This window comes from Gossypium hirsutum, chromosome D04 (assembly GCF_007990345.1).
Source record: "Gossypium hirsutum isolate 1008001.06 chromosome D04, Gossypium_hirsutum_v2.1, whole genome shotgun sequence".
NCBI classification, from domain to species: Eukaryota; Viridiplantae; Streptophyta; class Magnoliopsida; order Malvales; family Malvaceae; genus Gossypium; species Gossypium hirsutum.
In genome coordinates, this window is record NC_053440.1 from 1,221,541 (window position 1) to 1,293,629 (window position 72,089).

Sequence of the window (72,089 nt, forward strand, 5' to 3'; positions counted from 1 at the left end):
AATCCATTATCACTCCACTTTCAAGGAAATCCTTGCTGTGAAATACGAAATTACTAAATTCCAATTTCATCTGACAGGATATCATTTTCTTGTTGAAATGGACATGTCATCCTTTCCAAAGATGTTAAAGTTTAAACAGAAAGAAGTTCCTCATTCCCAGCTTCTTAGGTGGGCAGAATGGTTTTCCAGATTCTCTTTTGATGTTATTCACATTAAAGGGAAAGACAATTGCAGATATTCTCACCAGGTTACCCGAAACCACTGAAAAACCCACTCAAATCCAAACCTCAAATCCTATTGAAGTTTTCATGTTTCAACCCTCTCCTTCCTCAAAAGGAAAAAAGAAACAAATCCAACAACCACATTCACCTTTTTCCCTTCCCTGTAAACCAAATTCCCATCCAGACCACCATCCGGAAGTCTTAAGTCTAATCCTAGAGAAAAAATTCCATAAAGAAGCCATGAACATGATGTTATCATATCAATTAGATGTCTTTAGGAATTTTGGAGGATTATTTCTTAAACCTTTAGGACTTCATCCTGATTACCCATTTATAAACCCTATCAAGTTCCAATTTGGTGAGTTTCCTGGAGAATTGAAATGGATGTTTTGGTATTTAACTCATCTCTTTCACATAGGGATAGAGTTCTTTATGCCTGACCTCCAACATTTCTTAACCATGGCTGTCCGCAATGAAGAAACTCCTGAGATGAAAAACCTAGCCACATTTTTAAAATGGTTCTATCCTTTAGAATATTGGGTAAATATGCTCATGTTTGAATTCTACAAAAATACCCGTGTCCAATGGATAGTAATCATCTTCTATAAACCTCAATACTTCATGCAAAATGGATCAGCGACACAGTTAGCCTCTCTTCCTAGTTCCTGGATCCATAATACATATTTTGAAGAGGTTTATGAGAATCCTTTTGATCTCAAGAAAATTCAGAAATATTTGTGCCAGATTAATAAGATAATTCCCTCGGAGATATGGCCTTCAGAAGAAGCACTATAGGATGTTCAAAGAAATCCACCGACATCCTATCAAAACCAGCTGAAAGAAGCCCTGAATGAGTATTGGTCCAACATACCAGATCCAAAAGAATGGTCTCAAGATTATCCTATGCATTGCAGCCAGATAATTCAAGACACGCATGTCTGGAAGGATGAAGAAGGACCAAGTATTTCACAAGATCCACTTTCCAGAAGCAATAATGATGATGTGATACCACCAGATGACTTGGAAAGAATGATTGAAAAGCTGGAGCTTAGGTGTTACAGAGCCCGTGAAAAGAAAAGACAGAAAGTGGAAGAACTCAACATCACCTCTGATATTGATACAGACTATGATACGGATACAGATGTATCAATAATAGATAGGTTAATGTAAAAGCAGATTCCTCCTTATCTGCTTATGTCCTTTATGTATGAGTCTTGTAAAAGCAGATTCCTCCTTATCTGCTTATGTCCTTTATGTATGAGTCATGTCCTTTGTGTCTGAAAAAGCAGATTCCTTCTTATCTGCTTATCTTAATTCTCCTCTATATAAGAATGGAGAAGAGTCAGTTGTACAATAAGAGTAACATTTGAAATAAAACCCAAACGAGTTTTAAAATCTATGGCTTTCTAAATCCCTCTCATCTCTTCTTACTTGAAAATAGGATTTCTATGGAAGAAAATCTCTCATAAGTTTAAGAGTATGCTCTGTGCTTGCCATACTTATGGATCCTGCACATCAGAAATTAAACCTGATAGAGGATACTATTAGGTTTAGATGAGTTTGAAGAAGGAGTTCAGTGATTAAAGAATTTTAACAGCTAAAAGGCAGTGCCTTGTTGATGGCCAAAAGGAGAGAAAAGGCCTGTGTTTTGGCATAGCATACCTCCTGTTAAGAATCGTTAATTGCTGATCTCTTGTTTCTTACTCACCTGCCCCCCTCTTGGTATCATAGTCTATATCAATATCAGAGGTGATGTTGAGTTCTTCCACTTTAAATTTTTTAAAGAATGTAAAAGAAAAATTAGAAAATGTTTCAATGAGTTTTAAATAAAGAGTTATTACTATTTTTTTATTTCATATGTTAGAAAATATGAACGAGTATGAAATCAACTTAAAATCAATTAAAAAATTAAACTTAAAATTTTGAAATTAAATGATAATTGAACGCACAAAATCATATAGGAAAATTGCAATTTAATTTTATTGAAATTCTACTTCTAATTGTTATAAAATTTGAATTATAGTGGAATGTTTTGGTCATGAAAAAGATATCTAATATAAAGTTTATAGGTTAGTGTTAGATAAATTATAAGAAATTGAGATAATTAATTAGTTGATGAGAATTAAATTTCATAGGTCTAAAACGCACGATTTACATGTGTATGCCGGTATCAGAAAAGTCATTTTATGATTCTTCTTCGACAAGATAGGAGGCATTTGATATAGAATATATCACAAAATTTAATTTATCCGAGTGGCCCAGAAATTAACCCGATGAAAGAAGGGATGACATCTCCTCGCTAGTTCACCACTCTGCTAACTCGCTAGTTCTCCACCTCATTAGCACGCGAGATCTCAGCAGGGATAACTTTAAGGATATGTGTTGAGCCTAAGGGAATAACGTATCGTTATGCATGACATCTAATTACCTCTAGCACATCATATCATGGAACCATGTCTTATAAATATAAAGAATAGCCTCCATGGTAGAAAAGACAGAAAAGAACCTCAACACTATTATATACTATCACAAAAGTAATCTAATCTTTGTATATACGAGTTTTCTCTCTTATTTTATTTTACCTTTTTACCCTAAGAACAAGATGAACAAAAGTTTGTGCTAACTTAATCAATTTACTTTTCTGGATTTTTGCATTTGTAAGTGTTGTCCTCCTCATATAATTGCTATTTTGCCTCATGCATATGCTTTCTTTACGCTTTTAACAAAATTTTCTATTTTTGGATCTGAAATCAACTTTAAAATCCTTCGGTTTTTAAGAGAAAATAAGAATATTCAAAGCCAAGACCCAAATATTTTCCTAGGTTTTGTTGTATGTATTTTTATTTTTTTTGCTTATAGTTGAATTCTAAGGTTTATTAGTTTGGCTTTTGAAAATGGTGGTTTTGGCTACCCTTGCATGGCATGACTCTCATTCTACTTGGTTTGTGCTGTTGTTCTATTTTATATATTTTTAAAATTAGGAGTAAATTGAAATAATGTGTATATGTTGAGGATTAATTTTTTTAAAAATTATGATCAAATTAAGATAATATAAAAAGGTTAAAGGTTAAATTTTGTTATTATACCGATTTTAGAATTGCCATATCATCTTTTTGTCATAAAGGTGACAAAACTTAATAGAACCAAATTAAAAAAAAGACAAACATAATTAGTTGGGTGACCAATTTAGAAATTTTTATAATTGAGTATTCAAGAAAGAAATATAAGCAAAGCTGAGTGACCTGCAATGTAATTTACTCATTTATTTTTACTTTGCTTTAGGTTTTCTTTTTGATAAAGACCGGTTCTCATTAGACTTGCTCATAGCTTGGGTCACTCGTCCAAGCTTGAAGATCTGTCGGAAAAATAGACTTTAGTCAAGTTTAAGGCCTATTTTCATGTAAGTCACACTTTGGGTTAGATATTTTTGCCTAAATTTAGCCTGACCTGAATATATTATGTTATAAAAAATATTATATTAATTATATATATTAAATAATAATTATATGTTTATATTTATATTAAATCACTAACTCAATAACAATTAAACTTATTACTCAAACTTAAAAAAAAACCTATCGAACTAAATAACCTGAACTAAAATATAAAATTTTAAAAATTATATTTAATACAATAAAATATTTATTATTTTTGTTTATATTTTTAATATAATAGAACATTTGTTATATTTATGGTAGTGTTTGTAATATAAATACTTTTTAATATGTTAAAGAATTTTTGCTTTAGTGTATTTAGTGTATTATATTTTTTTTAAAAATTATTTTTAACTAAAAATTAATTTTAAAAAATCAAATATGAAAAAGTCGGGTCAGGCTCGGATTTACCTTTCTTAACTTGGGTCAAGCTTGGACAAAAAAGTAAACCCATTTTTTGGGCCAGGCCGAGTTTGAACTTAAAAAAAAATTATCTAGATTGTAAGGACCCGACCTAACCTGACCCATGAGCACCTCTAATTCTCGTATCATATACATTGTACATGATTTTACATATTTAATTGTTAAATGTATTAACTAATATATTATTCAATTTAAAAGATATTTACTAATTAAATGAGAAGTGGTCTAATATATGATAAAAGTCCATTGATTTTAAAAAAATAATTGAGAGAAGTAACATTTTAAAAAGAATAAAAATAAAGAAATTAAGTAACAACCAGTAGTAAAATATTAAATAATTAAATAAATTAACTTCTCTTTATATGTTATGATATGAATATACCACAATTCGATATGTATAAATGATGAGATTCCATTAATACAGAACCAATTCTAATAAACTTATTGGAAGGTCTCATTCGCATGCATCCAGTAAGAATTAAACCTACGAATTCACCAATTATGAGTTGAATGCTTTAACTATTCAGCCATGAATACTTAGCGGGTATCCTCATACATTATGAATAACCAAATTATAAAAGTTCATAAGAATATATTTTATAAGTGAAAAATGTAGTAGAGAATATAATATTTTGGTGCTCGAGTCAGATATGAGATGTTACAATGAACAGAGCCTTATCAGTTTAAAAAATTTCTTACAAAACAAAATTACTAAGATATTTTACGAGAATAATAAATAATTTCTGTTAAAACAAATATTAGAAAAGATGAAAATATTTTTCATGAGAACTTTACCTTAAAACAAACTGACACTAAAACTCAATCCACAAAATAACACAAAGAAGAACATTAACATTGAACCAAAGAACACAATTTGTTTAATCATCAACCATATTTTCCCCATCTTCCAAGAGATGAAACCAGTTCTGATATTAGCCATTATTTGGTCTAATCAAAGAACACTTTTGGGGAACCTTTTAGAAACAAAAGGCCACGGATCAACCAATCACTTGGATCTAAATCCAAGATCCTCAGACTCATGAGCATAATCAAAATGGCACTATACATGTAGATGCAAAATCTGATATTCAAATCAACAGTATGTTTTGTTTTGTTTTCTGAGATACAGAGATGTATCAATCACTGATTAATTTAATATTTTATCCCAATGTTGGTTTTGTTCAAAAGCAAAATCTACTTAACATTCAGTACATACCATGGTAATGCTAAGGACTGAAACAGAGCAGTCGTTAAAACAAAAAGGCACATAAATTTAGCTTCAATTACCATAAGAGGAGAAGATACATCCCACCCAGTAGAGGAAAGGTTTCAAGCATTTATGCCCCTCAAAATCGTTGAATGAAGCAGGCAAGCAAAAGAGGAAACCCCCATCACCTCTTACTCAGGCTCTGTCCATCTCATTTCTTAACCCCTAACATTACACGACAAAACCATTTACAAAAGGAAAAGGCAACACTATAATCCCCAGTTATCAATCAGACCATGTGATTGGAGTAAAAGGGTTTTGAGGAGGCTGGGGAAGCATGCAATGTTGCTGCTGCGCCCAGTTATGGAGGGCGTCTCTTGGCTTCAACCCATCCAATTCATACCCATGCTCTTCCTGCATACTTCCACTGTTGCTACAGCTCTCTTCTACATCCATTTCATCAGTTTCCATCAACGCTGGAACTTGCTGTTCGCTATCTCTACTTTCTACTGAAGCAATCTGAGAGGGAACCCATGGAACAACTGCTAGACATCCTTCGTTTTCCATCTTGCTCTCTTCAGTTTCGGCTGATTTCATGTCAGCTGCCCGTAGAATTTGGTCTGCACAACAAAAGTCCAAAATCAGAACTAGAAAAATACCGTAAAATCGAAACAGCGACAAACTAGAAATGGAATCATAAGAAACGTACTCTTAAAGCCGGAGAGGAGGTGAGAATCGAAAGAGAAGGAGAGGGTAGAAGGAGGGGAAGACAAGGGAGGTGTGTCATGAAGAAGAAGTGGGTTTGGGTTAAAGAGAACGATGGCCTTTTCGTGATTCTCAGGGAGGGAGTCTTCCTCAATTATGGGGGGCAAATCAGCATCCAGACGACGAATCTTGGTGGCCGGCGACGAAAGCGAGAAATCGGAGAAGTCGTCGTTAACTTGGTCGATCTCCTTTCGCTTCAACTTCCCAATCAAGCCCATTTTCTTTTCTCTTCCTCTCTCAACAAATCATTCCTAAATAGTTGAGAATTTGGAGGGTACTTGAGAAATTTAAACGAGGGATCAAGAAATTTCTGATAGTCTCTGGAGAAATCTCTAGAGTATTCCAAAATGGAAGTGTTGAGAGCGGTAGAGCCTTTTTCTTTTATACTATAATTTTATATAAAATTTTAATTAGAACTTGATTTTCCGTTTCTACCCAATATAAAATATTAAAATCACAAATACAATGGGGGCATTTCTGTAAACTGTTTTATTTTATAAATTTTTTTAATAGGAGGATAATGCGTTTCAACGTACTCTCATTTTAAGAATAATATTTATGTCAATCAAGATAAAACCCAATCGACTATTCTAATTGTTTTCTTTACTTAGATCATGAAAAGTTATAAATTATCATCTAATATATCTTTTTTTTTAATAAACAGTTCACTAACGAAAAGATAACATAAAAGCTTTTAATATTAGGATAATAACAATTTAGTATTTTTTTACTTTTTTTTTAATTATAAAAGCATGTAAAAGTCTAACATAAGATAGTATCTCGAAACAACATCACCCCAACAACATCAGAATGTAAAAGGGGGGCTTAAACAGTGTGAAGGTTGTTGACAAAATGAATACAAGCAAGGCAAAATACAGTCAGTGGAACAAACAAGAATAGAGCTTCCAAGTTCGGCCAGCATGTTCGTACAGCGGTTGCCTTCCCTGAATGTGTGTTGAAACTTATGGCGTTCAAATTGGGAGATAATGGTCCTGCACTCATGAGCAAGGGAAAATAATAGGGGGTTAGTGATAGTGTCATTCTTGATGTAAGCAGTGAGAACAATAGCATCAAGTTCAACATTAATATTTCTGATATTAAGATTTTTAACAAAATGCAACCCATCCCTAAGTGCCCACAGTTCTGCACACACGCTCGTGGCTAGGGGAATGTGCCGATTGCTTCCCACGATCCAATCTCCTTTACAATCCCTAATCAACGCTCATGCTTCTACATTCCCTGGGTTAGAAAGTGCAAAGCCATTTGTGTTCAGCTTAAACCAACCTTGGGGAGGAGGATGCCACCGAACGCCAACAATACTAAGGATTGGAAAGGACTTAGTAGGGGCTGAGATAGCAACATACTCTGTGGCTTTACACATGGCTTTATTAGTGACCTCGTTACAGTTCTTTTGCTGCAAAAATCGTGTTGTTTTGAGTAAACCATACTTTCCATAAAGTAAAAGCAAACAACACCTTCCAAGGTATATTGTGAATATGATAGAATATGCAAATAGTGAAAGTCATCATGATCGGGCCACTCAGGATGGTAGAATATACAAATAGTAAAAGCCATCGTTGGTAGGCCACTCGGGACGGTAGAATATGTAAATTCTAAAAGTTATCATTAGCGAGCAATTTAGGATGACAAAGTAAAATAAAAACTATGAAATATGAACTAGATAAATGAAATATTGATGAGATTGGTATATCATGTTTACACATAGATAAACTGTAATTTGTTATTGGAAGCATGGTAATATATGTAGACTGTAAAATGGGATTCTACATTAATTGGGTATATGAGACATGAATAGGTGAATTGAAATAGTTGATAATTGATCATGTATTGATTGTATCTTTAACACGTTAATGCTTTTGTATTATTGACTTAAATCATGAAAGTACTACTAAGTTTTATTGCTCAGCATATGGTTTGTTTACTCCGTACGTAGGTATCATTAGATCTCGTAGTCTCAATGAGTGATTCAACATCCAACCTGCAGCTCTTGACTCAACAAATTTTGTATAAATCCTTTACGTTCTAATATATAGCATGTACATAAAGTTGAGTCGATTTTATAATGTAAACTGTCATTTTAGAACCTTGAATTAGTAGATGTCAAAATTGAATTAAAGCATATGAATTGTTAAAGTTATCATGTAGGTAGTATAAGATTTAAATGGTCATGTTATGCAAATGGTCATTTACATGTTAAGGTGCAGTATATTGACATTTTGGTATCTTAAATGAAAAAAAAAAAGTGGATTCTATTATAGGCATATGAATTGAGATTTTATATATGTATGAGCATAGGTACTAAATGAACTTAGATATGTTCAACAGGTGTTGTAAAAATAGTAGATAAAGTCGTAACAGTAAAATTAATAGAGTGATGTCGCCACTTCAGACCTTCAATATTACGACAACACTCACTATTTACCGAAGTCGCGACGTGATACCCTTAACGTCGCAACACCAACCCAATAATTTTGAAAATGTTACATTTTTGTACTCAAACAACCTCGAGTTATCGAAAGAACTTCCGTAAGCTTGTTTAAATCCTGAATATGATTATATAACATGTTGTAATTAGGCATTAAACCTAATAGCATGTATTAATTATTGAATTGAATTTCAAATGATATAGCTATTGCTACAGTAATGAATGTAGCATTCCGTAACTCGAACCCGCCAATTGGGTCATGAGATGTTACAGCAGCCTAACCTTTTTCCATCATAATTCAATTCTCACTCCCTCAAATAAAAGCTTCCCCAAATTAGCAGATGTCAAACCACAATATCATCTTACTCTTGTTGAGTAAATCAACTGATTCTTTTGCTTAAATAGGTGTTTTGGATAGTCAATGTAATCCTTACATAGTACTTAGGTTCACATGTCATTATCCTCTTACCTCGTAAAGAGTCTGCATACAATTACTATTGCTTAGTCTAAGTACACAATTTTATTACGTATTATGAGAAAGAAAAATTACCAAGTCAAAAACTACCAACTAAAAATCAATGTTGTGCTAAAATTTGGTGGTACTTCATTGGCACAAGTCCATTCACATGTGCGCAACCCTCATTAGACTAAGGGTTGTTTAGTACTGCTTCTGATAAGCACTTTTGGGACAAAAGCATTCCTAAACAAGATGCTTTTTGAGAGAAAGAGTACTCTCTCAAGCCAAAAATTAGCCAATAAAAGCATTCCTAAATAAGCTGCTTTTTGAGAGAAAAAATACTTCTCTCAAGCTAAAAATTGACCCAAAAGTACTTTTTTCAGAAGCTGAAAATTTTAACTTCTCTCCAAAAATGTTTTTTTCCAAACAAAGCAATTTTGAGAAGCATTTCTAAACTAGGCCTAAACTACATTAGCTCAAACCTAAGTTGAAATAATCCTAGATCCATTTATGGATCAGTTCATAGTGCGACTTATCTAAATATTGAATAAGTGAATGACAATGTATGCATAACTTATATAGTTTAATGTATCAAAAACTTATGCATCTCGAAGTAGTAAGTTGAAAGTTGGTATGTTGGATATATAACAAAATCAAAATGTCCAGCAAATAGTACTAAATTTCTATCTCGAGAATTTTATGCAAATATCATTATTACTATACCTCACCTAAGGAATATATAATAAAATGCAACAGAGTTTTCTTCTGCACAAATCGTAACCTAGATAAAATAAAGTACCTTCTTCAATCAACAAGAGCTATTATTTACTGCAAACTTTAGAAATATACTGTATAGATCTGAGACTAATTTTACTTCATGTCAATGGTTTGATGCATAGATTTTATACAATATGCATTTCATTTTCAGTCGTATAAGATTTACCTAGTAAATGTTGATAGGATTTTTAAACTAAGCATTTTCATCTGGTGAAAGTAGAAGAACAATTGAAGAATAACTGAGCATAGGGTATAGATTGGCATCAAGGAAATGAGCATATTGTTTGATGGCCAAATCTCTTTCTGGGACTTCATTGGATAGAAAATCAAATGGTGCAGGCTTACTAGTATCCACCAATGGCTCCCATCTATATCCTGGGCGATCCGGCAATGTAATTGTAACCGGTAAATGACTGGTGTTGAAAGCAACATAGATTTCTCCCTTCACAGAATCAATCTGGGTAGAAGCAAATGATAATCCAGTCAAAGTACTGCAATGGAAATTAGAAGAACAGAAGGGGTTGTGGATACAGGTAAATAAAGATTTCTCAATAACCTACCGAATAAACAGCAATATAAGCAAGAACAGAACAGCGTTAGTTGATCTCACCAAAGATTTTGAGGCAATACACTATTCTATTAACAACATTTGACTTCCCTCAAAACTGTGTAGATAGTGAATCTCCTGCTATTACATAAGGTTGCCCTAAACTTTTGAATTATCAAGCAAGTCACTCCTCTGGTCAAAAGAAAAAGCAAGTTTATTATTTGCTAGGTGTTTGATGGCTAAATATATATGAAAAATATCCCATGACCTTTACCACGTTCTTTAGATAAGCCCCTCTACATCTTTTGTGCTTAAATAAGCTCTTATCCTTTTATTTGTATCAGTATATGCCCTAGGTTCAAGTGAAAGGTCGATTTATGTTATGGGTTTGTTTAGGTATGGAGTAAAGGTTAGCGGCTTCTTTAGGGATTAGTTAAAAGTTGGTTGTTTCATGGATCAATTCGGGTTAATTGTTGCCTTTTTGCAATCAAATCAGGTTGGGTCGAGTTTGGGTTAAGGTTAATCCAATTGGGTTTTCAAATTCAAGTCAAAATTGACAGGTCTACATGCATGTATGAATTCTTTTTTCAATCCCAAGAAATTTGGATTATTAAACTTGAGGATTGAGATATTGAAACTGTCGTTATCAAGACTTGCGGATTGACCATTTAGGAATTGATATTTATGTGTATATATTCAACTCCACTTGATACCAGTAGAAATAGATTCAACATCAGTGGACAGTTTAATTACTAAAGCATTTACTTTGTTCTTTTATACCGAGTTGATTTCTGTAAACATCGCTCACTAGAATAATAATACGGCATAGAGCATCACAAAACATGACTAGTAACACCCCTCCCCCAACTTATCTATGAACCTGCTGTTTTAAGCATGTGCCCAAACCATTGTCCAGCATGTTCTGTGCATCTACATTTATTCTTGTATATGCAATTATGGTTACCGCACGTATGTTAACATGTTCTTGTAGCATATACACTAGAAAAATGAAATTACCAAATTGCAATCCTAGTTGGTTATACTTCCACATATTTCATTAAAACTGCATCATGCAAGTTAATAGGCTCTATAGCAAGCAGGGCTCTAAAATGGAACAACCTAATTCCAGTTCAGATAGTCAACTAGAGATGAGACCACTTTGTTTCTGGAGCTTGTTAATTGTTATATCTTACACTAGATCATATATTCCTTATCCTCACAGATACAAATACCAGTGTATAAAAGTACAAAATCACAAATGTGACATGAAGGTTTGATGAGAAAGTACCAATGTGAAAGCAACAAAACGACTTGTGTCAGACCAGTCTGGCTTTCCAGGAGTATGACCATGCCACTGCAACCTCTCTGCCGTTGGGAAGTCATTTAAGCCAAGTGACTCACATTCACTGCAAGATTTCAACACAAATCAAATAATCAAAATGCAGAACAGGGAATTATGAGGGCATGGTCCTCAAAAAAGGTGCTCACCGGCGGAACATGGTCATAAGACAGAAGAACCTGAAGAGATCAGATGCAGACTCTTCCTTTTTATCCCACCGAAAGTAGTTGATCTGCATCACAGCACTAATTAACAAAATCAACAATAACAGTCAAGATAAATTTGGACCTAATGAGGGTTTAGAGGATCACATAATTATCATGGCAGTATGTGTTGTTGTTCCCCCCTTTTGTGTGACCATATTCATCACCCATGTGAATCATTGGGACACCCTGGTTAAATAAAGATCATAGTTAGTAAATATAATTTATTTTGGGTCGTATTAGTCATACCAACAAAATTTTTCTCAAATGTGATATTAGCTTTAAGTGGGCGGTGAATAGATGGCCAATTGCAGCCTTTTATCTCCCACAACGTCAGATAAAATGGTTTAAATATAAGAAAGGACCTAGAAGAAAAATTAAATAATCATCAAGCCCCTATTGTTTTATTGCAATCAAATGAACAGTCAACTATTTTAACCTAATTGAACCATTGACTGGATGGAAATTAGTTAAAAGCTCCCACTTGTTTCCAATTGGGTTCAATCAGATTCTTAGCATGATATTAGAACCCATATTGTTTTTCCCATTAGTTATGTTGTTTGTTTCTTCTGTTGTTGTCACATGTTTCACATATTAGTTTCAATTGTTAGCAAGGGCCCTTAAAGGGTAGGGGTGTTGTAAGGGTGCTAGCCTACATCGGATGAGTTTAGAATTTGCTAAGCCTCTCTCCCTCATTGCCATTTAGTCTTAACTCTAAATTTGGATCACTAGTAAAGAATGATACATGTTCTATCCTTTAAAAATCATCTAATAGTATAAATTTTACTCTCCCCTTCAATTGAGCTCATAACCAAGTCAATGAAGTTCACAAATAAGTCCATAAACAAGATTTAATGGAGCTGCTCATGAACAAGTTTGACCAAGAGCAAGTTGAGCGTGGGTTCTTTCCAACCCAACATCATCTACTAAGGCCTTTTAGTTGTGACTTTTACTACATGTCTGCTTCCTAAAGCAAGCAAAAAATGTATTTGAATGTATACCAAAAAAAAAAAAAAAACATGTAGCATTTAGAAATCAGTGTTAAATGAATTCCACAAATATCCAACTGAGAGAAACTTACAGTTTAATTTCCTTTAATTGTAGTGTCTACTTCTGACATAAATACAGGTAACTGTAGTCCCATGCGACAAAATAATCCAATGTGCATAACAATGATTTAACCTTACTTGGGAAACCATAAGGCAGAGGAAGAAATTCCGCATTTGGCGTTTCCTCAGTTTCTTTACCGAAATACTTGCAAACTCCCCCTCCTAAATGACCATTGTGTATCCAAGTTAATAGAGCCAATTAAAGTGAAAAGTCCAAAGAGAATATTTGGATAGCAGGATAAAAAGCATGGCATTTACAGAAAAAATTTTGACATGAGGTTGCATGTGTAAAGGTGACTTCTTCAAATGACCTAAGGAATGGGTTTGATGCTTGATGCAACAGCTTAGTTGATAAAAAGTACAATGTGACAGATTCAAATCATGTATTTGCAATGGCAGAATCACAATTTTGATGAACTTCAAATTAACTAACTACGATGAAGGTACAATAATGTTAATTTCACTAGTCACATTTTTTCCTTTAGCTTTTCCTCAACCTATCTAATTGTCAATGGGTCCTCAAGTAATCAAATGCATAAGAAGAGTGGGAATAACATGCTTTCAGTAGCCATATTTCTTATTCAAGCAATTTAAATCATCAAAAGCAATTGTTTCTCTTTGGCCATTTTTGGTAAAGCAAATGGTCACTTCTTTAAATTCTGAATTTGGTACTGAAACAGACATTTGCACAACATTGAGGTCAGTTAAATCATAACATATATCTAATGGATGCTGGCAATGGTAGTGTCTGCAATTCAAGTGCACAGGAAATGGTAGTGTTTCCAATTCACGCCATCAAGCTGGACAAATTCTATCCTCCGTGCCAATTTCATATACTCCTTGAAATTCAAACCAAATAAAAGCACAAAGTTTAAAGTTTAACCAAAATATCTACCTGTCCACAGTTCCAGCTATAGTTATGACTTTCTCCATCATTGTTGTCTTCCCCATTTGCTAAGTTGTGTTTGTTGTTATAGGTAACTAGATCAGCCAAAGTAAAACCATCATGGGCACATATAAAGTTGACACTGTTCCATGGTTTCCCTCCTCCTTTCTGATTCACAGACACAGCAAGGATGCAAAGGAATGAATGTAAAAAAAAATAGATGATTTCTTTGGAGTTCAAAAATATTGCATTTGAGACAATGTAGGATAAGATATGACCCAGAAATGGCTAATAACTATCAAGTATTCTATGACGGGGAATTTTAAATCAAAATTCCATATTTGCATACCAAAATGATTCTTTCCTTTCTTTTCTTTTCTTTTTTTTTCAAAAAAAAAACATAGGAAATCTTTTATGAGAAAGATAATGAGACCATAACTATCACCTGTTCGGCGCCAAGTGTGTTCTAGTCTCAGATCATAGAAGACAAACCTGATATAAGTTTGGGCTTCCACAAAGGCATTCAGCAAAAGCCCCAGAAAGCCCATCTGTACCCTTGATAAACTGTCGTACAATGTCTCGATACTGAAACAGAAAGGAATATGCATATAAATACAGAACCACTTCATAAAATAAAATGTAGATGCATCTAGAAAGGTCAGCTGGATTTGCCTAGCTCAACTGAACTGCAGTGCATGGCGAAGATAGGAAAAAAGAAGCTTGGACATGGAAAAATAAAACTAGCATTAACCCAGATTTTTTAGTAACTAAGATTTTCATTTCAGTATATTTGAATCCCGAGCAAGTAGTGAAGTCAATATCTGAAAATTAAGAATTGACAAATATGGTTTATAAAGATTAACCGTGTGTGGAAGTAAAAATTAGTAGTCAGTAGGAGTTCATTTATCAGCTAAAGAACTACTAGGAAAACCAAAAATTGTATTTGACCAACTCTCAGCACATTACAAATCTAGCAATTATGCCTAAAGTAGAAACAAGAACCATAAGATCGCAAACTTTATTAACCTTTTCAAACTTTGAGAGCTGAGAGGAAGCTAATAATAAGCATCTAAGTTCATGCATGGGAATACAAAATGCATCTTTCGATGCCAAGAGGCGAGGCATCAGCTTCAAATGCTAGCACTGAGAGCTTTCCTTAATATAGAACAAATAAGGAAAAGGGAATAATACAATGCTATAAATTTTTAAATTCATCAGTGTTATTAAATCTCCAGTTACCTTCCCATTCCATTCTGACCAAACACCCCAGTGAGGAAATCTGCCAACTTGGTAAAGGCCACCTGCATCCCATGCTTCAGCTATAAGCTAAAACGGACATAAGACCAACTTTTGTTAGTTTCTCTTCAAGTAATGTCAAGAACACAGAGAAAATGAATTTTTTTTTTTTAAAAGGAGAAACAGGGGAGAAAGGAAATAAATGCCTAAAAAATGTAAGATAAAAAGTAAAGAAATGAATATAAATGGCAGTTTGACCATTTTGCCAAAGCATTCTACTAAAACTATTTCATAGGTTTAGCTAATATTAATAGGTATCATCCCACACATATTAAGTCTTAGGTTTCTTGTGATCTTATATCATGTTGGACCCCTCTGTCTATTGGAAGTGATTTTAATTTGAATGACTTAACATGGAATCAAAGCCTATCAGTCCCTTTCTTCCTAAGTCTTTTCTGTTTGTGTTGTGACTATGTTGAGTCACTTTCTTTTTCAAAAGCAATACTGAGCAAAAAAGACTGGTTGAGAGAGGATACAAGAATAATTTTTCAGATTAAGGATTCTATTGTATCCAAGGTAATTGTATTATTATTGTTATTATTATGACATCATCATCATCTTTGTCTGTAATTGGTATAGTTAATCATTATAAACGAGCTATTAACTTCTCGATTATTTGACTGGTTCGTATTCTAGAAAGGAGATCATTCATATGTAACGGGTTTTATAGTTTGGGGAAGCAAAAATAATCTCAGGAAAGATTTCTTATCGAGTATTTTATGGAAATTAAATGTGTATGAGCAGCTAAATGTTCTTTTTAAAGCTAATGTGAAAACTCAACAATCTCATTGTGTATTGAGCAATCTGTCTTCTCCTAATGCTACCAATGCCCTTATGAGCCAAGGTACTAGGAATGATGCTGGTAGAGGAAATTGTTGAGGTAGAGAAGGTCAACATAATAATAATTCTTGAGGTGGTTTCCAATGGTGGGTGTGGATTTGGTTGGAGTAGGGGTAATGGACAAAAAAATCAAAATAAACCAATCTGCTATTACTATGAAATTGGACATGGTCATACAAAATGTGCTTGTTGGGAACCTATACCAAACCTCAACAGCAGCCCTAAGTATCTATGCTACTTCGATTCTTCATTTTCTTTTTCTTAAAGTATCACTGTCCAACGCATTGCCTGTCACAGGATATGACCTTGAAAAGATCCTCCAAATACATGGAAGAACTAAGAAACGAATTAAACGCACCCATATCCAAACACACCCCAGTACGAATAACATAGCAATGTATTTTTAACCTTCTCAATCCCCAAATCTTACTCTTTTCTAGTTTTTATAGCTTTGCTATATTACATTAGACTTCATCTGTTATTGTTCTTGTTTATTTAGTTCCAATCTGATTTTTTTTCCCCACAAATATATATCCAATTTGATTTTTTACTTATGAAAATGATTTTCTCCACATAAATTATATTCTTTGTAGGCGTTGGCTGAAAAGACTAAACTGCATCACTATATATGAAGCATGGAGCATTTACAAGAAAATCAACTAAAGTGTACTTATATATTAATGCAAATACCATGATAATACAATTTAAGTTTCAAGATGTTCTATTTATTCTACACTGAACTTGTGCACTTATTCAAAAATATGAAGTAATTGGATGTTTTACATGAGTCAAAGAACTAATTTCTCATTCATTGCAATTTGAATAAATTTAGTTAATTAGATCCTACATTTTATTTAAATCATTTCAGAAGTAGAAAAAAATCACAGAAAACTTAACATGCATGAGCTTACTGAAGAATTTAATTTTACGAAGAAATTTTCTATCGATGCATAAACAGTGTGCAACTCATTTAAACATTGAAGATTATTTGCAATAATTGTATTCTTTCCAAACTAACTATATTTCTAATAGTTAATCTATTAATAAGACAAACGAAAAAAAGAAAGAATAAAAATTTATTCATATGAAACAACTAACTATTACTAGTCTCAATAACCATGTATTTTAACCTGATAGTATGGCAAATTCTTTCCCTGGTGACACTAGCCATGGTACCAAGATATCCTAAGAGATTCAAAACTATCTTCATGAAGAACAGATAACTATTCTCATATTAAAAAAACAAGTTAACAAACGGAATTAAGGAAACAAATCTAAGATGTATACCTTCACTCCATGAAGTACAGGATCATTACTCATCATGTCAATCAATGGGGGATTGCTGAGAGGGGTACCAGTTGTTATCAAGTCACCTTCTAAAGGATCTCCATATACATTTACTGAATCCCAAAGACTATTAACATAAGACAAAGAAAACCACATAAGAGAAGAAAGCCAACACAAATAGAAGTAAATGTGTATTAGTTGTTTGTTTAGATTAACCTGCTACTCCTGGTCATAATGGAAGCAAGATCAAAGCGAAACCCATCGACATGCATTTCTGCTACCCAATATCTGTTGCATGAAGTGAAGAAGTAACACATAGATCTCCAAGACGATTGGGGTTATTACAAATAAATTGGCAATAAAAGGGATAGTACTTAAATACGAGCCTTAGCTTGCATAAGAAAGAAGAGTTCAAAGGAACAACAATCACAATTTGAAGAATAAGAGCCTAAGTAGATAGTAGAGAATATGTTATGCTAATGTGTAAAAATTTTCTAGAAGCAACTTCAAACAAACAAAAGCAATGAAATTTTACAGACATACCTGGCAATAAAGGAGTATGACCTTATTTTTTATCCTAGAATTAAGCTCATTCTTATCTGTGTATAACTTTCTTTAGCAAAATGCTGCTATTAAACAATTTGTTTGGTAGGAAAAGGGTATAAGAAGAATTGAGAACGTTGGAAAGAAAATGGAGCAAGAGAACCAATTCTCTCATTAACGAGAGAGAAACTAGGAGAAAATTAGACCACAAAAATGTAATCCTTCTAAAGAAGAAAGAAAAAGGGAAGAAACTAACTAAACTAGCAACAAATGACTCATTCAATTGATGACTAGTCTTAACTTTCAATTTATTTGGCATCCTTGATGAGGAGGGATATGGAAAATAAGGAACACAACAATTGTGGGAGATTTTGAATCTGAGTGCCAAGGCTCTAACAATGCGTGAATTAGTTTGGTTAAAAGAACTGATAGAAGAGCAAGGATTTGGACATTGCAACCTCTAGATTTCCATTGTGACAACTGAGCACCAATATACACTGCATCTAATCAAAAATTCTTGAATGAACCACAAATAAAATTGATCTTGATTCAGTTAGACATAGATTTGAACATAAGGGAAGTGCACAAACACAAATAAATCTGGCAGTCAATGCTCATGCTTACGAGTCCTTTAGAAGGTCCAAGATTGATTTATATTTGTAACAAGCTAGATGTATATAAAATAAACAAACCAGACTTGTTGAGGGAGTGTTATGGATGACTTATGCAAAAGAGTGTGTGGCCTTTTGTTTATCATATCACTCATCTTTGTTTCTATTTCTCTTTTCCACTTGAAAGTAATTACTATCATATAATAAATTTACCAGGAACAAAAAACCGAAACATATATGCCCAAAAAGGTAAGACCAACATGAGGAAGTAGCAAGCAATAAAATAGGAACATGTCATCTACCTTAGGCAGTCTAATATAAATTGACGCACCACAGGATGATTACAGTTGAATGTGTTTCCACAACCTGAATAATTGTAGTACTCTCCCTGGAAACAACACAAATGATACTGAAGTCATAGTGATCATTGACCTAGAATGATATTATAATAAGGAAAGAAAGATAGTAGCGTGCGGGATCAACTGGCACTAGATATCTAGTTAGCAACTCTTACTGCTGTAGTTTTGGGTTTTGCTCAATACTGTTTTCCTTTTTTTCTTTTTTCTTTGCTATAAACCCTACTCAACTAGTTAAGTTAGTTCATATATGTCTTCCAAGCCCCTTTTGCAGCCAACGTATGTCTATAACCATTCCATCAATGAAGCCTGTTCTTGTTTCAATTGTGATTAAGATTCTTATGACACCAACGGAAACTAGAAAATTCAGTGCTAAATCTTACATGCATGATCAATATGGAAAGTGAGTTCCCAACCATAACTTAAATATGGTTGTAGAAGATAGAAATATTAATCATCACGAGTAAAATATCACAAGATAGACATCATGTAAAGTTAAAGAAAAATACTTGGTCAATAAAACAAACAACTCACTATGAACAAATTAAAATATATCACAGTATGTAGATGGTAATATCGTGTGTCTAAATAAAGGAGCGGCATGCCAATAATACTATTATAAAGATTTCATTAACCTCTTGAGGCAGAGGATTTAACTGCAATAGTACAATACATTTGTTTGTGTCATATAAAGTTTCAGAACAGTTATACCTTAGGTGCCAGCATGTAATAGACACAGTTATCAACACCTCTAAATGACACACTGAGACCTTTCTCATTGCCTTCAGCTGTGTGATTGAAAACAACATCCATGATAACCTATACAAAAAAACTCAACTAGTAAAAAAACTAAAATTTTCTCAAGTGAATTTGCTTATTGAGATTGGAATCTGCTATGCTCTGACCTCAATTCCGCGTTTATGTGCTTCTTTAACAAGATATTTGAATTCATTAATTGCATCACGACCACAGCTACGAATACCAGAAGATGAATACCTTATCATGGGGGAAAAATAATTGATTGTTGAATATCCCCAAAAGTTCAACCTTGACAAGAAGGTACTGATGTGTAAGTATGACAGGAAGTTGCAAACATGAAATTTTAAGTTAGACAAATGTTGCTAAAGTACAACTTTTCAAACTTAACTTCATCAATAAAGATGCAAAACTATTCGATGGATGCAAAAGAAATTGGCAAACTGAAAAAAATCCAGCATCCTATGAATTGTCTCTTAGCTATTAAATAACATAACCCAATCTTAGGATTTTAGAATTACACACAAGGAATTTGTTTGTTTTTCTAGCAAACTTAACTCTTCTGAATTTTATGGACTACTCAGACTTGTTTAGAAGACTAACACTGTTGATTTTTTTCCCTAAAATGTCTTATTTTTTAGCATAGACCACAAAGAAAAGATTTATTTGTAAAGAGCAATTAATTTGGCATGTCAATCCTATATTTAGACACATGAAAGAAGATTTATGTATAAATTAGAGAAGAAATCTACAACATGCAGATGATCTGCCATGGCACAAGATTAAAGAGGAAAGCAGGGTACTAGGTTTCTTGGTTCATTTGAAATTCCACGGTATTGGTGAAGTTGCATAGCCTACCCTCAAATTTTCATCAGTTAATAATGCATTTCATTCGTACGTTGAGGAAAAAGAAGATTTGACATGTTAGTTATTATGAATCTACAGAAATAAAAGATGAGTTACAAGAGAAATTATATCAATATTCTAGATAGAAGGAAAAAAATGTAGCATATGAAGTGATTGCCCTCATGAAAGTGTTATGGCAACTCACTCCACTGAAGAGGCCACATGGAACTTGAGAGTGAATTAAGGGAGAAGTATCCACAGTTTTTTAGAAACCACAATGATCAAATCATAGTAGACAGGTTCGTTTACACCCCCAATTGAAATTAAATCTGGTAATGATAAGCCAGATCACAGTATTTTGTGGCCTTGAATTCCTAAAATTGGATCCAGATTCTTACATGAAACCCAGAAATTTTTGAAGAAAATGAGAATCAAAACATGTACAGGTGAGGGAATTAAAGAAAAGAAAGTCGCCTAATTGGCTCACATTATAATACTGAGCGTAGAATCTTATAAATGTTGAGTTTCTGCCTTGATCTTGTTTCTGACAAGAACTTCATACTCCATAGCTAACTTAATTAAACTGTTAAAATTTTAATGACATTGATGTGAGTCTACATGTATTTCACTGCTGACATTAATCATTTTTCTAAATAATTTTATGAACTTTTAAATTTGTTGAATTTTTTAATATTTTTTATTAATTTTCATAAAGTATACATGGCTTGTCACGCAAACTTCCACATCAATGCCATCAAAATTTTAACACTCCAATTAACTTTTTTCATCGAAAAAAAGCAATTGAAATAAATTTTACAGGTTAACAGCCAAAATTATTAAAAAAAGAATTAGGACCAAAGTGACAAAAAAGGAAAATGTTAAAAGCAAAATTTATCATTATGCCTCCTTTAAATAAATTATGCTAGGTATTTTGTCTCTTTTCCCATCTCTACAACCACAACTTGTAAATACAGTTCAAAACATAATACCAGTCACAAGCTTGTCTCATCCTAGTATTATAGGTACCATTAAATTCCAACACCTTTTACCTCAAATTTTATCCCTCTTTTAAGATCCAAACTAAACTGAACAATCTATGTGATTCATACACCCTACCCAGATTCCAACAGCAATGATAAATCCTATATCCAATTTTATTCTAAACAAACACTAAGCAGATAGAATACCCACCCCTATTATAGCATCACAAAGTCTAGAAAATTTGACAGTCTTCTACCATCTGTGCAACTTTGACAAAAGTAAAATGTTATCATGACTAATGGGTTAGCTAGAAGCTTGTTTAGATGCAACCAGTTTCAAATCTTTTGCTACTTAATTAAAACTAGCATGATAACCAAAAATAGCTCGGAATCAAAGGTTGAAATTTCATACTTATAGTCACCCAAAACAGAATTGTAGCTGTAGTACTCCAACTCATTGAATTCATGACATGGCATTAATTCTATGCAGTTGACTCCAAGTTCCTACAAACCATATAAACACATAGTAAATAAACAAACCAAATAATTGTTATTCTGTTATCTCATTTCATCATCTCAATAATGTATTTGAAGGATATAACTTAAATATTCTTAAGTATACAGTGTTTGTTACTAAGCAAACAGGTTAGGCAAAGAAACTAAACGATTTGTAGTCAAATGTTACTCCATTTAAGAACAAACAATTCATATAATTGTTCTTGGTAAACCAAAATAGGAACAATTTCTTTCACAAAAGCATATGCTTGTGGAACAATTGCTTTGGATAAATAGAATGTGTCCTAACTATATTAAAATAAGCTCCATCAAGCATGAGAGGTGGTCGAGTATCAAAACCCGACATTAATTGTCTAGACCAATGCTTTAAAATCAAAATCATATTGCTTACCCATAGGGGTACCATTTTTGTCTTGGTACTAGTGCATACCAGTACTAATGTGTTTCATTGTACCATTTCAAGTTTATTGATTTTTTTAAACATTTTTCACATATATTTTATAGCTTTAGTTTCGTAACAAATATATATTACATTTACATACAAATATATATCAATTACATAAATATATATATTCAAATATAAATTTTAAAATTATTAAATAGGTTCAATAACCTAATATTGTATTTTAATTTTAAAGGTAATTATAAAAAACAAATATGGTTAAGATAAAAATAATTAAAAGATTATTTAAAATATCAAAATCTTGTACCAACCCGCACGAGTTGGTGCAAACCGATATTGACAGAAACACACCAAAATAGTCTAAACACATCGAAATTTTGACAAAAACAAACCTTAAACTACTTAGTATGTATTTAGGACCGAAACAATATGTACCAACTGATACGACCAGTAAAAGTATTGTACTGACTATCATGGTCTTGACAAAACCCTCATCTATGGTTCTAGTATGAACTTTAACTGTTGATAATAATATTATTATTATTAATATAGAGATTTTAGGGATTGACTAGCATCTAATGAGGCTGTATATAATTTTTGACTTTCCTTCTTTGTACGTGTCAACTAGTATAAATAGTGATGTATTAGATTGTATATTTGGTAAGTAACATAATCAGAATATTATTCTCTCTTCCTCTCTCTGTTTTCTTCCCTATTTTTGTCTCTTCTTCTCTGTTTTCATAGCTGAAACAGAATAGGCGCAAACTGCCCCTCTTCTTCTTTTTCTCTCTTTTCCTCACTTTCTCTCTCTCAACTTTAAAAAATTCAAATGTCTCTAAGTCTAAAAATCATTTAGAGTTGACTATTTAGCTAAGCCAAGATTCTACCAAAGGTTCCCTTTAAAGTAATTTAGTGACGTTTGTTTCATAATTCCTAAAGGCAACAAGCTACAATTTTGACAAAACTAAACAATTAAACTCATTTATACAACAAAACCACAAAACTTTCTTATGAATAAATTAAATGGTGTTAAAAGGAGGACCAAGAAAGAGAGCTCCATATTTAAAGAACGCGTACAAGAGAAGACAACGAAAAGAAAAACAAAAAATAACTACACCTTAATATGACCTAAAAGGTATCAATAAACTCTATCAGGGGAGCAACAATCCAACTAAACCACATAGGCCACCCTAGTTATAGCAATGCAGCAAACAATCAAGGTAGGCCAAGTCTTTTCAATTTTACTTCGTTCAAGTATGGGTCCTATCAAGTTGTCATGTTCTGGTTGAGTCATTATGTTCATCCTGTTGCAACTATTATGTTGTTCAATTTGAGTAACATCAAGTTCAGGTTATTTTATGCCAAGTCATTTTGAATACAAAGCCTTTCTAGTCCTAATTAATTTAGATTTTATTATTAAAAATTTCAACTCATTTAAGTCTCAACTTATTTTAGGTTAAGATGCTTTAATATTTAAACAATTTAAAGGTGGTATGTGTTGCTAATCTATCTTTTCCTTTTTGTTTTTGTATTCTAATATGTTTTAGTTAAAATTTTAGTAGATGCATTAGTCTCACCAGAATACAAGCACACAAGTACACTTATATCCATTAAGAATATTCATGCAAGTAATAGGAAGTAAGAGAAAAAAAAATGATAGCTGGACACAACAATCAATTAGTGAGAAAAAAAAATGATAGCTGGACACAACAATCAATTGGTGCATCTAACTTGTTTATCTTCTATAGTATCAGCAGTTATATCAATTTTTGTGTTAATGTAAAAATAGTTGACAATTTTTCCTGGTAAAATTTCACAAAATAATCTATGATGGTTGATCAAAATCTACTTTGTTTCCTTTTTTAGAAACAATTCTTTGTTCTTTCATATAGCCATGAGGTAAAGAATAGATTAAGGTGCTGTTTGTAAGCTGAAAAATTAAGTATTGATAAGTATGGAATTGAAGTTATAATATTTATTAGATATATTACTCAAAATTAATTATGGAATGTAATTAGATTATTTGATGCATATAGATTTTAAATTATACAAAAATTATAATCTACATTTTATCTTTAATTTTTAATCATTTTACCTTATTCTAAACAAAAGCCAAATTTTAAATGTAAATTTTTTATAAGATAATATAATATTAAAATAAATTAATTTAATTTCAAAAATATCCTCCATTAAGTGATAAATAACTTTTATTTACTTATTATTTTTCACACTTTTGTATAAAAATATTCTATCGGATTATTTTTATTTATTTATTTTTTTCAACGATTTATCGAACAAGACCTAAGTCACTTGTAAAGCAAGACACCTACTTTACCACTATCTGATGTCATCTTATAGTGAAAAAGAAAACATTTCAGAGAAAGCACCACAAATTGTTGTATACAATGTTATAGGCTCTACCTTTAAGTGGTCAAGCTTTTCCACCACACCACAATACGTGCCGGGAAATTTTGTCCCGCTAGATTCATGCCTTGTATATCCACGCACATGCATTTCGTAAATTATGAGATCTCTGCCTGGATGTCTCAAAGGTAAATCACCTTCCCAATCAAACTAGAAATATCAAATAACCAAATACACAGTCAAGGAATAAAAAGTTAAAGAAGAAATATCAAATAGTATCCCATGGCGAGGATGAAACCAAGTCCAACATTCAAAAACCATGACAAAGTGCAAACCATACAATCATTTAAAGAACAATAACAATTTGTTGTCATATTTCTTTCAAATTCATAATGTTCTATTTTCCTGTAATCTTTTTCATAAATAATGAGGTAAAATGATTTTACATTCCGATGTATAAATATATGAATGCATGTATATTTATGCATATTGATGATAATTAGGATGCCAAAAGAAAATGTTGACAGCTTACTAACAGTAGTTGACCAGATTAAATAACTAAATAACAGCTAACCTAATTAGCATGATCTTAAAAATTAGATTTATGATCTGATTATTGATTTGTTGGGATTACTCATTTCTGTACAGCCTTGCAATTCCCTTATATAGGAATAGAAAAGTTGTATACAAGAGAAGCAAGTCACTGTCAGTTTCTCTATCAATCTCAGAATATCTCTATTTTTGACATAGTATCAAAGCCTAAAATCCATCTTTGGGGTCTTAATTCCTCTTTTTTACAAAAACTTTTCCCCCAAAACCCTATAAACCAAAAATTTGGCACTTACCACTTTAGCCTCATTTTCTTTTCTTATTGCCACCTTCAGTAGCATTGGAGCATCATCATCTGCCAACCTTAGAAGCCCAATAGTCATCCACCTTGCACTTGTATCTCACGTGCCACCAACACCTTTTGGGCAATTCTTTACGCAGCACACGACGTCAACCTCACCAAAGTTTTCAACTTCCGGTTGCCAACCATTTATAGATGTATGTCCAACCTCTAACTACTACTATAGACCCTAATTGGCTCTATCTAAAAGTCATTTGTTGACTATTATTGGTTTTTGTAAGTACACAGTTAAAGTTTCCTTTTTGGGGGCTTGACCTTTCGCCAAGCTTTATCATTCACCAAAGCTTAGAGGATTGTGGGGTTATGTTACCTATGATACAAAAAAACCCGCAACAAATGACCCTGCCTTTAACCAGTGGGACTCAAAAAGTTCCCTTATTATGGTGTGGCTTATCAACTCAATGGTGCCTCAAATATTATGAACATATCTATTGCTTGATAGTGCGATAAAGATGTGGAAGGCAACTGCTCTCACATACTCACAAATTGGGAATGATGCTTAGATATTAAAAAAACTGTTACAAAGTCAAAACACCAAACAAGGTAAGATGACAATTTCTTAGTATTATTTTGAACTAAGTGGCTTATGGCAAGAATGAGACTATTATCAAGATTTTAAAGCAAAGATTATTATCAAGTTTTTAAAGCAAATTGCAGCAGAAATGCAATCAAATTCTAGAAGCTAGGGAAAAAGGAACGAGTTTATGATGTTTTAACCAGATTAAATAATGTGTATGATCAAATAAAGGTCCAAGCACCTGATAAGACACCTTTTACTTATCTTGAGAAAACATATTCTTATGTTTGGCAAGAAGAGAGCCATTGAAGTGTTATGCTGTACACAACACCATTTGAAAAGGTAGGATTCACCACTAGTGGCTCTCAAGAGTAATCAAAAGCCAAGAATTTTGACAAAGACCATTTGCAGTGTGATTATTGTGGAAAGCCGCAGCAGATTAAAGAGACTTGCTAAAATTACATAGTCAACCCACCAAAGTCCAGGAAGGAAAACGAGTTAATTCAACTCAAGCTCAAGCCAATTTGACTGAAACCATAGAGTCATCCATAGATGAAATTAAACATCTTAAGGGTCTCCTATCTCAAATTGACTCTTCCTCCAACGTAGCATCTAAACTTGTGAAGTCAAGTAATGCTTTTAACACCAACATTAATATTGAATCATAGATAATTGATTCTAGAGCGAATATAAAAATGACAGGATTCTCTAAAAACTTACTTAACTACTCTCTACGTCAAGAAAAAGATAATATCCAAATAGCCAATGTTTTTTTTTTTTTTTTACTTTCATACCCAAAATAGGTTTTGTTAACTATACTCTCAATATTAAACTATATTTTCTCTTTCATTTTGTTGTGATAAATATAATCTTAGAGATCAATAGTAGTGTGATTTTAGGGGTTGGTGGCATGAAATTAAGGTGTAAATAGGCTATAAAATCTGTGTAATTGATGTAATCTTGGCCTTTCCTTTTTTTGCATAGTTGGTTAATAGTATAAATATCTATTCATGCTTGAGGGATTGAATTAAGCTAAATTTTCAAAACATACAACTCTTCTATTTCTCACCATTTTCTTTCATCCTATTTTTCTCATTGCTCCATCAACTTAGTAGCAGCTCCTTCTCATTTTCTTCCTTCAATTTCTTCCCAATTTACATGGTACCAACCTAACTACTTTCACTACTCATTCCATTAAAAATCCCAACCCCAGTTAACTCTTCCAACAAAAACTAGTCACCAAAATTTGCGTGCGGGCCACATGCTGCCATAAAGTTTTCTACCTCTCTACCACGCATGAGGTGCATGAGCCACCATCCAATCACCATTCTTCGACGCAAGTCTCCCTAAAGGTTCATCCTACTCACCCAGCTCCAATGGTGCTGTCTACTTGCCGTACCAACCCCATTTGCTATTTTTCATTGAATTTTTATCTTCAATATGGATGCCTCAAGTTTTATAAACAATTCTTTCTCTCCAATACCTAGTTCTCCGACTAACATTACTGTCAAACTTCAAGGTAACAATAATTACATATCTTGGGCTGCTGTGTCGAATCATTTAGAAAAAGAAGTTAATAAAATTGATGAAAAGAATAGGCATATTTAGGCCAAACTTTATGCACATTTATGTAGTCTATTGTAACATTCACTTGAGAAAAAGTTACTTTGTTTTAGTCCTGCAATATCTATTACAAAATTTGAACTAAAGCCAAGACTTTATACATTAAATTCAACAGACTTATAAAGTTGCCTCGGATCTTGTTCATCTACAACAAAACCAACAAGATATGGCTAGCTATTTAGGTCAGGTTGAAACTTTGAAGGATGAATTCATTGTTCTCATTCCTCTTTCTGAAAATGTGGTTGATCAAGACCAACAGAGGGATAGATTGTTTATGGTACTTGCTTTGATAGTATTGTGAGAAGATTTAGCCTCAATTTGAGATCAAATTCTTAATAGCCCAACTGTTCCTACTCTTGATGATTGTAACTATTTGGTTAATTCACATCTTCTCAAGCCAAGCCCAAGTAGAGGCAGAATCCTCTATGCCAACAATACAGAACACTAACCAGCAAAGAGATAATCAAAGAAGAAAGGCAAAAGGCCACAACCTCATAGTACTTATTGTGACAAAAGTGATCACACACGTGATCCTTGTTGAGCTTCACATGAACAGCCTTCTCATGATAGTCAGCCCACTGCTCATTTAGCCCAAAATCAAGAAAATAGAGTTCTTCTGCTTCCAACCGCCCATGCACAAAGGGTCAAATCTATCACATTGTCTAGATCAAATTATGATGAGTATTTACAATACCAAGCTTCAAAACAACAATCTTCTACCAGTCTTTGTTGCTCCACCAAGTACTTTTACTTGCTTCACTCAGTCATCTTCAAATGGTTGAACGAAAAATCATCATCTCATTGAAACCGCTCAGACTATGCTTATTCATCATAAAGTATCACTTCATTTTTGGGGTAATGTTGTTTTAACTGTCTTAATAATCTCATGTCTTTTATTTTGCAAAATCAAAGTCCTAATTCTATTGTATTTTCAAATCAATCAATTTATCCTCTTTTTACACATGTCTTTGGTTGTACCTATTTTATTCATAATCATACACCAAGACAAAAATAAACTCCTTCCAAAATCCACTAAATATATTTTCTTAAGATGTTCTCGTCATCAAGTATAAATGTTATCAACCTACCACAAATAAATACTTTATTTCTCTAGATGTAACCTTCTTTTAAACATCTCCTTCCAAAAGAAAGTTGAAGAAACTCTTCCAATTTTTATTTTTATCGTTCTTAATATCATACCTATTTCAAAATACTTTATACATTCTTCTAATAATGATCTTACAGATTCAAAACAAGAGCACGTTCCATGTGACTCCTCAACTACCATATTATCCATCTTCGATCATGCCTCAAGCAAGCGAAACTATTGCTCTTTGAAAACATATCTGTTTTTCTTGTAACCCTCGTCCTATTTACAATTTTTTGAGTTATCACTTACTATTACCTTCATATTATGACATCAACCCTGCTTTTATCTGTTGTGTCCATTCCTAAGACTATTAGTGCAACAAAGACAGATCTTGGATGGCAACAAGCTACGGTGGAAAAGATGAATGCTCTTCATGCCAATCACACTCAGCATCTTATTCCTTTACCATCGGGTAAAACTATAATTGGGCATGCACATTAAAGTAGATTTTATTGAAAAGATAAAATGATTGAAGACTCATCAATAAAATGATTGAAGACTCATCAAGTTGCATAAGGGTATACACAAATTCCTAGTCTCGACTATGGAGAGACTTTCTCCCTAGTTGCCAAAATTGCCTCGGTTCGACTACTAATCTCCCTAACAACAATGAATCATTGGAATATTAATCAATTAGATATTAACAATGCATTTATTTATGGTGATTTAACTGAAGAAGTCTATATAAAACAACCACCATATTTCAATGCTCAAGGGGAGTCTAGGTTAGTACGTTCTTAATGGGTTGAAACAATCTTCTAGGGCTTGGTTTAGACATTTCAATGTTGTTATGCAAGAGCTTGGAATGAAAATAAGTGAAGCGAATCATTCAACATTTTACCGTCACAACAATCAAGGCAAGTGTGTCTATCTAGTAGTATATGTGAATAATATTGCTATTGTAGGAGATGAGGCATTATCCATCTCAAGCAACATCTTTTCAACCATTTAGAGATTTAAACTCTATGGGATGGTGAAGACATATCAAATATTGCTCTTTACTTATTTAATTTTCCCTCAAAGGTTTTCAGTTCTTCACCAATATTTTGAAGTAAATCTAAACAGGAGAGGATTGTAATCTAATTGTGAAATTGCAACAGAGTAAGTCATGCTTCATTACATACAAACTTATATCATAAATTAAGTATAATGAAATAATAATGAATACCTGGATAGTACACTACCCTCCACCATCAACAACTTGAGAAATAAATTTTAGGGAGAAATTGCTTGCAAGATCCAGACAAAGGCCATCTGGAACGTCACTATTATAACCTATATTTTCCCTCACATGGGCAAAAAGCAGTCACAGCAATAAATTCGAGTTAAGTACCTGATCTTCTGAAGTAGGCACCATTCCGGCCATTTGGGGCCAACAATTATCTTCAGGCCCTAAAGCCCCAAACTCCCCTCTGCTTATAACTGCCTAGAAAAGGGACAAGTAAATCAGCCCTTCATTTCACAAGAAAAACAGCAAACTGAAAATAATGGAAACTTTCACTAAAATAAAAGGCCCTTATTTACCTTTGCATACGGATCCAATAAAATCCTGGAAGAATCATAGTAATGACCAATTTCAGGAGAAAACTCCCCGTCAAATATGTATCCATATAGCATATCTTTAAAATTTCCTTTCAAAAATACATGCCACACATCTCCAGTCTTATTAGCCAATGGATCAAGTGGTATCTGCTCCGTAACTCTATTCTGGATAAGAAACCAGCCATTTTATCCAAATTACTCACCAGAAACAAAGATTAGATTGTTAAAATGTCAAACTACGAAATTATTTTCAAACAGCCAATTCTAGAATGAAACAAATCCCTTCAACGGAAAAACCGCAAAAGGAGAATAAGGCTCGTCTTGGTTGTTACCTTTACTGCTAGCTTTTTGCGTGTAGAAGAGAACAGTAGAAATGTATAAACAAGTAAATACCACGGTTAAACATTTAAAAGCTTTACAATTTATGAGAATCAAAATGCATAATTTTTTATATCATATGGAATAATTACGTTGGAAAAACTGTTACATTTTAATTGCTTGGTGACGGTTCAACGATCAGAGGAGCCGCCCAAGTTTCAAAGTTTAACATACTGATTACTGAACATAATATAAAGCAATGTAACATCAAAATTTGAGTAACCTGTTGCAAATCCGAGAGACTAATGAGGCAGAGAGTAGCAGAAGTGGCATTGGCCGAATATATCGCAAAATTGACGCCACCGTCCTGAATAGTGGCACCAAATGGAGCGGGATGGCCATCAGACACCTGAAATCTCTTTAAAACCTTAGGCTTGTCAACCAAAGCAGTTTCGGCCTCAGCCGCTCCACCTCCGCGTGCTTTAACCACCATTCTAGTCGTTGATACTGTTGCATGGTTGTTGGATATTGTAGTCAAGTTAGGTTTTGGAGTGGTTCGGTGGCGGAATGTTGGAGCGATGAGTGTGGGAGAATGCTGGAAGCAGGAAGTGCAACGGATTAAGTCCATTTGAGACGTATCAAATGAGATCTGTTCATGAGAAACGTATTTTTCTTTGTTTTTTCTTTGCTCAATCAGTGGATTTGAGTCTACAGAACTTCTACTGAACTCTCTGTCTCGCTTTGTGTAGCTAATAAGAAGAGATTAAGTGGCCCACTACCACTGCAGCTTTTTAAGCTTTTCCGTCCATTTGTCGTTAAATGGACGGGGGTGCTCATCTCTTTGTCATCGTCTTTCTGTATCTTTGGGCTAAATATGCAATCGTCCTTGTACTCTGTTAAATTTCGAATATAACCTCTATTTTTTCTTTTTGAGATATAATCTAGGGTTGTTCAAATTTTAGTTAAAATCAAGTTAATCGACGAAATCGATCTAATTCAATTAATTGGTTGATTAATCGATCTAATTCAGTTGAAGGTCGATTACTAATTTTTTGAAAATTTAATTATGGGTTAATTCGATTTGAAATCGAATAATTAACTAAATTAGTCAAAGTTAAATAATTAATAATACAAATTATTTAAACTTTTAATTCGGTTAATTCAGTCAAATGAACAATTTTTTTTATATGTTATATACTTTTTTCAACAAAAAAACATATAAATTTCGATTAATTCGGTTAATCACATATAATTTTTGGATCGCTTAACGGTTAGATGATTAAAAAGTTCTATTAATTCAATTAATACTAATTCGGTTTAGTTAACCGTTTAAACACCCTTAATATAATCTCATCTAAATGTGCATCTGATTTTATTTTGGTATCCCGACTATTAATTTTTTTCATTTAGCCATTCAACTTTTTAAAATTAAAAACTTTATTCAAAGTCTAACATGAGATTTTTTATTAGTCTAATAATAAATTTAGCCCTCAAATATTTACATATTATATCAATTTGATCCTAAATCTAAAATATTCAATAAATTAACCCTGGAATTTTGTTATTTTAATTCTACTCCCTAAATAATTACAAAATTTATCAATTTTGTTCTAACTCTCACGTGCAAGTATTAGAAGTAGTGGGTAAAATACTGGGACCATATTGTAGGCTTTTCCCCGCCCTAAGCTCAATAGGGTAACACATAATAGAAGGAATATCCTTTAATGAAATGATGGGCGATATTGTAATAGCGTCGCATACATCATCGTATTCAATATCGATACATGACATATTATGCCAACTTAGTCCAAAATTACATGAGAGTAGAGGGGAGTGTTAGGTTAAATTGAGTGAAAAATTTTAAGCTGGTGAATCATATTTTATTATTCTAAATTGATTTTTAAAATTTTTGAATTGAATCGAGTGAAATAAAATTCAAGTCGAGTCAAATCGAGTGAAATTGTTTGAGTTAAATTAAAAAATTCAACATGTGAAATTGAAATATTGTTACATATAACTAAATTCATGTTAGAACACATATATCTGAAAAAAATTCAAAGCAAAATAATTAAAAAAATATACTTTAGTATAATAAACTAGAACCATTAATTAACTTATTTAGGTCCCCAAAATTATTATTCTAGAAAATTTTTTATTTTTTAACTTTCTTGTCATTTTTTAAAAAATATAAATTTTGAAATTTTTATAAATATTTTGAATTCTAAAAATCATTTTGAATTTTTTTTATAATTTTTGTTAAGAGAGAGACTGGTTTACTCATTCTCCAACTTAATAGGGACTAAAAGGGTATTTATATCAATATGTTATTTAAATTATTCCGAGTTATTCGAATTGTAAAATTTAACTTTGAACTCGAATTACTTATTCGAGTTGACTCTAATAACTCAATTTAATTAACTCAAATTTTAACTTTTTTTTTTAATTTTTTCAAATCAAATCGAATTTTGCTCACCCTACATGAGAATAATAATACCAAAAAGACTAACTTAATAAAACAAACAACAAAAACTTTTCATTGTTGTGTAGAAGAAAGGTCCAAGAAAAAGCAAACGTTTTTGAGTTAAATGTAAAATTTTTTCTTCGATTAACTTATTTTGGTCCTAAAATACCTTTTTTTTATAGGTCAAAAAAACGGGTTTAGACAAGAAAAAAATAAGGCCAGTTTTCTAAACGGGTCGAGCCTTGGGTAAACTTTTTTTGGCCTCAGACTCTGCCCAGTCCGAATTTGCAAAAAAAAATATATTACTTTTTTTTACTATTTTTCATTGTTTTGCTATCATCTCACTGTTATATAACTTTTTTTTTGTTATTGCTTGAATATTATATAACTCTTATTTTATTATTAAAGTTGCACTTATCTGAAGATTATTTAAGTATATTTTTTTATTTTTTTGTATTTGTTGGGAAATATTTATTTTAATGTTTTTAGTGTATTTAATGTATTATATTTTTAAATTTATATTTATATAAAAAATTTAATACAAGCGAATTGGGCTCGAGTTTTAACATTTTTATCTAGATCGAGATTGGACAATTTTAAACACATTTTTTGAGTTGAGACCAAACCTAAAAAATAGACCTGATTTTTTTACTTGACCCGACCCAAATCTAACCTAACCCATAAGCAACTCTATCCAAAACCAACACTTCTAAAACTAATATTACCATAAATCACATAAAATAAAATAAAAAGTTTAAAAACCTTGAAGTTGGGGTCTTTCAAGACATCTTCATATAAAAGAGGTCATCTTTGTTTGGATAAGGACTCCCATAAGCAATTGTAGCCCCCATAACTCCCTCCACACTTAGGAGGAAAGGTCAGCCACATAACAACCCAATGACTCATAAATCATGTTTAGATTCCACTTAGAGGCGTCCATGGGCCGGGCGGCCCGACCCGACTCGACTGCCCGCCCGAAATATGAGAGGGTTCAGGTAAAAATATAGGCTCGAAATATGAGCTTGGGCAACAAAATGAGACCCATTTAGAAAACGGGCTGGGCCTCGGGCAAAATTTTTTTGGCCCAGCCCGAAAATATATTAAATATTTTTTTATTTTTAAAATATACTAGTTTTAGTTTTATTTTAAGTTTTAGGTTACAAAATGTTAGATTTTGTTACAACAATTAATACAATTAATAATTTGATATAATTTGATAATTTTAGTAACAATTAATACAATTAACAATTAATAATTTTACTAACAAAATGTTAGTAACAATTAATAATTAATAATTTGATATAATTTGATAATTTTAGTAACAATTAATAATTAATAATTTGATATAATTTGATAATTTTAGTAACAATTAATACAATTAACAATTAATAATTTTACTAACAAAATGTTAGATTTTACAAAATGTTGACTAGTACAAAAAAATATATAATTTGATACAATTTTAATAACAATTAATTTTGATAACAATTAATTTTAATAACAATTAGTTTTAATTTTAATAAAAATATAATTTTAATTTTAATTAAAAAAAGGGCCGGGCCGGGCCAGGCTCGGGTTCCATATTTTTCCCCGAGTCGGGCCTGGACAGAATCTCAGGCCCATATTTCGGGCTAGGCCAGGGCCTAAGAAGGGGGCTGAAAAAAATTTGGGTCTGGCCCGAACCCAGACCGACCCGGCCCATGGACAGCTCTAATTCCACCGATGCCCAAAAAGATGGAAAGAAAAAAAAATGGAACCTTGTGAGAAAATATTAAAAAATAAATAAAAGAAGGGATGTAAATGAAGAGCAAGCAAATCACCACAGGGGAAGAAGCAATTTTGAGAGCTACAATGTTTATAATTTATTTTATTTAATACTAATATACTTTTTTTAATAAGTATGGTTGGGTGTTTTATTTGTATTTTATTTATGCTTTTTAAAATTTTTAAAAATTATTTTTATCATTTTTTGTCTAACTTTTTTTTTAAATATTTTTCCTTTTCAAAACTTCTAAATTTAAAATTAAAATGGCAAATTTTATAAATATTTAAAGCTAAGTTTTTTAAAACTACTTAAAATTAAAATTAAATGACAAATTTTATAAACATTATAGGCTAAACTTATTAAAATTTTAAATTTAATATCAACTTTATAAAATGTATAAACATTAAAGGGTTAAATTTATTATTAAGCTAAGAAATATAGGTCCACGTTAAATATTTAAGGGTAGATGACTAAAATTTTAGATAATAAAATTGAACGTTCTTAAAATTGAGTGACCAAAATAACCTATTCAAAGTTGAGTGACTATCAAGGTAGTTTACCCCATTTGTATTCATTCTTTTTCTCTAACCCAGTAAAAGACAAATACACATGTATCTTCATTTCATTCCAAATTTGCACCAGAAAACAACACAAAACAGCAATTTGCCTTAAATAGAAGCATATGTCAAACGTTTAAGAACTAGACACACCAAAACATAAATATAATTTCAATTAACTAGAGATGACGCATGAAACTGATTGACCCTAACAAAACCAACACAGATGACTCTATGGATGAACACAAGCATATTATCATTGAGTTCCATTGAGTTCCACTTAATAAACTCAAATGAATGGAAAGGGTTAGAGGGTACAGCAGTGCTCATCATCCAACTAGAAAGTCAACATTTACTCCTCATCAGAATAATTGAATTTTATAGAGTGCGACTGCAGATCAATCTGCCCTCCCCTGTATGATCCACGTTTCTTCTTGGTCTTCTCATGCCGGAAACCCCTGTGTTTACAATCAGAAATATGTATTTTAGACACCATCTTTGCTTAAGCATATACAAGAACAACCCAAAGCACAGTAAAACAAAAATACAAACCATTTCTGGTAAAAGATTAACACTTTGACAGAGAATGGGCCAGAATAAACTGACATCAACCATTACCAGATTAATTTGACCTGGCAAATCTAACTATTTTCAGGAGTACATTATTGTATAAGTTCAGCATCCAGAGGCCAGAGCACCGCTTATTCCAATTCCCGAGCTCAGAAATAGATGTTAGAAAATATTTAGATCATGGAGAGAAAACAGGGTAGAGGGTAGCAAGGAAAAGATAAAGCCTAAGCCTCGGAACATCTATCGAAGAATCATATGCAAACTTGAGGAAGTTCAAAATCCTAATAATTAACAAAATCTCCAGCAAAACCCAAACCAATATTGACAAGCCTGTCAAGTAATAAACTAATACTGGAGTCCAGCTAACTAGAAATATCAGTTTTCTCAGGAGTCAGAAAGAAGCATGGTAAATTCAACCTAAACTAACACAGAATACAATCTTAGTCTTGGTTTCACATATTGTGTTATTTATGCGTTACTCATGCTTATAAAGAACGGGTACAGTAAGTTCCAATTATATGAATTGGGTACCAATGATACATAAATCTCAGACATTTACGCTTACCTTCCTCTTACTTGACCTAGAACTTCTTGTGCTTTTGCACCATATCCAGTTTCAGCACCATCCTACAAGGATTTTTGCAAGTGACCAAAAATATACATATAATATCAAAATAAATACATTGGAATTGATTGGAGGTGAGAGAAACAAAAGGAAAGGAAGGTAAGTAAGAAAATATTTCCTTTGTTTAGTATCATTTAAATAAAAATAAATGAAGTGGAACTAAGCATCCCTCCCATTCCTCAAAAGTCACTTTTCAGTTAACCCAAACTAGAGTAAAAGGTTGGAAGAAAGTAAACTCGTTTCAAATATAAAATTACTTCTATATCCTTATTATAATATCTTTTATTTTTCGAAACCTACTTTATAATATTCAAGCTTAACACGACCTTCAAATCTTATAAAAATCCATTCGTCAACTTCTTTTTTTCTTTCTTCTTCTTTATCGATCAGTAACTTGATTTCTGTAATTTTTTAAATTTAGTATAAGCATCGAGTCTTTTTTTATTTTGAGATTAATTAAGGGATTTTTATTAAACGAAACAGATGAACATGATTAAGCACATTGAATAGTAGAAAAATGCTAAAACTTTACAAGTTTATAGTTAATTTTATCTTGATATAAATATTTCAATTCTTGAATTTCCTCAGTAATAGATTAATTTTGAAAAACACATTTCTTTGTATGAAATTATCTTCAAGAAAGCATTCTTTTATGGATTAAAAAAAAGCCTTTCGGTAAAACAAAATTAATTTTCTCACTTTCAAAATTATTTAAAGCAACCAATCTCAAGATCATTCATTAAACAAAATTTTTTATTTTAGAAAGGTATAATTGGAGCAATGTAAATATAATATGCTTTTCCTTCCTACTACTTAACCAAACAAATGTTGTTAACTTTCCACTCTTTTCCTTCTCTTACTTAATTTAGTTATCTGACAAAAGGAATGAAATATCTTTTCCTGTCCTTTCCTTTCCTTTAGAACCTCTATTTCTTTTTCTTTACTAACTTCGTCCCAAACATAAGATTAGAAAAAGAAAGCAGGGCAAGTACTTTATACCTTCGCCCAGTATGAATTATCTTCAAGCCTGCTATCAACAAATTCTACCTCATCCACATTCACTCTTTGAAATGGTTTCTTTGGCTGCAATAACACAAGATTCAAAATTAAAATTCTTATGAATCAAAGATTAATTGATATTTCAATTATTATCATCATTACTTAAGAACCTTGAAAAAAACTATTGCTGTAATAAGAACCATTCAAGAGAACCAAAAATTGATTCTCCCTCAATTCTAAACACCACTCTCCAAAGTGAGAAATAGAGCACAGGAAAGACGTCAAATAAACAGAAATTACCACAAAAAAGCCGAACACTAAAACTCACGCAGTATAGGAGAAAAAAAGAGGCTCGCAACACCTTATTGAAGCTACATTGCTTCGATTCTTCATTTTCTTGAAGTACCCATGTCCAACACCCATGTTCAACATATTTTAGAACATGAGTATTTAGTATAGACCTTCCAAATACATGGAAAAGCACATAAAAAATTGAAAATACCCTTGTCAAATGGATACATGTATCCTGTGTTACTCAAACTTAGGTGTGAGTGTCCGGTACGGGTATGTATCCGACATGGGTATGGTTAGTCTTTTTTAAGCTTTTCCATGCATTTGGAGGATCTTTAGAGGTCATACCCCCATATTAGTGTATAGGACACAAGTACTTCAAGAAAAATGAAGAGTCCGAGCAACATAACCCGTATCTGACACTCACACCCGAGTCTGAGTCATATAAGATCAGAGCATGTTGTTCCTTAAAAGTGATTGAGGCTTCAGCTAGATGAATTAATATATTCAACATGTAAAAGACAATTTTATAACAGGCCATACTTACAATGTAGAAAATTCAAACATGAAGCAACAAGTCAGATCTAAATTACAAACATATGCCAGATTTTAAAAGCAAAATAGCTTTAGGGTTGTGGCATCCACCTTCATTTATGAACCTCAAAGTTTCACTACAGAATAAGTCAATAAGCCTGTGAGACTTACTTAGTAACAAACACAATACGCAAGGTATAGTAGAGGGTGAAGAACACCTACAAGATTTAATTACTATCTCTGTAATTACCAATTTGGCTTCAGAAATGGGGACTTAATATACAGTTAAATGGATGTTTTCTTAAAAAACATTGCATTCCATATTGATTGCACGTGCAAAATATGTAAAACCAGAATTCTACATGACAAAGGAGAGTCAATTGGACATAAATCATATTAAATCAAAGAAAGAAAACAAGCAGACTGAGGTCGGAATTTTACTTCCATACATAATTTACTAAAAATGTTCAACAAGTAAAGCAGATATTCATAAACTTACCTGAACTGAACCATTTTGCTGCTTCTTTGAGCTCTTTTGCTCAGAATGCTTTCCATTTTTCTCAGCGTTCCCATTTTCCTGCTCATGAAACCGTTTAGCAGGCTTCTTGGGAAGAACATCAACATCAGTCTCTCCACTTTCTCCTTTATTTTCTTCACCGACATGTTTATCAGCTCCCACTAGTGAATTTAATTGCTCTTCTGAACCTGCTGTCTTTCTCCGTTTAGAGTCTTCAGTAGCATTTTTATCAACAGGCTGAGAATCATGTACTTCAGAATCCAACCTTTTCCTTTTCTTGGAACCTTTATCATCTGTGATCGTTGAATCCACCTTCGAGATCTTATTTTCCTCTATGGATTTTTCTTTCTCTACATCTTCAGAATCATCCTTCTTTTTCTTCTTTTTAGATTTGGAAGTCTTGTCTTCCACTGATATGTCACTAGCATTCAAAGTAACTGCAGCATGTTGCGTGTCCTCTGAACCATGCTGTCCAACACTTTCAATTAAAGAATCAGAAGTTGACTTGCTTTTCTTTTTTTCTTATCCTTAGTTTTATCAGTAGCAGATTCCTTAGCGGCATCCTTGAAAACTTGCTCCTCAAATTTCTTAGAGTTGGCAGATTTATCGTCAACTTCAGATTGACCACCTATAATGTCCATACTACTCTCATTGCCTCTTTTCTTCTTTTTCTTGGGAGCAACTTCAACTGTAGAAGCAATGCAGTCTTGTCCATCACTGCGTAATACAGAAGTTGAAAAATGAGAATAAAATATGAAAAAAGAAAATAAGAATTGAATGACAAAATAAAACCTGTTAAGGTTGGAAAGACAGAAAGTTAAAGAACACAAATATCACATCGGTTATTTGTGCCTCTGTTTTTCCAAAATAAGTGGCATTCTATAAGTTTCCCTCAATATAGGACACCATCAAAATTTTTAAGAATTAAAGGGTAAACTAAAGAGACTCATGCATCATAACAATTTACTACACTCCAGATGGAAAACATAAACCATGTGAAACGAAGCTAAAGAAAAGACCATATGCACTTTTGTGTTCACATGCAGATAACTGTACGATTATATTTATGCACTCTCAATGTCATTACATGCATAAGTTTAATGTTAAGTCATAATTGCAATGAAATCAGTAAGTGTAAAGGCAAAGGTGATTAAACATGCAACAATTGGTGAGGCCTTATCCTTCACTTCGTGGAGAAAGAGATTATCCCGCTTAATAAATAAAAGTCTAATCAATCAAGGAAAAAAAATCTCATCCTACCTCTTCGCCAGATACTTGCAGCACATTTCTTCCAAAGCTAGAGAAGAACCTGCCAAAACATCTTTCTGCAAAAAAAAAAAAAAGATAGAAAATTACTACTGAGAGTCAAGCCAATTAACAGAAACTTTGCATGGGAGAATGAATAAAAACTCATAATGCAATTAAGTGACTGGCGCGCACACACTCAAGCAGTAATAAGGCAGACAAAGGAGGGAAAGTTACATTATTTCAGAAACAAGCTTCTCTGCTTAACAGAGGAAACAATATATGATTCAAGAACACAAAACAAAGGATCCACACACATACAGAGACACTGAGAAAGCTTTATTATTCATGACCTTCCAACTTACAAAAATAAAAATATCAAATGCTCCAGGAAAAAACGAGATTCACCTACTGATGTCAAGAATTGAGACAATTAGGAAAATTAAGTTAACTATTGGCTACTATCCTCGACATTATAGTTCAGGGGAAAAAAGAACTAGTGCACAATTTTATTTTTTATTTTCAAAACACAAGTTATTATGGTTCTACGATTTTTATCAATTAATGGGGGAGTGGTATACACTTCCTGCAGCCTGAGATCCAAAATGTCACTTTTTAAGGAAAAACAAATAACTTTCCTGGGTAGACTAACAACAGAGACCCAACTATACAGTAGACATCTTCCCAGAAGAACCATTTTCTAATCATTAGAAACTTGAGAGAAGCTGCTTGTGCAGCACGAAACCCCTCTCTTTTGCAGTTAAAGCATCCTAAATAATGGTCATAAGCACATGATACCTGACCTTTGGCCTATTTTGCAATCCCGGTTAACATCAAAACCGCAGGCAAATAAACCAAAATATATTCAGTAAATAAAAGGTCAAATCTCTCAGGAAAATACTAGCTAAGTCTAAGAATCATGAAATCGATGAAACAGAGTAGCGGATTAAGACAAACGTCCTTACATTGGGAAATAGATGGCTTATGCCTTTGAGCTTGTAGGTTTGTTTATTGTAACCTGATAAGCCACTACAACCACTGAGATCTAAAAGAAAATATGTACTTTTACATTTAGGAGCAGAACAATGGATTTACACTATCGGTTCTCAAATATCCAAAACAACCCATCTACAATCACATTCGAATATACCTACAGAGAAAACTAAAATAGAAAAGAAGATACCTGGATTTGGGCTTCGGAGAGAAACTTCTTGAGGGTTTTAGAGAAGGAATTGCGTTGAAGAAAGCGGGCAATGGAGAGGAGGAGGAGAGAGTTCTGGTGGGGAGTTAAGGACGGAGCAGAAGCCTCCATTTTCATGGTCGGGTTGGAAAGAAGTACAACTTGGCGAGGCTTCAAAGCTATGAGCGAAGGGGAAGGCTTTACTACATGCATGTATCCCTGGTCCTTAAGTAATATATAAACCTCACCTCCTCCTCCCCTTGGTCTCAACTATGGCAACTGGCTAGGGTTTTGCTTACTAAAGAATTTAATTTCTTTTTCTTTAAATCCCAAATAACTAAAAACCTTTCGGTAAAACGATGACCGATGATATAAGATACAAAACAATCACTTGGCTTCTAGGGCAACGTCTATGAAATAAGTTTAAAATATATTTTTTAATTGGGTTCACGAGTAATATTTTATATCTTAATTTGATTTGAAAAATTTCGGATCAAGTTGTATGAAATAAAATTCAAGTTGATTCAAATTAAGTAAAATTATTCGAGTTAGATTAAAAACTTAAACATGTGAAATTAAAATATTATTATAATATGATTAATTTCATGTTAGAGCAAATATTAATTAACTTATTTAGCTTCCCAAAATTATTATTTTGAAAATTTTTAAATTTTTTTAATTTTCTTTATATATTCGTTAGAATTTTTTATAATTTTTTTAAAATATAAATTTTAAAATTTTTATAAATATTTAGAATTTTTGAAATTTATTTTGAATTCTTTTTGTAATCTTGGTTGAGAGAAAAATCAATTGTTTGTTTTCAAAATTGACAGGGACCAAAGAAGTATTTACACTAATACGTTATTCGAACTATTCAAGTTATTTGAATTGTAAAATTCAACTCGACTCGAACTCAAAACTCGAATTACTTATTCGAGTTGACTTGAAAAAATCGAATAGCTCAATGTTAATTTTACAAATCACTTGAATAATTTCATGCCTCATTTATTTATTTTATTTTTAAATATAAACTAAGAATACCTAATTTATCTTTAGTTAAACTTGGGACATTAAAACTTTGCAAGTTAGATTGGTTTTTGAAAAACTATTTATAATGTTAAATTACTATAAGATTTGAAGTAGTTCAATCTTACCGTAAAGTGCAATTAAAAAAAATCATATTTCTTTCTCTCAAAAGAACCTTTAGCTACTTGTGAGAGAATAGGCCTTTTTCCGATGTCACACCATCTCATATAGTCGTTTTCGGCCATTAAAGGCTCCGACCCATCTCTCCTCTCCTTCTTTATTCTATATTTTCGGCTTACCTTCCCATGAATTTCTACATTTGTCTCGTATATCAACTCAAAGCTAGGAAGGGGTCCTTCTCCAAACTCTACATTAGTGACTCCCATACACAACATTTTTAGAAAGTTTCATCCAATTAAAATCCCAATGGTTGGAATGGGAGGTAGAAGTAGTCTCTAAAATGTAAATAGGTTGGAAAAGTAGTTAAGAACTAGTGATTCTAGTTCTTTCCTATCCGTAACCCATCTACATGTGGAATCATTCAGCCCAATAATTCTATTAAAATTTTTACGGACCTTGGTTGAAAGATGAAAAACCGGGCTTTGCGTTCCTTATTAGTGATCTAATTATCACGGGATTTCAAGGCCCAAAGCAATTCCTCTTCTCTAAGTACCATATTGAAGTCATTTAGTAAACTTTTACGGAGTTATTAAGAAAGCCAGAGGGATTTTCCGCTAGAGTTCTTTCAATATTTGACATACAGGCCAAGAAATTCTTCTTTTTATGGAAAATGTTACCAAACGTAGTACGGTTCCATTGCTTTAGGTTGTGTGCAAACAATTCAACGATGTCTAGCAACGAGCTTTTAGAATTGACCCAAAAGCTCTCAATGATGTGTTTAAACTCAAAATGATCGAGCCATATCAACTGAAGTCTAAAAGGGCTATTTTTTACAAGCCAATCAAAATTTCCCAATTGATAAGTAAGGGGCAATAGTCAGAGCAAACCTAATGAAGGTGAGTGACCATCGCATTAGGAAATTGTAAGCGCCAATTAGGGTTGGCAAAGGCATAGTCAATTCTCTATTGAATAAGGCCTAAGAGGCTCTTAAGATTCGACCAAGTGAATCTCAACCCTTTAAAATCAAGACAATCAAGTTATAGTGATTGAGGTAACCATAAAATTCCCTAATTCTAGTACAGGATGGCGAGAGGCCACCTAATTTCGTAGAGATAGAGATTACTTCATTAAAATCACCCGTCACAAGCTAGGGTAAATTATGATTATCCGCCACAGCTTTTAAGATTATGCCAAAGTAATTTACGTTCACCTAATATAGGACTAGCATATATAACAAATAAAAATTACTGAGAGTAAAGAGCATGTACCTTCATAATGACCTAGATCTTTTGTTCGATATTGCAGAGTCGGTCAATGTGACAACAAGTGAAAGCTACAAAAGCCAGATACCCCCACAATGCCCAATAACTGTGGTATTAGCTCAGGCATCAAATGGTAAGCTAATAACAATGACAGGAACATTAGATGTCCTTACCTTAGTTTCAGTAATAATCATCATTTGAAGGTTATGTTGGTGTACCATTTCCTTCATTGTCTTCACAAAAGTCCAGATGACAGGCTTTTCTACAAGTCTATACAAGAATCGTCATCGGTTTTTGGTAAGGGGGAATCCCGAAAAATCTCTCGAACCATTGGGTCTTTGTCGAACTCTAGGAGTGGGAGTGGTATTATTTCTAGCTTGTGCAACATCTCCTCTCTCCCCTAAATTTGGCGTGGGGTCACACTGAATTTGAATTTTTCCACCACCATTTCCATTTTCATCACTTAGGCAACTAGGGTGTCGTTCATCAAGTGAATATCTTTTATCTCATCCTGAAAGAATGATATTGGGATATATCTGATGTAACTTAACTCGTGCTTTTATATATACTAGCTTTTAATGTCACATGTGTTGTATATGATTTTGCATATTTAATATTTAATTAGTTTTTCAAATATTATATTTTTAATTACAGTAATTAACATGAAATAATAATATTATTTTAATTATGAAATATAATTAAAATATATTAACCGTTAAATTTAAATATTTTAATAGAAAATTTTCAAATAATAATTAAAGCATTTTAAGTGACATTTTTTTATAATTTTATGTAAGCAATAATTCTATTTTATATCAATAAAATTAGCACAATATTTTTAAAAATAAATTTAGCATATTATAATCAACAAAACTTTTTTCTTAGAATTTATGTTTAGAGTTTTATTCAAGTATCAACTCTATTAAAATTAGGGTAACATTTTTCTAAATGTATACTTCTATTAAACTTTTTTTTAACTAATAAATTTAAATTAAATATTATAATTATTTTTAAATATGAATATAATAATATGATGTAAAATAAAAAATATTCTCGTCATTTTAAAAATTCTTCCAAACTCGTATTTTTATATTATATATTGTAGATATAGATATATGGAGTGAATATAACAATTATAATTTTTGTTATACAATATATAATATTATAACTAAATAATATTTTTTTTGTAATTGCTTAGTAAACAAAACTCGATTTTAAAAAATCGAAAAAAATGAATTTCGTGTTAATCGAAAGTTTTAAGTAAAAAATGTAAAAAAAATAATTTTATATATAATATATATGATAAATTACATCAATAGTCACTTAAGTATGTATAAATTTTTGTTTTGGTCAATTAATTTAAAAAAATCATAATTTAATCACCAAAGTTTTTGAGATTATAACCTTTTTTATCATTTAGCTGTCAAGTGACTAAATTAAGGATGGCGTGGCACTTTTTTAACTTTTATACAGTCTAATATTTTGACTGTAATTTGATATAAAAATAATAATAAATTAAAATTATTTTAAATTTTTTTAATATGATTTTTTTACAATAATTAGGACTACTAATAACTTCTTTTAACTCTTAAATAAGAGGATAAATATAGTTCAACGCGTTTGAACCCATATCCTCTTAAACTGACAATGTTGGTAGAGCTAGAAAATTTTGTTGGGTGGAGTCGAAATTAAATTATATATTTTTACAATAGTAAAAACGTAATTTTACTATTTTAATAATTTATATCTTTATAAATTTTAAAAAATTAAATAAAAAATATAAATATTTATACATAAAAAGTTAACATATAAATCAAAATTGAATAAAGTTTTTAAAAACCTAAAAAAATTAAAATTAAAAAAATACAAATTTTTTTGAAAAAAAGTATAAAAAAAGAAAATGCAAACCTGTAAGAAAGCCATGATCTTTCAATTGTTTTTTTTTTTTTGCTTTGAAATGAGAAGTTCAGATTTCAATACTTTGATTTTCTTTCTTCTGTGGGTTCTATAAATTTTCGCTTTTGCGGTCTCTTGCAATGGAGACTCGCAAAATCCTGATTCGGGTCAGAGATTCTCAGCGTAACGGTCCAAATGGATGGCTCCATGATTGGGTTATTTTGACCCCCGCCGATTAAAGCCCGTGTAATTGGACTGACGTTAGCAGCGAGACTCGACACGGAAGGCGAGGGAACAACTATGCTACGATGACGATGACAAGGAAGGCAGAAACAAGGGTGAAGAAGAAGTTGAGAAAAGTTTTTAAGTTTGAATTCTGTAAAATTAAAAGAATTTTAATTGTTTATAATATTTATGTAAAATCAGGACTAAATTAGTAAAGTATAAAAATTGAGGACTAAAATTAAAAAATTGAAAAACTTACATGGATGACTATTGGTGGACTTTATTACCTAATATGAAAATATACAGAAAATACAGATGGATAGAGCGAGAGAGAGAGAGAGAGAGAGAGAGAGAGAGAGAGAGCTGAGAGAACCAAGCAGGAAAACAAAAACAAAGGATTAGGAAGGGAAATGTGTGGGTATATTTTCATTGTATGTAGTTGAAAATTGCAGCATTCGGTCTTTGACAAACTTTACAATTCCTTCAAAGCTCAAAACCCATGTTATTTTTAACATTTTAGATTACTGTCCCTTTGTCTGCTGTTTTCCCAGCCGGCTACTTTTTCTCCTTTTTTCCAGCCATCTTACCGGAATCCTTCTTGTTTCTGTTGTTGTTGGTTTTTTCTCTTTTACTGCTTAGAATTTTTTTCCTTCTTGAGAAATTAAGATTTTATCTTTTCTAGTTCTACTGTTTGAATTTACTAAATAAGCTGATCTGAGCTAACCAGCAACGTTTTTTATTAGTGTCTTTTGCTCAATCTATATTTCAAGCAAATCGGAGATGAGTAGCTCAAATGTTTAGATTTTGTTTCTTGTCTGAAAGTTGAAGGAATAAAATAAAAAGCAATGAATGTGGTAGCCGCCGGAGTTGAATCTACATCCAACCCGGCAGCTCCGGGTTCAGCTGAAGGTCAGCTTCTTCTTCTTCTTCTTCTTTTTTTTCCCTTTCACTGATTTTATTTGTTTTGACTTTTCACTTTGTTTATGCTAAAAAGGTCTAATTTCTTACATCTCTCAATCGATCCCTACTTTAAAATCAAAAAATAAAGTTTATTCTTTTTCATTTTCCACGGAAAACAAACCAGCGAAAGAGTGAAAAATGGGGGAACGCGAGTTGACAGATGGTTGCTTGAGTGATGATGCAGGTGAAGCGCCGGAGAGAAGGCACATCAACCCGGAGCTATGGCAGGCGTGTGCTGGGCCGCTGGTGAACCTGCCGGCTGCTGGGACCCATGTTGTCTACTTTCCTCAAGGTCACAGTGAACAGGTAAACTAATTACCAACTCTCTTACATTAATTGGATCATTCAATAACTACAACAATTTTTTCTTTCCTTTTCTATTTTTTTTAGTGATTTCCATTCTTTTATAAATAACTATAAAAATGAATATGGGTAATTTTATTTGCTTATTAATAACTCGTGTAAGAATTTTACTCAAGTAGTTGGGTGTTGAATCGTGTCAGAGGTAGTTGGGAGGAGAACATAATGTTTGGAATAATTTTCCTTTTTGTCTTTGTAATTTTATTAGTTTTCATATAGTTGAATTACCATACTTGTAGCTTATGTTATACTACTGGTGACAAAAGAAATTTTAGTTCCTTCTATTCTGTGCATTTATTTACTATAGTTATGAAACAATTGGTTCGCATTTCTAGTACTATATATGCACCGTCTGCCATATTGGTTTCAAAGCAATACTACTGTCACTGCATTTACAGCAGCTCTTTTATTCTTCTATTCCCATTGTCAGTTGCGCCCTGTTCATTTCCTGAGTGTTGTTGTCATGGGGATTTTGAAAACTTGGTTTAGTAGATACTAAGCAGGTAGTTGACATTTTATCGTGGTAAGAAGTCGCATTATTCCGATATATATATTTACATGACGATAGGGAACATGAAAGAAGTTGTTTGTTTTAACATTTAATCTTCATCTTGGTTAAATATGTGTACTAACTTCAATAAAAATCCCAATCTCAGGTTGCAGCATCTATGAAGAGAGATGTGGATGCTCAAATTCCGAACTACCCAAATCTTCCTTCTAAGCTATTATGTCTCCTTCATAATGTCACCTTGCATGTACTGCTGCCTAATTCATTCTTTCTTTTGTTTCTTTGCCTTTTAGAAATATTGATTAGAGCTTTCAAATTCAGTTTCTCCACTTTTTCTTGACTGGTTTTGCAGGCAGACCCAGAGACAGATGAAGTCTATGCTCAGATGACCCTCCAGCCTGTTTCTTCTGTAAAGAGCTTATAATCCTAAATGCCTAGGAGAATCTTATATCATAGAGTTTTGAATATGTAAGTGGATGTAAGAACTTAACCTATTGACATTTTTATGCAGTTTGATAAGGAGGCGTTACTGAGATCAGATCTTTCTCTGAAGTCAAATAAGCCACAACTGGAATTCTTCTGTAAGACGTTGACAGCAAGTGATACGAGCACTCATGGAGGTTTTTCTGTTCCTCGACGTGCCGCCGAAAAGATTTTCCCTCCTCTTGTAAGCAATTTTACTTAATCTAGAAGGTTGGTTGTGTTAACTTTAGATATTAATCCCTTTCCTGATTCTTTGGACAGGATTTCTCGATGCAAAAACCTGCTCAAGAACTTGAGGCCAGGGATCTGCATGAAAATGTCTGGAAGTTCCGCCATATCTATCGTGGTATGTTCATTTTGTTGCCTTGAGAACTTTCACTTGTTGTATCTATGGATTGCCATTACAGTATTATTAATAATTCTTTTGCTTTTGCTTGTGCTTTATACACATTATCTATTTAATTCCGTCCCCTCGTTTTTAATTTCAGGAAAACCACAGCGCCACTTGCTTACAACAGGATGGAGTCTATTTGTTAGTGGAAAGAGACTTTTTGCTGGTGACTCAGTTTTATTCATTAGGTAATGGTAATGGTTCTGCTTGAATCTTTATTTTTAATTACTGATTTCACAAAGTTAAATGTCTCTTTATTTACAGAAACATTGTCAAATCACTTAACTTTATGGTTTTACTGCTCCCTTCCAAAGAGAAAAAACAAAGGCAGTTTTATCACTCTTATGATGATGTTCAAAATTTGTGAGCAGAGATGAAACACAGCAGCTTCTCTTGGGTATAAGGCGTGCTAACAGGCAACCTGCCAATCTATCATCATCAGTACTGTCTAGTGATAGCATGCATATTGGCATCCTCGCTGCAGCTGCTCATGCAGCAGCAAATAATAGCCCCTTTACCGTGTTTTATAACCCAAGGTCCAAGCAATAACTTTCTCACATTTAAATAATTTCAGCCTTGTCAAAAGAGTTTATTAGTATATATTACTGAAGAGAATTTCTCTCCCATATTTCATTCTAAAATAATCTTTGTTTTTTAGGGCTAGCCTATCTGAATTTGTTATTCCTTTAGCCAAGTACTATAAAGCTGTGTACAACCATCAAATATCACCTGGCATGCGCTTTCGAATGATGTTTGAAACTGAAGAGTCAGGAACAAGAAGGTAGTGTATTTCAAGCCTTTGTCCATTTTTTATTATTGATTAGTATCTCTGAATTAGCCATATATTGAGTTATAAAAGTGGATCTTAACTATGGCTCTCATGTTGGCAAACTCAAATAGAGATGTTTAAGCATTTAAATTACTGTTTGCCTTACTTGATATTGAACTTGGAAATTGTAAACCTTGGTTTAGATGTGACTTGAGCATTAAGAAGTCTGATTGCTTTCTTGGATCAGAAACTTTTGATTTGTCCGTTTGTTGAAAAAATGGTTGGAATAACTCTTTTTCCCTTCAGGTATATGGGTACAATTACAGGAATCAGCGATATTGACCCTGTAAGATGGAAAAACTCACAATGGCATAATTTGCAGGTAATTTTTCATAACTATTTGTAGTTTTTTTTTTCCATTATATTTATGATAGCAATACGAGTGTTTTCCTTTTAGTGATGATGTTTTTAACTCAATAGGTTGGCTGGGACGAGTCAACTGCTGAGGAAAGACGTAATCGAGTATCCATTTGGGAAATCGAACCAGTTACAGCTCCATTTTTCATCTGTCCATCTCCATTGTTCAGATCTAAGCGTCCTAGGCAACCTGGAATGCCGGGTAGTAGATCTTATAGCCTCTTATCATTGCATAATCAAGTTCTATTTTTATGCCAGAATAGTTTCTTAGAACTTCATGTACTTGGGGAGTTTTGTTCCCCGGAAGTACCCTGGCTGCCTTCTATTGGTTGTTTGTATGCCTTCTTTCCCCTCAGATACTTTGCCTTCTGTAGAGTGGAAATGATTAGGAGTAAATAGCATCTGCTGATTGTGATTGTGCAATGAGTGCTGCAAATTGATTGGGGCCAGGTTTAGGAATATGTTCCTTCTTTTCTCCCATGTTGATTGATATTTTTGGTCTATTAAATATCGCACTCTCTCAGTGTGTTATGCTGATGATTGGATTCTTTAACATTTTTATCCTTCATTTATTGACACGGTTTAGCTGCATACCTTGCCTACCAATTTTGCAGCTGATGAATACTCCGACTTAGATAATCTATTCAAGAGGCCAATGCCTTGGCTTGGTGATGATATATGCCTGAAGGATTCCGATGCCCATCCAGGGCTTAGTTTGGTCCAGTGGATGAACATGCAGCAAAATCCTCTGCTGGCAAACTCTATGCAGCCAAATTTCATGCAGTCTCTGGCTGGGTCTACTATGCAAAACTTTGACGGAGCAGATCTTTCCCATCAAATGGGCCTTTCAGCACCACAAATGCCTCAACCCAACAACTTACAGTTCAATGCTCATAGGCTACCTCAGAAAGTGCAGCAACTTGATCAAGTTCCAAAGCTACCATCTACAATGAACTCACTGGGATCCATTATTCAGCCGCAACAGCTGAATGACATGACTCAGCAGTCGAGGCAAAATTTGGTTGCTCAGCCTCTACCCTCTAGTCAAGTTTTGCAGCCTCAAGCCCTTGTCCAAAGTAACAATATCCTTCATCAGCAGCAAACATCTAATCCAACTCATCAACTCCCTCTAAGTCTTCCTCAAAACCTGCAGCAGCATCTTGTGGGCCCAAATCATCTGCAAAACCTAATGCATTCCCAGCTGCCTGATCCACTCAACCAGCATTTACAAGTGCCTGACAACCAGGTCCAGTTTCAACTGATGCAGAAACTTCAGCAGCAACAACAGTTGCTTTTGGCACAGCAATCTGCACTTCAGCAGCCTGGTCAACTTGCCCAACCCCAAGATCAACAAAGGCAGCTGTTAGATGCGTCTCAGAGCTTCTCTAGTTCTGTGACAGCTAGCCAAGTGTTAGAGATGCCTCAAAACATACCTACCTTGCTACCTCAATCTAATGTTGCCCCACAGCAGATGCCTAAAAATAACAGCCAGGCAAATGTTTGGTTCTCTCAGCCGCCTCTGCAGTCAAAAGTTCAGCAACAACAAACTGGAATGCTACCTGAAGTTCCTGGTCTTGTAGGTCCCTTCCAAACTACAGCAACAAATCAGTTCTCCACAGCTGTTAGTAGTGTAATGATGTCTGCTGCTGTAGCCGCACCTTCTGTGATTACTGATGATAATCCATCATGCTCCACTTCGCCATCTACAAACTGTCCAAGTGTTCTTCAACCAATGATAGACAGCAGAGTCCACAGGAGTACTGGGTTAGGAGATGACATCAGTCAGTCTACTGCCACAGTATTGAATCCTAATGCCTTGGAGACGATGTCAACTAAGGCTAATATGGTTAAAGAACAGCAGCAAAAGTCTGTTAAACCCTTGTTGAATATCTCCAAGAGTCAAAACCAAGGCTCTTTTGCCCCGCAAAACTGTATCAATGGTGCTACAGCACATGCAGATTGTTTGGACACATCATCTTCTACAACTTCAGTTTGCCTTTCTCAAAGTGATGTTCATTTGCACCAAAACACACCGTCTTACAACCCTCAAACAATGTTGTTGAGAGATACAAGTCAAGACAGAGAAGTTCAGGCATATCCAAGGAATAGTGTTTCATACGGCAATAATATGGATAGCCAAATTGAGATGTCCATGAATTCTGACACTTTGTCTGCGAAAGGCATGATGGGACTGGGGAAGGATTTTTCATATCACCTCTCTTCGGGAGGGGTACTTGCCAGCTATGAAAACCCTAAAGATACTCAGCAAGAACTTTCTTCGTCAATGGTTTCCCAGTCATATAGAGTTCCAGATATGGCGTTTAACTCCATTGATCCCACTATAAACCATAGCAGCTTCATAAACCGCAGTGGATGGACCCCACCATCACAATTTCAGAGATTGCGAACATATACCAAGGTTTGTTATTCTAAATTTAACAATCACATTGAGTTGATCTCTCTATCTGTGATCCCTACCTTTTGAACCCTAGTCCCCTAAAGTGTGTGTGCAACTTGTCACTCACACACATCACATAATTTTTCTTGTCCTCTCATTCGTCAAGGATTCTAATTTTATGTATTTACCTTTACAAGGTATACAAACGTGGAGCTGTTGGAAGATCAATAGATATAACTCGTTATTCAGGTTATGATGAGCTCAAACAAGATTTGGCTCGTAGGTTTGGAATTGAGGGGCAGCTGGAAGACCGAGGGAGAGTAGGCTGGAAACTAGTCTATGTGGATCACGAGAATGATGTTCTGCTAGTAGGAGATGACCCATGGGAGTAAGCCCTTTTGCTTCTCTTTTAATATATTACATTGTTTGCCCCAATGAACATGATCTGAGCCATTAGACCTGATTGATGAAATGGAAATTAAATACTGTAACATTTGAGATAAGTGCTTTTCTGACAGTTTTACATCTGTTCCGTTACAGGGAGTTTATCAACTGTGTCAGATGCATCAAAATACTCTCCCCTCAGGAAGTCCAGCAGATGAGCGTGGATGGAGAGTTTGGGAACTCTGTCCTGCCTAATCAAGCCTGTAGCAGCTCTGGCAATGGGAATGCATAAACTAGTATGGTTACAAGCTAAGGTCCATCAGTAGTTCGGGGCTCATGCGGTTTGTAGGATTTCATTGCTTTTCCATATGTCATATATTTTCAGCATATCCTTTCTGCAGTAAAAGAAGAGATGACAATATAATAGAAGCAGAAGAGGAAAACTGTGGCCTAGAAGGGGCGGTTGAGCTTTTGTTTAAGAATCCAGCTTAACCTTAGGTTTGATTATGTTAAGAAATTGATATTCCAGTTTCTTTTCTCTTTTGCTTTTGGATTGATTGACCCTTTATATTATCCTCAACTATACTCTAATATTTGTACAAAGGAAAAATCATGAATTTATCGCTTAGTTTTTTTTTTTTTGTGTGTGTATTAATCTCCTGATTTGTTTTTTCTTATGTGAAATGGAAACAAGACAAAGGAGCTCTCAATTTCATTGTTATGAATGGCTATTAACAATGACCAAAAGGAAAAAAAAAACCACCTGGCTACTGCCTGGGTCTTGGGGTTGGACTCCTCATTTCGATTTCCCTTTTTTTGGAGAAGATCCTTCTATTATTTATTTGTAGCATTGCATAGAATTTATCATTTACTTTTTATTGGTGTAATGTGATTTCTTTGTGTGTATATATATTTTGTAAAAAAAAAGAAATATTAATTACAAAATAGCATCATAACTATAAAGCAAAATTCGACCATCATTCCTTATTTGAGCAGCAACCACAGGAGGTATATCTGGAAGATGTGGGAGTCATAGGGAAATTTCTTATCAGCCCAGCTAGAGTGCGAGCAACAATATTTGCTTCCCTTGAAATTTGCTGAATTTTCGCCCTCTATTCAACTACCCTTAGAGTCTACCATTTAAGGGTTTCCCACTTAATGGTTTCAATAATTAGAGCACAATCAATTTCATTTTGCACTATCATAAATTGTCCATAATTTTACCTATTCAACCTTACATTATCGATCTTCTTTTTAATCTTACAAAATTATCTACCGTATTCATCTCTTGCCATTGTCGGCAAGGAAACTAACCCCCAGCCTGAATTGCGTGCACCATCAACTTAATGGACCTATAGGGGGTGGAGTCCAAATTTTTAATTCCACTTATGTCGTAAGAACGGTGATCATGGAGAATTACAAAATGAAGTAAAAATGTAAAATGATAAATATTTCTTAAAACTGATTACAATTTAAAAAACTGTGCTTCTGATTTTTTTTTTAAAATATGCATGAGATTAGGACAAAACTTGTCCAAATTTATTACTTATAATAAAAAGTGATCAAACACTAATTAAATAATTATAAATTTTATCCTACTAATTGCATTAAATATATATTACATATATGAAATAATAATTTGATTAAAAAATTTAGGGTTGAATATAAAATTAGTATCTGAACTTGTCCACTTCTTTTAAATTGGTCTTATGATTTTTTTTGTCCCAAATTAGTACTTTTGAACTTTTTTTCTATCCACTATATCGGTACATGAGATTAATGACATTAATTTTTTATTGACATGACAACGTTGGCCAATCACGCGCCGCCACGTGATGTCATATTGTACTCATTTTCTTTTTATTTTCCCTCATTTCTTCTCATCTTCTTCACTTTTTCTTCTTTTTCTTTTTTTTTTCTGGCTTCATCTTTCTTTTTTCTTTCTTCTATCAATAACCCCAAAAAATTTTCCTCACTTTCTCACTATCCAATCACCATTAAAATCACATCTCTTAAATCCCTTTCGTTTTCCTCCTCATTTTCCAGCCACCATCAACCAACCTCCACCACTTCTCCTCCCATTTTCAAACTAACCCACAAGGTTTTGAATTAACAAAAAGAAAAAAAGAGTTCTCTGTTTCCCCTCTTGTCCTAGCCATAAAGTTCTCCATTTCTACAAGAGTTCGAACAACTTTGTTTTTCATTTGTTCAATCTTCGTTTGTTTGGTCTTCAAGAGTTTTTCTTTTTTTCTCCACGAGTTTCACCATATTAGCCATTGATAAGTCACCATCACTCTCGAAATCTGAATCAGAAAACGCAATTCGTTTAGCAGCTTTTCGCCCCCTTTTATCAAATTGAGGCATCGCATTTTGGGATTCCGAGTTAAAACCTAATTCTTTTGTAGCTTCAGCTTCTCCAGGATTTGTATCCTCATTCGACTTCACAGGATCTTGACCGTTATTGCCTACAACACTCCCATGTTCCTTTTCAGAAGGCTCGGGTGAGGCCGATGAAGAAATCTCCATTTTTCAGTAATTTTATTATATTTTTTGTCTTAATTTCTGAAAAATAAATATAGTAGAAATTGTTCAAGGGAAATGAATTGATTGCAATTTTTTCTAGTATTAGTTCAACAATTTGATAAATTACAAAAAAAGCTTTTCAACTTAGAATTGAAATTGCTAACGAAATGAAATGTAATGTCTTTTATGAATATTATATATAAAAGGTTTATAAGAGTCATTCTTTGTAGGTTAGTTTGAAAATAGGAGGGAAAGTGGTGGGGGTTGATTGATGGTGGTTGGAAGACAAGGAGGAAAAGAAGAATGTTTAAGAGATGTGATTTTGGTGGTGATTGGATGGTGAGAGAGTGAGGAAAAATTTTGGGGGTTATTGACAGAAGAAAGATGAAGCCAGAAAAAGAAAAAGAAAAAATAGGAAAAGAAAAGAAAAAAAAGGAGGAAAATGAGGGAAAATAAAAAAAGAAAATAAAAAGAGGTACAATAGGACGCCACGTGCGCGCTACCACATTAGCAAAAAATTAATGCCGTTAGTCTTAGGTACCAACATAGTGGACTGAAAAAAATTCGGATACCAATTTGGGAAAAAAAACCATAAGTACCAATCTGGGAGAAGGGGATAAGTTTAGATACCAATTTTTATATTTAACCACAATAAACACATGATCGTCCCCACAATAAACACACGTTAATTTTGCTGCTTTCATTTCCTACACTACAGCTAGTCTCTTCAATGTTTTAGTTATATTAGTTAGGGATGATACCTAAGCTGTTAATGGAATGATCACATCAAGCTCCATAGCTCTAACAACTCTTCTGCCAGTACCCACTTTTGTAGTTGGATATTGATAATCATTGTTACTTATCCTTTCCAGAATCTCATATGCCTCATTATATGATTTATCTAGCAAAGCCCCATTGGCAGATGCATCAATTACCATTCGTGTATGTGCATTCAATGCATTGTAAAACATTTCCATTTGTGTCCAGTGTTGGAAACCATGTATCAGACATTTTCTAATCAATTCCTTGAATCACTCCCAAGCTTCATACAATGTCTCATCTTCAGATTGTCGAGAAGATGTAATATCGTTCCTCAATTCGGCCTTCATGTTTGAAGGGTTGTATCGCAACAAAAACCTTTGGCAAAGTTCATTCCAAGATGCCACCGTTCTTGACGGCAAAGCATTCAACCAAGCATTGGCACGATCTCGCAATGAATAAGGAAAGAACTTGAGTTTCAAGGCATCTTCAAGATTACCCTATTGCCTGAATGAATCATAAACTTCCAAAAAGAGTCTTAAATACAGCTGCGGGTTCTCAGTAGGTAATCTACTGAACTTTCTTACTATTTGTAGCATTTGAAATATCACTGGTTTCAACTCAAAATGCTGAGCTTGAATACGTGGCTTGACAATCCCTGGATTCAAATCATCCAATATTGGCACTACATGTTTTCTAATGGGTCTGTCTCTATCATCTATCACACGAGGAATATCAACGTCCCTACCATTCGGATGTAATGGATCTTCTTTGTTTGGATCATTTTCAATCCTTGCCATTTCTCGTAATTCTTTTTTACTCCTCAAAGTTCTCTCAGTTTCAGGATTAAAATAATACTCTTCATTCTCGAGAATACCTCAACTCATAAAATAACAACAAACCTGAAAAATAATCAAAAGTAACTAAGTAAGCTCAAACTAACAAAATTAAATCAATAATAACAAACCAAAATTCACCAATTTGCCGATCCCCGACAACGATGCCAAAAACTTATCGCGTGTGCATATGTAATGCGAATGTGCAAGTATACACGTCGAATCAAGTAATAAAGTGATAAGTGAGATCGTCTCCACAGGGATTATAATAGGTAAAAATATGATTGAGTTATTACTATCAACTATACTAATTAGACTTATGGAAAAATAAACAAAATAATGATTTGAAGTGAATAATTAATGTATAAAATATAAAAATCAAATAATGAATAAAATGCTGTGGCAATTCTACGAGACAAAGTTGAGAGGATTGATGTTGTAGAATGGGGAGGTTGAAATTACTTGGATTATATCTTAATAACATAATAATGTCATGGCAAAATCTTGACCAAATTACTGCTTAGAGGATAACTACTGGATTCTACTTCTTTCGAGAGCTAGAATTAAAGTTATCATTCTAAGTCTTTGTACGTCTACAAGTCTTAAGAATAATACCTAACAATATTCTTCCTTACTCTGTACAGATCACAAGTGCTACGAGTATTCGCTCGTATCATTTGATCTCGATCCAACTTATTTAACCTTTTCAGAATTAAATCATGCATTCATCTATGTCTAGAGCTTGCATGCATATATTTAAAATAATCCAAACCGAATAAAACAATAGATCTACTCAAAATGTCACCATAATCATCAAGATATCAAGATAGATCCAGTAATTCCAACCTAAATGAAATTAGCTTATACGTTGGGATTTAAAATCCAAAATTAGAATAACATTCAACATCATCATTAACAGTTTATAAATCACAAAAGTTTATTAATAGAATGAAGGTAGAACTGCAAGAAGCTTTCATCACTCTAGCTTTCACTTCGATGCTGCTGAATCGTGCAAGACTTAAGGCTGATTGTTCATCCCTTTCTTTGCGTCTCTGCTTTCCTCTTAAGTTGCTACCCTCTCCCTTTTCTCTGGAATTTTTCACGAGTTTTTGTGGAGATGAAGTTGCTCTCCAAATCCCACTCCAAAATCCTCTTCCAAAATCCCCTTTTTTATAGGGTAGGTCCCCCTTTCTCAGCACACACTTTTCTTCTTCTTTATCAGGTGGATTTATCTGGTACACATCCAGCTGGCTGAGAGTGACGAGGACTGAGTGTTACGCCAGCATTTTCCTGAAATTGCCATGGCATTTATGTTGGCAATCCATCCAACCTTTTTTCATGGCAATATTTTACTTCCTTCATTCTTTCCTCTTTTTCTTCATCCTTTCTGCACCTACTACATAAAATAACCAATTTCGTTCTTCCCAACAGTAAAAGTAACATGAAATGACATTTAAGGCACAATCCAAGCGTTATTATGCAATGTTCTAAAAATAACTTAAAAATACAAATATATCTACTTAAGTACAAGCATTTAATCAAGCATAGAGGTTCGAAATATAACTCTTTTCAAGAGTTATCAGTTATTCAATGGCTAGCCATCCACATGTTCCATACCACCCGTAGGAAGATCATCCATCCCTTACCACTCAATTGGGCCCTCCCCACAAGGGATCATTTAAGGACCACTGAGGTATAACAACCTTGTATTACTTCAACAAAGGAAATGTCAGAGCCATACATGACATGAAACCTTATTCCAAGATTGCTGCTAACATGATGTAATTAGGCACGAGACTCCCCACCTATAAATATCCCAAGGCATAACACCGTTTTTGTAAATATTAAATAGGAATATTTATGGGGTTAATATAAAAATATATTGAAATTTAGTTAGTCAATTTAGCTAAAATTATGGTTAATTAAGGTCTAAGGACTAAATTGTAAACGTTTAATTGCTACAAATTTTCAATTAGAAAAAGGCTCGGGGACTTAGATAACAATTATTCGAAGGGAAAAAATGATTAATAAACCATTTTTAAATAGGTGTTAGTGGATGGTAATGATGAATGTCATTAAACTTAACTAATTAAAGATTAATTAACTAAAACATAATCAAATTGGTTAATTATGATTAATTATATATAACCATAGTATAAATAGCAACTAAAGTGGGAAGAAAAATGAAAAATCTTCTTCTTCTTCCCTCAAACCGTGGACATAAATAAAAAAAATAAAAGGAAAAGCTTTAGGCATTTTAACATTCAACCATCTAATTTTAAGTAAGTCCCTAGCTATTTTTTTATGGAAATTGAATCATGAGAACTTGATTTAGCTAGCCCATGTGTCAGTTTAATTAATTTGTGAAATTTTGATAAGTTATAATTGTTGAGAATTGGATGAATTAGGTATGAAATTGATAGAAATTAAGCTTAAATTATAAGAAGGGATAAATTGTATACCTTAATTGTTAGTTTTGTACATTAGGGACCAAATTGAATAAAATGAAAAAATGTTATGAAATTATAGTAGGAATAGAAAGTAGAAGGTCCCTATTGAGTAAATGTGAAATATGAAGCTCTATACTGAAAGTTATGCTTGTCTTGGGTTTAAAGACTAAATTAGATAAATTGCAAAATATGTTTGACTTTGTATTTGAATGTAATTTGGATAGAAATTGATGTTGTGTCATTTTTGAATTATTATTTGTAGCTTAAAATGACACCAAGCTGTCGAGAGGGAAAGGAAAGGCAAGAGCCGACAACGAGCGACGTGAGTTTTTGGTTTATATTTCTGTGATTCGAGATCAATTTAATTGTTACATATTGTGATATTTTGCATAATATGATATTGAGGTGAGTTTGTAATGATTATGTGAATGAAATTGCTATGTTTGAGATTGAATATTGAGATAGATGACTAAATTGAATAGAATAGAAATTTGCATGAATTTATTGATATATGTATTTGATATAGAATTGGGCTAAAATATGAAAATATGATATATGAAAATTTGAAATAGAAATTGGTGATGAATTAAGAAATATAGAATGTGAAATGAACTATATGATGAAATCAAAAAATTGGTTACTCTATTGTTAAATATATGTGACCCAAATCCGTATAGAAGTATGCTTTCTCAATTTGATGTTGATTAGAATAAGGTGTTTTAACCTTACTGCATTACTTCTATCTGACTTTGATTAGAATAGTTTTACAAACCTATAAATAGACATAGTCTTCTTTCCTATTGTATCATTCAAATTCGACATAGTGAATTTTCTTCTCCTCCGCCTGTGGTTTTTTTCCAAAAGGGTTTCCACATAAATCTGTGTGTTCTATTTTTTCTATCTTTTCTTGCCATTATCAACATTCTATTTTTACATTTATTAATTGTTCGGGTAGAGTCGGATATAGTTGGCATGCCATAAGATAGATTGAGTACGGGTTGCTTTGACTATATGTCGATGAGCGTTAGGTGCATTTTCCTTTAGACTTTCTGATGAATGCTAGACACAACCTTTACTTTGATTATATCAATGAGCGTTGGGCACAATTTTTATACTTCGGACATTTCGATGAGGCACTGGGTGCCAAATTGGTGTGTACTTAGGTTGATTTGGTTTTTGGCATAATAAGTAGTCATGATTATATTGAAGCTTGAAATGGTAACTTGGAAATGGTCAATGGTTGATTTGCATATGTGAATTTGTTACCTAGTTAAGTTGTATGAAAGGTTGCAATATTTGAGAGTTATATGTGAATGTATATGTCAATTTTGGTAAATGATTGGAAAATTGTCATAATTGTCTAAGCCAGTATGTATGTTTAGGTAATACATACATATATATAATGAGATATGTTAGGAATGAACAATTGAAATGACGCATTTGACTAAAATGGTGAATGGTTGTGATGAAATTGTTTTATAGGTGAATCATGTTGGTACCATTTAGAAACAAATGGTCACGTAGTGACATCGAACCCTTTTCATCGCGACGAGCTTAGTTACTATATGGCGTTGCAACAAGGAACTCCCGTAGTTGCGACGTCAACCCAGTACTTTGAAATATTTAGAACTTGGTTCGATATCGGGTTAGCAAAAGAGCTTTTGTAAGCTCATGTAAGACCCGAAAATGATTGCATATCATATTATTCACATGTGTTACTTGTATTTGAATGTTTAATGGTATTAAATTAAATATAAATAATTGTTGTTACTCCGAAAATTAATGTGGCATCTTATAGCTCAGACCCGGTGATCAGGTTGGGTATCAGGGTGTTACATTTAGTGGTATCAAAGCTAAGGTTTAGCCGATTTTCAAACTAAATTGAGCTCGAAATTAAGTGTAGAAGTACATGCCAAGATCAAGTCGAGTCTGAGTTGAGATTTAGATGCTGAATATTGATTATTTTGTTATAAAACTGATAATGTCAAGCGAATTGAGAAATGCTGTTAGAGAGGAAATTAACAGGAGTAATCACTCCGTTGAGAGTGAGAGTAGAGTGGGAATCGAAACATGCAATTTGATCAAGTTGGTGCTTGACGCAAAGATAGAGTTATTAAACTTCGTCATGAGGGTTGAGGTGATGAGGATTTACTCTGCACAATAGCGGATGTACTCTTGAGAGTAGTAGGAGCTGCTCAACAAGTTGCACCAGTAGCTACAACTTGGAGAGCTTGATAAAAGAGTTGCAAAAGTAAGAAGCAATTGATTTCTAAGGGTTGAAGGTGTTGACCCTTCCTCGGCTAAATTTTTGTTGGAGTTAACCGAGCAAGTTCTTCAACAATTAGAATGTTCACCGCCTGTGTGTCACGTGTGTAAGATATCTTCTAAAGGGAAAGGCATATTAATGGTGGCTAACTATCACCCATCACGTGTCAGTAAATCGAGTCACTTAGATATTCTTCTAGTCTAAATTCCAAAATAAGTATGTTGGTGAGTTGTATTTGGGAGATCGAAAACAAGAATTTATGATGTTGTAGTAGGAAAATTTAAATTGGAGTTGTTAAGTATAACAATATATATGTTCCAAGTCTTTGTGACAAATTGTGCTCATTGATCAAGTTACAAGTGATGCTCATTAGAAATCCAAAATAAATCATTCCCAGATGATCTTTTAATTATGTCGTTTGTTGATTCTGATGTAATTCTGGGAATGAACTAGTTGACCGAGTATAGTGTGATTTAGGACTACAGTAAGAAGAAGTTCTCTATTCATGTCTTGAAATGAAAATTATTGAAGTCAAAGGCATAAGATTGAATGATTCTACTTGTATCATATCATCAGTTCGAGCTAATAAGATTTTGAATTAATACTGTGAAACATATTTGGCTTATGTTATTAACTTGAACTCAGATGAAAGTTAAATGAGTAAGATTCGAAGAGTATGTGAGTTCCCGGAAGTATTTTCAGAAGCATTGTCAGGATTACCTCTTGACAGTGAGATTAAATTTGCAATTGAGATTTTCTCAAGTATAACCCTGTATATATTATTTCGTACCATATAATGCCAACGGAGCTAAAATAGCTAAAAATTCAATTGCAAAATCTCTTGGTCTATGACTTTATACGTCCGAGTATATCACCCTAGGGAGCTCCAGGGCTGTTTATTAAGAATAAAGATGGGTCGATACGACTTTACATTAATTATCGAAAATTGAATAAGCTGGCAATCAAAAACTGATATCCGTTTCTATGTATTGATGATTTGTTCAATCAATTGAAGGGTGCCTCAGTCTTTTCTAAGATTTATTTGAGGTCGAGATATTATCAATTGAAGGTCAAGGACATTATACACCAAAAAAATTATTTCGTACGCGGTATGGTCACTATGAATTTCTAGTGATGCCATTTGGGTTGGCGAATGTTCTTATGGTGTTCATGAATATCATGAACAACATATTTCAGTCTTATTTGAACCAATTTGTAATTGTGTTCTTCGATGATATCTTCGAGATCAGAGCCTGAGCATGATAAGTATTTAAGAATCATATTGCAAGTGTTGTGTGAGAAGCAACTTTTCGAGAAGCTTAGTAAGTGTGAGTTTTGGTTATTTGAAGTGTTCTTTCTAGGGTACGTTATTTTGACGGAAGGAATCCGAGACGATCCTAAAAATATTGAAGCTATTCTACAATAGAAAGTACCAATCTTAAGCTTACCCGAATTAGGGAAATAATTTGTGGTATTCAGTGATGCTTCGCTGAATGACTTAGATTGTGTTTTAAGACAGGATGGTAAAGTAATTGCGTATGCATCCCGACAGCTAAAGACGCATGAATGCAATTATCTGACGTACGATTTAGAACTAGTCACAGTGGTGTTTCCTCTAAGGAATTGAATGCACTATCTATATGTTGGATCTGGTGCCTTGAGTGTACTGTATTCACTTGTAAACTTGTAATTTTTTTCGAATAGATTGGTTAATAAAACGAATTCATTGATTACATTAATATAAATTTTATAATTTTCCTCATATGATTTTTGCACGCAAAGTAAAATGGAAGCAAATGCTGCTCATTGGTTGTCTAAAGTTTAAACTAATACTAAGCGGTATTACGTGGTTAAATCGTAATACAGAAAGACAACTTATATTAGTAGACAAACATAAACATGTCCTTAGTCTAATCGAAAATGAACAAATTAATTGAAAGACTAATATGTCGTCTATCAAGTTCAATTGGGGAGATGTTTTATCTTGGGTATCGAAGCGGATAACTCCCAAAAGATAGAGAAATAGATGTGACTAGCTGGATTGACAGTACATAATATTGGACCCAAGAAGAATAGATCCTGAATTCGTTTATGGATTTATTCATTTGTGAATTTTATGGTGTGACATATCTAAATCATGAGTGGATGTCGAACTATGTAGATGCGACTTGTACACTTTGGTATAAGTAAAAGCCTGAGTTCGAATAGATAAATAATTGAAAGCTAGTGCGTTAGGTGTACAACTTCTGCAATATGTAGCGTCATTCACAATAGTGAAACTCATAGACCAAGATATGGATAAATGATATCCTCTCGTTGGCATTACATGGTTGATGAAAAGTAAATGTGGCCACAGGTTGTTCATCTTTGTGATGGATGCCTTGATTACTATTTGATAGTAATTGACTTTTCATTTTCATAAAAGAATATATAATGATTACCATGAGATAAAATAAGATCATATTAGGAGAACGATTATTATCCCAAATAGATTAATGATATCATATGAGGGTAACACACTTATGACAATATTATTGGACGAGAGCTGACCAAGTTGCTTTTGTAATGGTATGCCATTAGGGAAAGCTCAATCACGATACTATAGTGGAATGACTTCGTGACTAAATGAATTTATAATTAATAGGCGAAAAGTTAGAACTTAATTATAAATCATTTGAGCTTCAGTTGCTTATGTCCAATCGGTCTTTCCACTAGCTCGTTGAAACTATAAATGAATTGCATGTTGAATCAAATGAACAAAAATGAATAGAAACTGTGAAATAGAGAAATATGAAACATTTGGAAATGATTATGGTTTTCTCTAAAATGAAAATGAAGAAATTGAATCATTTGGAAATGAATTTGATTTTCTCGAAAAAGAAAAAAGAAAAAAGACTTGAAAAATGAATTTATGTTTTTCAAATTAAATAAAGTTCGAAAATGAAAATAAATCATTTGGTCATAGTGAACTATTGAATGTAAAAATATTAAATATATTTTCTCATAAATTCTTTTACGGTAAAGTCATCATGATTTTAATGGAATTAGAATTGGGTTGAGAAAATTATTTAATTGGATATATATTGAAGTTTATTTTGGGGAAATAGAAAAATAAATATTGAGTTGGATAAAATTATACAGTATTGAGTTCAAAGCCCAAGAAGTACTTGTAATTGGACCTGATATAAAAGAGGCCCAAAAGCCCCTTATGTTATAAGGTGGGAAGGCAAACCTTAGTATTATTAATTAGGGTTGTCGGCCCCTACATCTTAGTTAAACTAGGATTTTAATTTTTTAGTTGAAATAAACTTTTACAATTCAACAAAGGCTCTACCTTCTCTCCTTATAAATAGATAGCATCGGTAGGGCTATTTACACAATTTTAAGATATTGTTACACTACAAAAAAATAGAGAGAATTTATTCTCAGCTATTAAATATTTTTTTTTCAAAATTATAATTATGTCGATTTCTATTTGAGAAGAGAATTTTCGTTTTCACTCAAAAGAAAAGAAAACTATTTGTCGTTCTATGTTTTTATTCGATTTGTTCGAGCCCACAGTTGAAGCAATTCGTGGTACGAGAATAGTGAATAAGTTCTGTCTACGTTTTGCACTAACGGAAACAATCCACTAAGCATTGAACGGAGTATAGCAAGGATAATAAATTTCTATAAATACTTTCTACAATAATTCTTTACAGAACAATCTAGGAATATAAAAGATGGTGTGAGAATAGAAAGAAACTTTGTTTCTATGTTTTTTGGTGTCATACAAATGAAATTTCGTTCTTATTTATAGGAGATCTCATGTCTCTTCATAAGGACATAACTATCCAAATGGACAGTCATATCTTTAGCAATAAACATAAGTATTCAATACAATCTACTTGAATAATTATGATTATTTGTTAATAATCAAGTGATATAACTTTTGAATTTAAGAGACATAATCACTATAAATAGTGACAACTTTTCATTAATAATCGAGTGACATAATTTTTGGTTACTTATAACTTTTCATTTGCAACTATTGAAACACTATATATTTCGAAAATATTTCAACACTAAGTGGTCCTCTTGGATAGACACTTAAGCATAACATTAACTAGGCATCACTCCAAATTATCAAAGCTAAGCTTAAGTCAACAATCAACAAATACAATCCCAAATAAACACAAATGATATAGTCTAAGCACTTAACCTATTAACTTTGAGCAAAACTCAACCACATAAACAATTAGCACATAATGGAATTAAGGAGTTAGAATATAAAATACGAAGTGCATTATAACAAGACAAATGTGTAAGCTAACTCATTGAATCACAAAGATCCTCTAAATCTTGAATGTCATTTATATATATTGAGAATATAATTCCTTGTATATTCAAAAGGTTTGAGAGAAAAAGGAAATAAATGTAACAACTATAAAATAGCAAATCTTAAACTATTTAAAAAAGAGGAAAATAAAGAAAAAGAGACTATAAAAACAATTAAATCAAAAGAAAACCACAGCACATATATTACAGCATGATTTGGTTACAGATATGAAGTACCTCACTACTTGGAAAGAGAATCATCTAGATGGCGACAACTCCCACAGGACTTGCTCATCAATCTTGCTCAGATTCTCGTCATCAAGACGCTTCCATGTCTTGATCCTCTCCACTCCCATCCATTCCTTATCACCCTTCCTAAGTTCAGCCAATATGACTCTAGCTCTCCTTGCCAAGCCAATTCTTCCATAGCCATGGTACCCAAAGCCTCCACCATAACAAAACCATATTCCCTCTAAATTCCCGCAAAAGTCATTAGTATGATCGTGGCCTATGAAAACAGCTTTTACATCTTTGATGGAGACCAATGTCTTTAAGACCCCTGAGTTCACCGATGAACAAGCCACACCCTCCCCAAACCGACCAACAAGCTTTTGGTAGTATAATTGCCGAACCTCTGGAATTGGAATGTGGAAAAATGCCAGCGCTGCTGACGCATCCACAGGCTGAGTTTTTATTACATATTTGACCTCTTGATTTTGAACCTGTTAGTAAGTCAACTGCAGCATGTTATTGAAATCTAAATCTAATGAACCTCCTTTAGGAAATTGTAAGAACATGCCAAGTAATGGTGGTCAGGATTAACAACGGAATACATATGCATATGATAAGAGTTCTAGGAAAGCCAGTAAAGGATAATATTTGGCATTTATCATTTCTAATGGCTTAAAACATTTTATATTGGAAAGAAAAAAAGAACAAGGTTCGTCTTCTTTCTTCCTCTTATTTGGGCCAAGGAAAAAAATATCACCCTTCGAGTATTAACAAAACATACCCAGGTTATCATTTCAAGCTAAAGGAATATCATTTTACTTCTAATAATAATAATAATAATAATTAGGAACAATGTTCTTCCTCCCTTTTTCTTCCTCTTCTTTAGGCCAAGGAAAGAAAAGATCACCCTTCAATTATCAACAAAACATACCCAAGTTGTTTCTCAAATGTGTCAATAAAAATTATTTGAAATCCACCACATGAAATGAGAGAACTTTTAAAGAAAACAAATGAGAATTAAAGATTGTTTCATAATCATTGCTTAATTTATGCTACCTGAAGTTCCCGTGAAGCACTGCGAAGCCAATTAAGTTGAGATTCCTTAATCCATCCATAAGTTCGAACTCCTTGAACCGTCTCCCTGTCTCCACTATCAAGAAAGAAAAGGTTGAGGACACTACTGTTTGCCAAATGGGAACCTGGAGCACCATAAATACTGAGATTATAATTTCCAAAGCCATCAATATCTAAGAACATGCCTCTTTTGACATTATTGATATCTTTAGAAGGTGGATTAGTTTGTGACAGTGAGTAATCCATTAGTGAGATGAAAGACATCAGTTCTTCACGAGTCATCGAAGATTCTTGGTCATGGTTTCCTAATACAGCTGCCCATGGGATTCCTGATTCCATTACTGGACCAAAGGCACTTAGTAGAGATTCAGCAGCATCAGTTGTGCTTGGACCAAATATGTTGTCCCCTGGTTTAAAGAATACAAAGTAGATTTTCAGGGACTAACATGACCCAAAAAGAGTGGTAAAGAGAAAAGGTTTTAAGCATCAACCAAGGAAGGTCTCTTGTTACCATGCTTAAACAACAAAAAGATTCAATATATATGAGAAAGGTATTTATACTAGGTATGTGATTGAGTTGGCACGTTCGCAACAAATAAAATTTTCTTTCATCTGAGTTTATTACATCCACTTTCTTTTTCCGAAAACATGAAATTAGCATCTTTGAAGAACTAAAAACTTATAGAAAGCCAATTGAGCCTTAGCTCAGTTAGCAAGATGTGGGTTCGAGTGGGTTTTTCCTCTGATTTAAGGGTTAAAAGGATTACGGATAGAGGTAGGCATTGTATAAAAAGAGAAAAAGACATATAGAAAACAAGCGTCTTCGTTATTACATTAATTGCGACTTTCTTTTCAGAAATATAACAATTATTAAGATATTCCTACTTAACACAAACCTTTAAGCTTCTAACAATAAATTACATGCTGACAAAACAGAGAGAATGGTCAAAATCCAGAAGAAATCGAATCAAAGTTAACAAATTGGTATAAATAAATAGTTTTGAAAAGGATAATAATTCAGATGACTAGATTGAAGAATTGTGATTATTTCAATTTTTGTATAAAACAGACGAGATCAAGAGAAAGTTTATGTTTTGCATTCATCTCAAAGTCAAAATTTATAGAAGCGATTGTATGCCTAAAAAGGAAAGAACATAAAATCTCTCTAAATCCCTTCAAATTAGCTATTTAAATCAGCTATGTACAGGCTATTAACACTCCCATCAAGTTAGAACATAGATATTAATTATGCCAATCTTGTTATACAGATGTTCAACCTTAGCTTCAACCATATTTCAAACCTAAAGAAAATGGAATTAACATTATACTAGGAAATTTCATATTTAAATGTGAATCCTACTTAGAGTCAACAGTTGGTCAGATTCCAAAATATTACAACTTAGAGATTTCCAAATCTCAAAACATTTCCAATGCAAATTTGTATCCTATATTTAGATCAAGAGTTTTGTTTGAATCCAAACAAAGCAACTAACAAATTTCCTCATCAGTTTCAGCACTTAGATTGTGAAAAAAATTAACAACTATTAGATCCATTTAGAAACAGAATGAAACCCCAGATTAAGATTAATTCAACTGAGCTCATGAATGCTCATTTTACGATACAAACTTGTTAGCTAGTCGGGGAAATTGAATTAAATTCCACTTTCTAAGCACTCGACGTGTTAGCCTATTTTACTTAATTATCCTTTTTAAACTTCTTAAGTTGATAAAATTTTTGCTAAAGCATTCCAAAGTAAAGCTTAAATCAAAACTTATGCATAATCAAGTAAAAATAAAAATAAATTAAAGAAAGAAAGAAAGACAAAGTACCCGTAAAGGCAACAAAGTCAGGTTTTTCAAGCTGAATCATGGTTTTAAGAAATCGAGTGGTGTTGAGATCGGAACAGTAATGGAAGTGGGACGGCAGCACGTCTCGGCAGCGGGAGAGAAGACCAGAGCCGAAATGCATATCGGCGACCTGGAGGATCTTGAAAGTACCATCGTGGCGGAACCTGAGAGGAAGATGAGGCCACTTCTTGATGCGAATAGGTCGGTTGTTGAGCAGTAAATTGGTGTGGAGAAAGTAGAGGATGGCATAGATGAAGGCGAGATAGAGAAAATAGTGTTTCCATTTCACAGTTTGAGATTCCATGTATGTATGTATGTATGTATGTCCACAATAATAGATCTTCGGACACAAATATCTGATGATCTTAGTTTTGACTTTTTACTTAATTTTATGTTTAATTATAAATATTAATTAATTAAACTCTTGAAATTATATTTTTCATTTAACTTAGGATAAACTACACCCATGGTCACTTTGTTTACCTTAGGTTACGTTTTAGTCATTTATGTTTGAAATGTTACGTTTTAGTCATTTACGTTATCATGCTGTAACATTTTAGTCACTGAGCCGTTAATCGTCGTTAATGGTGTAACGGTAAGCTGACGTGGCACGTTAAATCATCATTTCAAACAAAATTTTAGGTTAAATTATACAATTGATCCCCATATTTTTTTCATTTTAAGTAGTTTAATTTTTTTTTCTTTTATGTTCTTTAAACTTTCTTCTTTTTTTCCATTCTCTTTTGTTTCTTCCTCTGTTTTCATATCTTTCTCATTTCTTTTAACATATTAGGAAGTCGAATTGGCAGTGAAAAAAGAAGTAGGAAGTCGACTATCATCATTTGCCTATAACCAAAACCCTATAACCAAAACCCATAAACTCATACCATGCTTCTTTCTTCACTACCAATTCGACTTCCTGGTATGTTAAAAGAAATAAAGAAGGTAGGAAAATAGAGCGAGAAGCAGAAGAGAATGGAAAATAAAGAAAGAAAGTTAAAAGAACATAAAAGAATTAAATTGCTCAAAATGAAAAATTATGGGGACCAATTGTACAATTTAACCTGAAGTTTTTGTTTGAAATGATAATTTAACGTGCCACGTCAGCTTACCGTTACACCATTAACAACAATTAACGGCTCAGTGACTAAAATGTTACAACACAATAACATAAGTGACTAAAACGTAACATTTCAAACATAAGTGACTGAAATGTAACCTAAGGTAAACAAAAGTGACCATGGGTGTAGTTTACCCTTTAAGTTACTCATGATATTGTGCTGACTACATTGAAGACGTAGACGGATGATATGGTAATTAAAATATATATTTAAAAGGCAAAAAAATTCCTAAAAACATTTAAAGTTTACAAAAATTTCTTCAAAGATTAAAATTTATTAAAATTATTTTAAAATACAAAATATACAACTAAAAACTAAAACATTATTATAAAATTATAAAACATGTAAATTAATTCAAAATTTAGGTTAATTTATGTTGAAAAAATTTGAGAAACTAGGCTGATTTTTGCAAAAAGTTATTGATTTATGATGTTTTTCTTCTCTTTCCTGAAAATGCATATTATGGGTTGCGTTTTTATACACCAGTAAAAATGCGCCCCGTAGGATGCATTTTCAAGATAAAGTGAAAACACACAATTTTTTTCTCCTGAAAATGCGTATTACGGGGCACATTTTTACACACTAGTGAAAACGTGCCCCGTAGGACACGTTTTCAGGAGAAAGAAGAAAAACACGTCATACAAGACGTGTTTTCACTTATGTGGCAGTGAAAACGCACCATGTAAGATGCGTTTTCCTTTCAACGGTGACTATTCTAACGATAATTTTTCCAATGGCTCGAACAGCCATAAAAATTCATATATAAACCTCTCCAAACTTCATTCTTTTCAACCAAATACTCCATAATCATTCTTTCTTCCTAAATTCTCAATCCTCAATCTTCAATCCCCAATTTTATATTTTCAATCTTCAAATTTAAATATTCGATATTCAATTTCAAAATTTCAATCCTCAATTATTTTTAAATTCTTTTTTTGAATTTTATTATCTTTGATTTTATTATTTTCGTTATAATTTTTAAATGGCAAATCAATTTATCTGTTTGGATGACAAGCATATCTCCGACGTTCAATTACAAATGGTAAGAAAATTTATTAAATTATTTAATTTTAAATAGTTAATTGTTATGCTATTTAGATTATTAATTTTTATGTTTATATACTCAGCCCGAAAATCAAATTTTGGAGACGTATATAAACAATTTAAGCTAAGGTGCACCGAATGTCATTCATGGACACTTGCGAGATGCAAGCCTTTTATATTTGACAAGCATGCTCGAGGGGACTAAATTGAATCCCCCACTTATCAATGCTTTAGTCGAGAGATAGAGACTGAAGACGTACACATTCTATTTTCCCTATGGTGAGTGTACAATTACACTTGAGGGCGTTAGTTTACAACTTGGTATACCGGTCGATAAGGATGTTGTTACTCGGCCAGTTATTAGTGTCGATTGGAGTGCAACATGCGAGCAATTACTAGGGAAAGTTTGTAACACCCCAAAATTGGGCCTAGAAATTTTGAGGGTAAAATAGGAATTTTAGCTCAATCGTGTTCGAAATTTCTTAAACATTGTAACCGGTAATGTTTTCAATTATAGATTTTATAAAATTAAATCAATTTTTGAAAAAGATGTTCAAAGGACCTTTAATTTGGAAAGTGGATTAATTTATAAAAGAGTCTAAATTTTTAGCTTTTAAAAGGCAAATAAACCAAAGTTTAAAATCAGCCCATATTTGCCTCTTTTCAATCTAGTTTAGGCGTGAATAAAAGAAAAGAAAAGAACATAAGCATTCTTTCCTTTTTGTTGTGCCGTCTCTTTGAGACCCCAAACCTCAATTACTTATTTTGATTTTCCGAACTCTAATATTTTGATTTCTATCATCACCCAAGCTTTAAACTTCCATAAAATATTAAAAAAATACTCAAAACACCATAGATTTCTCCATTGTCAAGTTTGTGGATTTTCTGAATTTTCGACAAAAGCTTCGTTTTTCTTCCATCGAAGGTAACTGTTCGTCTTTCTATTAGTTTTTAATGTTATTTAGTCTTTAAAATAGAGTTTTTAGCCATTGAATTGCATTTTTT

The 72,089-nt window shown here is 32.9% G+C and overlaps 5 protein-coding genes and 1 non-coding gene across 11 annotated transcripts; 2 read left to right on the forward strand and 4 right to left on the reverse strand.

The window, feature by feature from the left end:
• Positions 1-5,328: 5,328 nt before the first annotated feature.
• LOC107931612 (uncharacterized) lies at positions 5,329-6,457 on the reverse strand. The gene is made up of 2 exons (XM_016863549.2): positions 5,995-6,457; positions 5,329-5,905 (listed from the first exon to the last, which is right to left on the reverse strand). Exons 1-2 carry the CDS (start codon positions 6,266-6,268, stop codon positions 5,571-5,573), a joined length of 609 nt encoding a protein of 202 aa, XP_016719038.1. The 5' UTR covers positions 6,269-6,457; the 3' UTR covers positions 5,329-5,570.
• A 293-nt stretch (positions 6,458-6,750) lies between these two features.
• Positions 6,751-31,510, reverse strand: LOC107931589 (isoamylase 1, chloroplastic). Of its 5 annotated transcripts, XR_005912304.1 has the most exons (20): positions 30,956-31,510; positions 30,337-30,519; positions 30,146-30,238; positions 24,670-24,822; positions 21,742-21,833; positions 19,653-19,794; positions 19,459-19,566; positions 18,694-18,779; positions 17,454-17,525; positions 17,238-17,364; positions 15,054-15,140; positions 14,307-14,399; positions 13,824-13,982; positions 13,007-13,090; positions 11,928-12,008; positions 11,766-11,848; positions 11,566-11,683; positions 10,076-10,187; positions 7,335-7,464; positions 6,751-7,042 (listed from the first exon to the last, which is right to left on the reverse strand). XR_005912304.1 is itself a non-coding variant. In XM_016863520.2 (18 exons), exons 1-18 carry the CDS (start codon positions 31,298-31,300, stop codon positions 9,924-9,926), a joined length of 2,370 nt encoding a protein of 789 aa, XP_016719009.1. In that variant the 5' UTR covers positions 31,301-31,510; the 3' UTR covers positions 9,757-9,923. The 5 variants fall into 5 exon arrangements, 1 of the variants encoding a protein (XP_016719009.1); XM_016863520.2 differs by lacking the exons at positions 6,751-7,042; positions 7,335-7,464 and having other exon boundaries at positions 9,757-10,187; XR_001693270.2 differs by lacking the exons at positions 6,751-7,042; positions 7,335-7,464 and having other exon boundaries at positions 10,035-10,187; positions 11,766-11,861.
• A 3,981-nt stretch (positions 31,511-35,491) lies between these two features.
• LOC107931599 (nucleolar and coiled-body phosphoprotein 1) lies at positions 35,492-41,821 on the reverse strand. The gene is given in 7 exon segments (XM_016863531.2): positions 35,492-35,913; positions 36,591-36,652; positions 37,650-37,733; positions 38,974-39,518; positions 39,521-39,708; positions 40,252-40,316; positions 41,420-41,821. Coding segments are annotated over 7 exon segments (1,179 nt in total). The 5' UTR covers positions 41,549-41,821; the 3' UTR covers positions 35,492-35,807.
• A 3,930-nt stretch (positions 41,822-45,751) lies between these two features.
• Positions 45,752-53,243, forward strand: LOC107931591 (auxin response factor 19). 2 transcript variants are annotated; one of them, XM_016863522.2, is made up of 14 exons: positions 45,752-46,854; positions 47,090-47,211; positions 47,922-48,020; positions 48,126-48,182; positions 48,285-48,440; positions 48,518-48,602; positions 48,745-48,835; positions 49,019-49,183; positions 49,306-49,428; positions 49,723-49,798; positions 49,897-50,035; positions 50,448-52,252; positions 52,429-52,619; positions 52,772-53,243. In XM_016863522.2, exons 1-14 carry the CDS (start codon positions 46,791-46,793, stop codon positions 52,905-52,907), a joined length of 3,309 nt encoding a protein of 1,102 aa, XP_016719011.1. In that variant the 5' UTR covers positions 45,752-46,790; the 3' UTR covers positions 52,908-53,243. The 2 variants fall into 2 exon arrangements, with proteins under 2 accessions (XP_016719011.1, XP_016719012.1); XM_016863523.2 differs by having other exon boundaries at positions 49,312-49,428.
• Positions 53,244-56,131: 2,888 nt separating this feature from the next.
• LOC121216626 (small nucleolar RNA R71) lies at positions 56,132-56,238 on the forward strand. The gene has a single exon (XR_005912807.1). It is a non-coding gene; the product is annotated as a small nucleolar RNA R71 (small nucleolar RNA).
• A 9,546-nt stretch (positions 56,239-65,784) lies between these two features.
• LOC107931619 (probable inactive purple acid phosphatase 28) lies at positions 65,785-69,258 on the reverse strand. Its single transcript, XM_016863556.2, has 3 exons — positions 68,902-69,258; positions 67,054-67,478; positions 65,785-66,488 (listed from the first exon to the last, which is right to left on the reverse strand). The coding sequence occupies exons 1-3, from the start codon at positions 69,221-69,223 to the stop codon at positions 66,024-66,026; spliced, it is 1,212 nt and encodes a 403-aa protein (XP_016719045.1). The 5' UTR covers positions 69,224-69,258; the 3' UTR covers positions 65,785-66,023.
• Between the last annotated feature and the right edge of the window lie 2,831 nt (positions 69,259-72,089).

Coding starts and splice junctions, on each gene's coding strand:
- LOC107931612 (XM_016863549.2), bottom strand. CDS start 6,268: ATGGGCTTGATTGGGAAGTTGAAGCGAAAGGAGATCGACCAAGTTAAC. Junction 5,906..5,994: donor CCTCCTCTCCGGCTTTAAGA/GTACGTTTCTTA, acceptor TTTGTTGTGCAG/ACCAAATTCTACGGGCAGCT.
- LOC107931591 (XM_016863522.2), top strand. CDS start 46,791: ATGAATGTGGTAGCCGCCGGAGTTGAATCTACATCCAACCCGGCAGCT. Junction 48,021..48,125: donor TTCATAATGTCACCTTGCAT/GTACTGCTGCCT, acceptor CTGGTTTTGCAG/GCAGACCCAGAGACAGATGA. Junction 52,253..52,428: donor GATTGCGAACATATACCAAG/GTTTGTTATTCT, acceptor TACCTTTACAAG/GTATACAAACGTGGAGCTGT.
- LOC107931589 (XM_016863520.2), bottom strand. CDS start 31,300: ATGGACTTAATCCGTTGCACTTCCTGCTTCCAGCATTCTCCCACACTC. Junction 30,239..30,336: donor TATTGGATCCGTATGCAAAG/GTAAATAAGGGC, acceptor TCCCTTTTCTAG/GCAGTTATAAGCAGAGGGGA. Junction 17,526..18,693: donor TTTATATTAGACTGCCTAAG/GTAGATGACATG, acceptor TTCATGCAACAG/ATATTGGGTAGCAGAAATGC.
- LOC107931619 (XM_016863556.2), bottom strand. CDS start 69,223: ATGGAATCTCAAACTGTGAAATGGAAACACTATTTTCTCTATCTCGCC. Junction 67,479..68,901: donor TGACTTTGTTGCCTTTACGG/GTACTTTGTCTT, acceptor TCTTTAAACCAG/GGGACAACATATTTGGTCCA. Junction 66,489..67,053: donor GTGCTTCACGGGAACTTCAG/GTAGCATAAATT, acceptor ACTTACTAACAG/GTTCAAAATCAAGAGGTCAA.